Source organism: Amia ocellicauda, chromosome 7 (genome assembly GCF_036373705.1).
Source record: "Amia ocellicauda isolate fAmiCal2 chromosome 7, fAmiCal2.hap1, whole genome shotgun sequence".
NCBI classification, from domain to species: Eukaryota; Metazoa; Chordata; class Actinopteri; order Amiiformes; family Amiidae; genus Amia; species Amia ocellicauda.
The window spans coordinates 18,214,548-18,278,347 of record NC_089856.1 but is presented as its reverse complement, the minus strand read 5'-3'; the positions used below and the strand labels follow the sequence as shown (position 1 = coordinate 18,278,347).

General features: G+C 41.1%; 1 protein-coding gene across 1 annotated transcript; it reads left to right on the top strand.

The window, feature by feature from the left end:
- Positions 1-16,813: 16,813 nt before the first annotated feature.
- LOC136753019 (myosin-binding protein C, fast-type) lies at positions 16,814-40,827 on the top strand. Its single transcript, XM_066708793.1, has 32 exons — positions 16,814-16,968; positions 21,981-22,016; positions 22,208-22,240; positions 22,335-22,361; positions 23,048-23,074; positions 23,197-23,274; positions 23,856-24,004; positions 24,419-24,536; positions 24,812-24,860; positions 26,833-26,889; positions 27,002-27,174; positions 29,305-29,437; positions 30,959-31,083; positions 31,265-31,370; positions 33,958-34,124; positions 34,246-34,411; positions 35,176-35,282; positions 35,492-35,521; positions 35,653-35,795; positions 35,931-36,090; positions 36,435-36,539; positions 36,934-37,122; positions 37,217-37,351; positions 37,442-37,609; positions 37,716-37,804; positions 38,166-38,361; positions 38,542-38,681; positions 38,787-38,946; positions 39,124-39,260; positions 39,509-39,695; positions 39,876-39,902; positions 40,626-40,827. Exons 1-31 carry the CDS (start codon positions 16,947-16,949, stop codon positions 39,896-39,898), a joined length of 3,435 nt encoding a protein of 1,144 aa, XP_066564890.1. The 5' UTR covers positions 16,814-16,946; the 3' UTR covers positions 39,899-39,902; positions 40,626-40,827.
- The last annotated feature ends 22,973 nt before the right edge of the window (positions 40,828-63,800 follow it).

The following is a 63,800-nucleotide window of genomic DNA, read 5'->3' as shown; positions in this document are numbered from 1 at the left end:
TCAGATGTGTCATGTACAATAATAATGCAAAATATTCAGGGTCTTCAAGCACATGTCCTGGATCTGGAGTCAGATAAGAGGATTATGAACGCTGATTTTATTTGTCTAACAGAAACCTGGTTAACAGCTGAGTGGCCACAAGAAGAACTAAAACTCAATGGATTTACATTTCACCACAAGCCAAGGTTATACTGCTATGATACCAGTGAGAAACTGTTTGCTGAACTGAAACAACAGTGTAATGGAGGAGTTGGTATGTATTGTAGAAATGATGCAGCATTCAATATGTTAAATCTCTCACTGCACAATTTAGAATGCTTAGTATTTAACATAGAGAATCAAAACTTGGCTGTAGCTATTATATACAGACCTCAGAGCTACACACTTGATGTATTTAGAAGAAACCTTGTACATTTGATTGAGAAAATGAACCAGCACCCAGGTGGGAAAATCATTATGGGAGACTTCAATGAAAACATACTTGTATCTTCATCTGTTCAAAAAGTTATGGATTGCCATGGGTTCAAGCAGTAAACTACAGAAAGAGGAACACTCATTGACCATGTGTACGTTAAAGATATTGATAATGTTGCTGTTCAGGTGCTACCAACATATTTCAGTTTTCATGAGGCTATTTCCGTCACATTGACTTAAGCAATTTGTGTGATCCGTCCGCAATAGCAGGGGGCTAGGGGTGTAAGCATAAAAGAGGACGGCACCCCAAATAAAGTTTTATTATAGTGGGGGTTCAGAACCAGAGCAGTGACATTTGTTTGTTGATATGGCATGTCATATAACAGTCAAGAAATGTCTTTATTTCATTGAATGTTGCTCTTTTTAACACATAAATTGTGATACAAATGCATTCCATATGTATTTATTCATTTTTTGCCTATATATGTTACTGTGAAGTGACTTTATATTGTATTTTATATTATTTTGCTACTGATTGTATGTCTGGCATGAACTATGTCATCATATTTTTTATGTTATTGTTATAGTCCTATGTCCCTCTGTACTATGTCATTATGTTATGTGATTTTATGTATGCACTTAAGTGAATACTTAAGTGAATCAAATCCTGTATATAAAATGAAAGCTCAATTTGAATATGTTAATATCTTGAAAATGTCACTTGCATTTCTCTGGTTTTGACCCCCTAATGGGTACCTATAGCAAATCCCAGGCCTGGTAGTATATACAGTATTGACAGGAATGGGGTTTACATTTCCATTACTGCCTATCCACACTGCAGATACCTGCATTGGTTTTACAACACCAAGTGATGTAATGTAACTCAGCTTCTTTGGTAACAGACAGCACCTGGGGAGAGACAGGACCTAGATAGAGATGGTTCTTATTGTTTTGCTGGTTTTGTACTGTTGTTTGTTCAAGTGGAGGTGTAGCACAGCACAACATGTTTATTCTGTATGTTTATGTATTGTTTTTTTTCTGTTTTGGGTGATTTAGTTGTTTATTATGCTCTTTATGTAGTGTTAATTTGTCATCACAGTATAGTTTTGCACTACAGTCTTCAACAGTCAAAGGCTCTGAAATGCAGGACCTGCACACCACCTCCGTGAAGTTTTCTGGGGTGGCGGGATCATGTCACTTTACATGCTTGTCAGGGGAACAAAACCCAAGCCAGGCCAACTGCCACAGTCAGAAGATCCCTAGTCTGTACAGTGGCCAGCACCACCCTTGCTCCTGCCAGAGGGCCCTATATTGTTAAAAGACAATATAAAAGACAACAGTAAAGACAATGGATTTAACAGGCACCCCTATACAGAAGCCCTAGGGTAAGCATGAAATTTGAAATGAGTGTGCAAATGGGTGGTAGACGTGGTGGGGGGGTGGGGGGATATGGGCGTAGAATTGTATTCATGTTTTTAATTGTTTTGATATATTGTCTTTTTAATAAAAACATTTGATCTGAAAAACTGTAATACAAAAATAAAAACATATTTACCACTATACCAAATTCTGAGAGATTTTGTTCAAGAGTAAACATTGGTTAACATTAATATGGTTTGATAATAATAATAACTAAAACTGCAAAGCACATTTTACAGCTTCCAAGAAGTTATACAACACTAAAGTAATGCAATGTTCAAAATACTACTACTAATAAAGCGACAATAATAACAAAAGGTTGCATGTAACTTTTCAACTTCCATGCTACAGAAGCAGGTTTCAGATTTTAGCATGCATTTGCAGTTTGAATGCATGTCTTATTGACTATATGTATTTCAATGTCAGTGGATTTTAAAATACATTGGCAGACAGGTAGTATGCAATTGTATTTGAATACATTTTAGCATATGTGTTTAGTTTTCATGCTTGTAAGATTCAAGATGTTAAATTGCAATTTCCAAACTTTACCACAATATGATGGTAGAACTCTACATAAGTAATTTCTACATGTATTTGGTTGTCATACATTCTCAACATTTGGCCACATGATGGTGGTAATGTTCTATAACACTATATGGTTCATAAGAAAATTGTAATATTGATTGGTGTACAACAGCCATATTTTGGATCATATGAACTTGTCTTGAATTAACTTGATAGAGGACATAGCCAGGGTCATGTGTGCAGACTTTCACTTCATTTTGCCCAACAGTTTCAGAGAAGATCTTTTTTTTCCATGCCAATCTAATATGGCCAGCAAACCGTGAGACAGAAACACTTCTCAAAGGTCATGTGTAGAAAATTTCATATCAATCGGACAAACCGTTTTGGAGAAGAAGATCCTTGAAGATTTTTGGCCAATCCAAAATGGCTTGTCTTGAACAAATCTCAATATAGGTAATAACATAACTCCACACTGCAAGTTTCACATCTGTAACATAAGTGGTTTTGGAGAGGAAGATTTTTGTAAATTGTCAAAAATGTGTCACTTAAATCAATATGGTCACCAGACCATAGTTCACTATAGGCATCTATCACTGTGTGACGTTGCATGACTTATCGTATAGCGGTTTGTTTTTTATAGGCTTTTTAAAATAGAGGTGGAAAAATAATAATAAAAACTAGACATCTACACAGTACCACTGAATGGCTAATGTAGTTCAATACTGCAGAGTATCACACTTAATGCAATTTAAACTTTGGTGAAATTTGATTGGCTCATGGTGCCCATCTCGCTTCATCAATCATATTGCTTTTAACAAATCTGATTGAGGATCTAGCCAAGGGCATGTGCACAATATTCCACATCAATTGTACCTGTGGTTTCAGAGAAGACGTTTGAAAATTGTCCAAAATGTGTCACTTAAACATTTTCTGGCCACCAGCCCAAGTGACATATGGCTTCCATATTACATATCGCATTGCTCCACACAAATGTGTATCACTGTATGAAGTGTATTGTTTCTATAAGCTATTTAAAATAACGGCAGAATAATTATCATAATAATACTAATAAAATCTATTTGTTGCAGGCAATTATTGAGGCTTCCAGGTGATTCCAGTCAAGAAATGTATGGTTTCAGAATCCTAATAATCTAAATGAGATGAAGGTAAATTGTGACACAATCGGCAGAGTTTTCATGGTCAAGTTCCCCCTCTTGTGGTCAAATATGTTAAAGTACAAGCCAGTATTAATCTCAAAAAGTCAACTACCCTGATTTGATTTCAATATATCATTTTTAATTACATTAGTTATACTATAAATTGCACTGGTATCATAATAAATTAGTAAACACTTTATTATACAAGTCTCGTTTGTGTACATCAATCTAAAAACTTGTATAGCTTAGAACTGCTGCAGGTTTTCATTTCACAGTTACCATCACTAAACCTCATTTAGTTGCTTACTTTGTTTCATTGTATTGTCACATTGATTACCGATGTGCACGTTATATATAATTACAGCTTGTAAATGCAATGTTTTCATTAAGGGGCAAATATATCCAATTATTAATATTAAGCGCCTCCGTGAGTAGGTCCGTTTATTCGGGTGTAGTTCGCACAGTAAATGTCTTATGTTCACCCTTTCAATTCTACTGTGTAGAGCCCGAAATTGTGCACAGTTTAGTATATAACATGTCACTATTAGTTACGATTAAGTCGTGTCCCGTGTTGCATCGTTATCTATTTAAACAGGAACTAATCCACCGCTACAGATTCAGCAAAGTCATTGCTGTTGTACCACTGTTCATTTTCCTGTGTGTATCCTGTGTGTATTTTAATATCTTGTATTGCTGTGTGTTGTTCATTACATTTAATTATAGTTTCTTGTTACACTTTCGGTTTGTCTCTGGTATTTTCTTGACTATAGCTGAAAGAATCCATTACTCGTTTGTGTACTAAAACAAACCAAGCAAGTACAAATAAACTGCTGCAGATTATACATCCGTAGTTACCTTCTAAACCTTATTTAGATGTTTATTTGATGTTTCATTTGGTTTCACATTGATTAATGATGTGTGCGTTATATATACTTACACCTGGAAAAGCAAAGTATATCACTAAGGGGCAAATAGCAGCAATTCGTTTTCACTATTGCGCCTGACCGAGTATGTCCGTTTTTTCGGGTGTAGCTCGCACAGGAAACGTCTTATGTTCACCCTTTCAATCCTACTGTGTAGAGCCAGAAATTGTGCACAGTTGAGTATATAACATGTCACCATAAATTACGATTACTGATAGAAAAGAGGACAAAGTCGTGCACCCCGTTGCATCGTTAACATTATATTAACAGGAAGTTATGCACTCGTTGTTATCTCAGTTTGAAATGACTTTCAATTGAAAGCAACAGCCCAACTCTACAGATTGAACAGATTCATTGCCGTTTTACCACTGTTCATCTCAATATATTATTTTAATAACATGTATTCGTGTGTTGTTAATCCCATTATATTTTTAGTTTCAGTTTCTCGGTTGTCTTCCCGGTTTCTCTTAAACAATCCCTCAGTATAAACAGATCTCAGGTGACAGTATTTGTATCTGCATGCAGAAATGTCTCTGTGTTTAAACTAATACTTTACATTCTAATCGTGTTGCAAGTCACTGATTGTGACTGAGTCTTTTGTTGTTACGATGTACATACCAAGTAGGTCCGTTTTTTCGGGTCTAGCTCGCACAGTACACGTCTCATGTTCACCCTTTCAACTCTACAGCAAAGATCAAGCGATTATGCACAGATCAGTATATAATATGTCACCATACGATTTCACTGAGAGAGAAGAGCACAAAGTCGTGCCCCCCCGTGTTGCATTGGTAACATGATATAAACAGGAAGTCATGCACTCCTTGTGATCTCAGTTTGAAATGACTTTAATTTGAAATCAATAACCCACCACTACAGATTCAGCAACGTCATTGCTCATGTTCATGTATTTACTTTAATACCTTGCATTTAAGTGTGTTGAGAATCACATTTAAGATTTTTTTTTACTTTCACTTTCGGTTTATCCCTCGCTTTCCTTCACGGTCTGTACAGCTGAAACAACCCTCACTACAAACACATTTCAGTTTACACTATTTGTATTTGCATGCAGAAGTGTCTCTGTGTTTAAAACAATAGTTTCCACTCTAATACTGTTGCAAGAGATTTATAGTGTTTTGTTGTTACGATGTACATGCCCAAGATAGCGGCTTCGTAATTTTTTCTCTGTCCTATTTATGGTATATGCTGCTACCAGTGGTGACAGTGTGTCATTGCAGTCTTAAAATTGAACAAGATTTACATTACGTCAAAATCTTTTGTTCATTACTGCCATGTTTTTCATGTAGGAACTTTTCTTTAAGAACATGTATACAACACAGTCCAAAGATACTGTATACCAAAGCACACATCAGCCAGTTTAAGGTTTTATGAGTGAAGACTCTGTATAGGAAGTTGAAGAAAGTGTTCTGTGAGAATTATATAATGTTTTATATTAATACTAGCATTAGAAGTAGCTTGTATACAGACTGAGCAGGTTAGCTTTAGCAGGCTAAGCAAAAGGTCAACAAGGTTAATTTGTTAGAAACTCCTTTCAGTAATAAAAGATCACACAGTGCCAAAATAGCCTACAGCTGTTTGCTGAAAATGTGTTTATGACTTAATCGTTTCTCCAGATAGGCAGGAATATGTTAATGAGCGACTGACACTAGGTAAATGACCGTGGGATCGCATCTTCCTAGTGCACATCAAAGACAGACATCTGCTTTTTGGATCCATCACCTCTCCACGGGATGACAGATCGTAAACGGACCCGGACCTGTATCTTCTGATTGGATGAACGGCCATCAGATGTTACGTCATTTTCCTATAAAGTTGCACTCATGTTTGTAAACATGAAGTGTTTTCAGCATAATCCAAGATGGTTGCCATACCGTGTGACTTATACATTTTTGGAAATAGCCAAATCAAGTATTAACATAAGCACAGTATGTACTATAAGTCTCATATCTCAACTCTCTACCGTTTCTGAGAAAACGATGTTAGAAAACTGACACTTTGTGTTTGGACTACAAACAAGATGGCTGCCAAACCGTGTTACATGATGCCTCCATTATGTGGTCGAGTGACCATGCCATAGACTCCTACATCCATGCCAAGTTTGGTGACTTTTTATACATCGGTTCAAAAGTTATAGGCATTTCAACATTTTCTGGTGGAAGAGAAGAAAAAATAAGTCTATTAATAATAATAATGACCAGTGACCACCACATTGCTTATGGGATCAATCCTGTCATGTAACAATCAGTTCAATAAATTCTAACATAGTTCCATACTGCACCATATGCATTTATTTGCAACTTGACAATCTCTGAAATTTGATTGGCTCATGGTGGCCATCTTGTTTTCTCAATCAACTTGCTTTGAACAAATCTGATAGAGGAGCTAGCCAAGGTCACGTGTAGAAAATTTACTATCAATCGGACCAACTGTTTCGGAGAAGAAGATCTTTGAAGATTCCTGGCCAATCCAATATGGCTGCCAAACCATGTGACTTATCGACTTGTCTTGAACAAATCTGAATATAGGCCATAACATAACTACACACACCAAGTTTCACATCTGTCCCATCTGCGGTTTCGGAGTAGAAGATTTTTGTAGATTTTCCAAAGTGTGTCACTTAAGCCACTATGGCCACCAGACCATGTGACATATGGCCTCCATATTGCATATGGCATAGCACTACATTGCCATCTATCACTGTATGAAGTTTCATGAGTTTTCGTGAAGCGGTTTGGTTTCTATAGGCTTTTGAAAAAAAACAGCAGAAATATAATAATAATAATAACTAGAAGTTGCATGCAACTTTTAAGGCTTCCATGTTGTATCAGTAGGTTTCAGATTTGAGCAGGCATTTGTTGTTTAAATGCATGTGTTGTTAAATGTGTAATTTTCAATTCTAATCCACTGTAGTATACATTTGAGGTTTTCAATATTTTGTCACTTGAAGTGTGTATTTCAGTGTCAGTAAGGTATAATATTAATTTATTGATTTCATGCATCAATTTTGTAAGGTACCATTGTATTTTTCACGTAATTCTAGCATATATGGGAAGTTTTCATTGTGTCATTCAAGATGCAGAATGCAATTCCCAAGTTTGACCACATGATGGAGGTAGAGGTCTACATAAGGAATGTCATGATGCGTCTTACATGTGGTGTACAGCAGCCAGGTTTTGTGTCCTATCAACTTGGCTTCATCAACTTTGACAGATCTTTCTACTTGTCTAATCACTAACAATTTAAGTATATTAGGCTATAGTTCTGAAGATATTTGATGTCATAAGTGACATAATGTAACACAATTTGGTGAGTTTTTGAATTTTGCTATAGGTTCTTCTGGGGTTAATTTCATGCCTTTATAAATGTGTGTATTTTGCATTCGTGCACAGTCATTTTCTTGTGGCTGCCATGTTGTTGCACACAGTCACTTGCTTCTTGCAGACATGCTAGATAGCAGTGTCTACGTAATACATGGAAAGTTTCAGGGCACTGGGCTTTAGAGTTCCGGAGTACTAGCTGTTTTCATTTTCACACGCGGACACATATATATATATATATATATATATATATATATATATATATATATGTAATGTCACAGAGGTTTGTTGCACTCAGTGCTTGTTATAGTGTTGAACTTAGTCGCAGCAATTCCTGGTTATTAGCCAATAGGATGTCACAAATTAATATGGGATGTCCTATACTGAGCTTGTGTTCCCTTTTGTTAGTAAGGTAACAGTAACTGACATTGACATTGACATTGACTGATAAGCTATATAGTTATGTTGTTGTGGGGGCTTTCGTTTTTTTTACGAAATATTTCAAATTAATAGTATTAAAATAGTATTAGTAAAAAATAGTAAAAGGAAGAAAAAAAATCTTCACTCATTCGGGCGCCCCTATGGATGGATGGCGCCCCTAGCATTTGCCTATTCCACCTATTGTAAAGAAAATTGAGGCTCCTACAAATGTAATGCCCCAGGGCAAGGAGGAAACAGTCCTCAGGAGTCTCATAGGCTCCCTCTATGACTCAGAGTCAGAGGCAGCGGGGGAGGGGAAGTGGACTTTAAAAATAGGAAAGAGAAGGAGAAGGGCAGGGAGGAGGAGAGTGAATGAGGGAGGACGGTGGAGAGTAAGCAAGTTAATTTGGCTAGTGAGTGACACATAGGGCATCTGCTCTGCCACCTGCTCGTCGGACCCTGGCTCCTTTGTAGCTGAGGAGAACTCCCAGCACCACGAGCTCTGGGTCCAGTGGAACTCCACCAGCCTTTCCGAGTGGTGGGACCCAAGATGCTCTCCTCATGGGCTTTCTAGAGGATCATGCGTTGAGGCAAATGGTTGAAGTTATGGGTGCAAGCGCTAAACTGGGTGAGGGAGAAGAGAGAAGTGGGAAAGATGAAAGTTTCTTTACATGATTTTATGGAGCGGGCTTTAATAATAACTACCCTCATGGCTTTGACAATAATATCTATAAACATGAGGAGCATTGCTGAGTCGAAAAAGAGGGACAATGTTTTAAATTATCTGGCTAGTATGAAGGCAGATATCATCTGTCTGCAGGAGTGCGGCATCCCATGCCAAAAAGAGTATAAAGATCTCCAGGACAGTAGGACCATGGGCGAGTCCTTCTGGTCCGGGTCCAACGTGTCCCAAGCGGACGGGATTGCCGTACTCCTGAAAAACCCCTTCATAGAATTAAAACAATTTCAAGTAATAGATACAGGCAGGTTGGCCAGCCTCGACTTTAAATACAAGGGGGCTGTATTGAGGCTGGTCAACGTATATGCCCCCACTAGCCAGAAAGAGAGAGTCCTCTTTTTCCCTCAGCTGCACCCGCTCCTGATCGGCACCTTACCAGTTATCATTTCAGGTGATTTCAACTGTGCCCTGAGTGATGTACACCGGAGTAAGCCCCACAACAATAGATCCAGCAGGGATCTCGCTGCCTTTGTGGAGGACTTTGAACTCTGCGATGCAGGTCAGGACCTGGTGCCCCGGTTCACCTCGGTGAGTTCTTCTGGCTCCTCCTTCTCCAGGATAGATCTCGTCCTCCTCAGCAAGACACTGGAGAGGACCGCCATGTCCTCAGAGGCAGTCTTCTTTTCAGACCACAGGCTCTTTTCACACAAAAATATGAAAATAAAATTGCGGCTGGGGAACGAACTTGTCTTCTATTTCGATGTGTATGCATTCGTTTAACATACACTATAAAAGTTTAAGATAATTGCACGTTGCTGATTACTACGTTGAGATTATTGATAGTGTTCTTGTTCCCAGCAGGCAAAATACATTAGAAACAACATTGTTTCAACGTCATATTTCAATGCTAAATATAAGTTGAAAATTGATTGGATTTGCAAATGGAATCGACGTTGAATTTTCAATGGTGAATCAACATTGATGATTCAATGTTGGATAGGCAACGTTGAAATTTCATTGAAAATTGGTTGTATTTCCAAATGGAATCGACGTTGAATTATCAACGTTGAATAAACAACATTGAAATTTAGTTGCAAATTGGTTGCAATCAACCACAGAAAGAGAGAGACAGAGTGATGAAAGATAGAGTTAATCTGGGGAGAGAAGAAAAGAAAACTAAAATGCACTTTCTTGGTGTTAACTATACAAAAACAGCAGTGGAAAAAACACTATACAGCTTCAGGATGAACCTAGAATGAAAACTCCAAACATCATTTTTTTGACTGAAATTACTTTATTTTCATGTGTTAGAAGAAAGACAGTACTCTGCACATATTGTGTAGAAAATCACACAAACAGTGTCATAGGACTATTAACACATTTTTTGTGTAGAATTTCTACACATTACTTCTAAGAGTGTATATTAAACCACCTGAAATACAGATTTTAAAAATGCTATCAAAACTAGGTTTTTAAAACTAGTTACATGCAAATTATGGTTAGAGAGCACTTTTATACACACCCACAGTTTATCCAATATGTTTTATACAGGTCTCCAGTTGAATGCACGGTGACATTTTTCAAATTTCAAATATCGTCAACGGTCACTGATCAAATTTTTAATTTAACTATTTTGATAATACATTTTATTAATGCACACGTAATACAATTTTGTTATCCTGTACTGAAATATTTTTCTAGTAAAATATTTGATTTCAACTAGCCGTTAATGACTTATTTAAATTGAGGAATGTGCTTAAATTCTAATTATATACCTTCATCCATTTCTACAGTATATAGCAGTTAAACATTCAAGCAGCAAAGACCCTTTCAATAGCCTACACAAAAATATATATATATACTCTTACATATGTATGTGTATTTATGTATGTATATTAACGGATATATATATATATATAACATATATAACATATATAACATATAACATAATATAGATAACAAACACAATATCCTCTCAAACAAATGTATTTCCCCAGTCAGTACATTTTTCATGGTAAAAAAAAAAAAAAATCCCCTTAATAAATAAAACAAAAACAAACAATATATATATATATATTGTATGTTTTTGTTTTATTTATTAAGGGGATTTTTTTTTTTTTTACCATGAAAAATGTACTGACTGGGGAAATACATTTGTTTGAGAGGATATTGTGTTTGTTATCTGGGGGTCTGTTTGATTGTTTTGACTGTCATGACGTCATGAAGCCTATTCAACCTGAAAGCAACGTATATTTCGATGTTGATTCATCGTTACCATAACCATGTTGAGTAGTAGTTGTATTCTTGTTGATCCACTTTGCAGCTAGATTTCAACCACGAAACAACTTTTCTTATGAAGCCAAATGTCAAGTCAGCAGTATATAACAAAGAGTAATGCAGATAATGATTCTAAATAAGATTTTAATTGTTTTAAACAATAGTAATGTTACGGTACCATCTAAATAACTGCGTGTACATATCAGTCGGGGGATGCAGAAAATTACACAAAACCAGCCCTAGGTGACACTATTTGGCCAGACATTGACACAGACAATTTAATACAGACACTTACACTGATCAGCCATAACATTATGACCACTGAGAGGTGAAGTGAATAACACTGATAATCTCGTTATCATGGCACCTGTCAGTGGGTGGGATATATTAGGCAGCAAGTGAACATTCTGTCCTCAAAGTTGATGTGTTAGAAGCAGGAAAAATGGGCAAGCATAAGGATCTGCGCAACTTTGACAAGGACCAAACTGTGATGGCTAGACGACTGGGGCAGAGCATCTCCAAAACTGCAGCTCTTGTGGGGTGTTCCCAGTCTGCAGTGGTCAGTACCTTTCAAAGGTGGTCCAAGGAAGGAAAAGCGGTGAACCGGCGACAGGGTCATGGGCGGTCAAGGCTCATTGATGCACGTGGGGAGCGAAGGCTGGCCTGTGTGGTCCGATCCAACAGATGAGCTACTGTAGCTCAAATTGCTGAAAAAGTTAATGCTGGTTCTGATAGAAAGGTGTCAGAACACACAATGCATCGCAGTTTGTTGTGTATGGGGCTGCATAACCGCAGACCAGTCAGGTTGCCCAGGTTACCCCTGTCCACTGCCGAAAGCGCCTACAATGTGCACGTGAGCATCAGAACTGGACCACGGAGCAATGGAAGAAGGTGGCCTGGTCTGATGAATCACGAGTTCATGGTGTTGACTTGGCCTCCAAATTCCCCAGATCTCAATCGAATCGAGAATCTGTGGGATGTGCTGGACAAACAAGTTCGATCCATGGAGGCCCCACCTTGCAACTTACAGGACTTGAAGGATCTTCTGCTAACGTCTTGGTGCCAGATACCACAGCACACCTTCAGTGGTCTAGTGGAATCCATGCCTCAATGGGTCAGGGCTGTTTTGGGACCTACACAATATTAGGCAGGTGGTCATAATGTTATGGCTGATCGGTGTATGGCAAGGCATTGTGACATTTAATTCATAATTGCAGATATCAAAAATACAGTTGCTGATATCAGCAATTCATGGCAGGCCGTTGTGCCATTTAATCCATAACCAAATAACCAGAAAGACAAAACAATTGTTGATATCAAGAATAACATTTCTGATATCAATAATTAACTGCCAATTGGTGATAAACAACAATATTTTTGATATCAACAATTGTATTTTTGATATCAGAAATTGTATTTTTGATATCAGAAATTGTATTTTTGATATCAGAAATTGTATTTTTGATATAAGCAATTATGGATTGAATGTCACTGTTAACCGACTGTAAGCATTTCAGGTCACGTCGCTTCTCAATGGAGGACTATCCATGCTAAAACTAAAACACACATAAAACATAGAATAAGTAAGAAAATAAATACAGGTTTAAATAAATTAATACATGTTTAAATAAATAGATGTCCATGTTATTTATTTATGTATTTATTTATTTATTTATTTATTATTTTCTCTGTATTCATTTTTATTTTGCCATGGATAGCGTTCCATAGAGAAGCGACGAGACCTGAAATGCTTACAGCCAGTGTCTGTATTTAGCTACCGGAGGTTTCTGCTGTGCGAATGACATTGCTAAAAAGAGCATATCGTTTACAAAACAATCATTTTGAAGATATCGGGTAGCCATGGCAAACGCTGAGGACGGAGTAAGTGATTGTCCGAATAGCATCATCATAACTATAATTAATCTGAGGACACTTCGTCTGCACGAGACAGTACTTGTCACATGGTTATTGCTGGGTAATGGGGCTATATGTAATTCTATGGTGGTGTACAGGTTCATATCAGTTAAAGTTCGTAATCACAGCAGCATTACTGTAGTTCATTTCAGGAGTCGTGTGCATCAGGAATAGTGTGTAACAGCAATCAGGTTAGTAGCTGTAGTATAATAGCAGGCGTGTTCATGTTCATGATAGTGGCAGTTAGTATTTGTATTTTATTAATTTTAATAATAATAATGATCTTACAACGTCAAAAGCCCAAGGAATAACTAAGTTGTTTTTAAAGCTTTTTTTAAAGTGTCATAAGGGAACAAGAAATGTCATACGTAACAATTATTATTATTTTTGTCATTTAGCTGACGCTCTTATCCAGGGCGACTTACATTTGTACCCATTTATACAGCTGGGCATTTTACTGGAGCAATCTTGTGAAGTATCTTGCTCAAGGGTACAACAGCACTGCCCCACCCAGGATTTGAACACGTCTGTCCCCTACAAGAGTAAAGTGTACTGTAGTAAAAATACAGTAAGGTGCAGCATGATAAAATCGTGGGGAAAATTTGGTAAAAGCAAGGTGATGTGGTAAAACCATGGTAAACGTAGCATTGAGGGTAAAAACATGGTATTAACATGGAAATCGTCCATAAAATATGGAAAAATTAGTGTAGAATGGTGAAAATATGGTAAATTAATTTGTACACACATACACACAGACTATGTGGACCGAAGACTGCTAGTCTCCTCTGATACGCCCCCCTGTCCCCTGCAACAAGTCATTTCCCTATTTAATAACTGACTGATATACACCAAAGACTAAGACAGACTGATCTTTGTTTCGTAGCACCATCAGTGGGGTGGATAGTAAACGGCTTTCAGGTCTTTTTCTCTATATCCCAATTATATTATATCAGATCACTGTTGAATCATTTTAAAAATAAAAATCTTTAATTTTGTACCATGCAGTATGATATCAATACAGATTGTGGTCACTATTAGAATCTTAATGCATCTCTCCCGGTATCTGCTCTCTTGGTCCAATGAGAACCCACATTCCCAGAGCGTTTACAGGCCACTACAGTCATAGGGGCCAAGTGTCCATATATAGTAAGCTGGGTTCTGGTGTAGTGGTAACGGCATGTGTGCCGTCAGTCGGTGTCACAGGTGGTAGCGACACCTAAACCCAAATTCATAACTAGGCAGCGCCAAGATATTTTAGTGGGGGGAACGGGGAACTCAATCCACCCGAAATTCTTTCCGCAGGCAGGTTCAGGACTAGTTAAAAAAATGGGTGAAAACAAAACAAAAACAATAGCCATCACGTCCCTAATTCTAAAAACTATACCATTAAACTTCCCCAGCGTTTTCTGTGGAGTCCCCTCCCCAAAATTAGTTCGCCGTCAAAAGTCAATAGCGTATCCACTCCTCAGGGGGCGCGGTCGCTGTCCAGGGTTGATTGACCCCTCCAAACCAGTGTCCAATTCACAGGCAAACATTGGGGACCGAGGAGGCCATGAATAGCACTAAACTACAGCGTGTCCACAGGTAAGTCACTCGGGTATATCCGCGGTCTTTCCCGTTTCTCTTTTTATCCAGGGGTTTCCGCCGGCCCACAGGACTTTACCGTGCTATATTGACTATCAGGGACACTGCTTCATTTCCCCGACCTCAGCCAGCTCTGCGACTCCTCCAGTCAATTGAACCCTTTCTGGTCCTTTGTGGGATGAAATGCCCGGATTCGGCGTACCCTGTGGTCGAGTAGTTGCAGCTTCCCTGCACCCTCTCTCTGTCACATTATCTCTGATCTCTTGCCCTACTGTCTGTTCTCTTTCTAGGTCTGAAGAGCATTGAGTTGGAGACGCTCTATAATGCAGGTGTGTCTGTCTGGTAATTAGGCTCAGTTAAGAAAAACATGTGCAACAACCAAACAACAATTAAGTGAAACTAATTATAAAATAACCCCCACATGTGAATAATACATTAAAAGACAAATAAGCAATAGGTTTTATAATGCAAGATAGTGAAATAAAACAAACAACCGTTTAGGCTAATGGAAAAGCCGTGTCTCCTAGGAGTTGTGACCAAGGGAATAAAAGCCTAATGTAGCTAATAGGGACTGTGTGTGGGGGGACTGCAGAGTGGACTACACTGATATGCAACGCCTTAATTACAGGGGTTACAGCGCCCCCCACAGACCGCACTCGGGCAGTACGCCCACCCGGACGGCACTTCGTCAGCACATCACCCCCCCACCTGGACCGAAGTGCCCCTTCGTTTGTTTCAGCCACTACCCCCCCCGCAATGCTGTATATGTCACTGAAACTATGTATACGTATTGACAACTGTAAGTCGCTGTGTGTAGGGGTGTCTGCTAAGAAAATTATAAAAATAAAAATAAATAAATAAACGAAACGCAACGGATTCAGTGACTGACACACTGACTGAATGACTGACACACTGACTGATTGACTGACACACTGACTCTATTCAATAGTTCAATAAATTGTTAATCTTCTACCAAGTTAGTCAGTTCTTCATTCAGATTAACCCTGTCACCTCTCTCTCTCTCTCTCTCTCTCTCTCTCTCTCTCTGTCTCTCTCTGCTTCTTTCCCTTTATCTCTCCTAGGAGTTCAGATTCCTCTAGAGTCTCAAGTGACACTCTTCCCCACCTCCCTCTCTCTTGGGGAGGGAGGGGGGGTTGTCTTAGGTGCCAAGAGACTGACATATGAGGGAGTGAGAGAGAGAGAGCGAGAGAGAGAATAAACGAGAGCGTTCTTATTTCGTGCAAACATGTACAATGTATGTTAAATTGCAATAAATGTTCTGTGACACTATTTAAATGTTTGTTTGTCTTTTTGTTTTACCTAAACAGTTTCTCTAAAGATGGCCACCACTCAAATTTTTTGCAGCGAGGTGGGGGGTGGGCGGGCCACAATCAAATCTTGCCTATGGCCCCCAAAAGGCTATGGCCGCCCATGCTTGGTATGGTAGCATAACAACAAACTATAATCCTTAGTACAGTACTAAAGCTAAATTTGTCGCACTAGAGCCCTCAACAAGTCTCACACAATGGCATGCTGGGAATTTGAGCAATTCAATCAACCACCCCTTTTCCCGCCACCCACCCAACCCAGAACCAGGCTAGTATGGTACATTGCCCACTGGCAATTTTGTTGAGCTGACCCTGAACCAGGCCGTGCATTTTCAGCCGTCAATCAGAGTTAGTTAGTCAGTCAGTCAATGTGTGTCAGTCAGGCTGTCAGTGTGTGAGCAGTACAGACAGCCACAGGCAGGTGTCTGGACAGAGCCTAAAGTATTTACAGCAGCATGACCTATGACCTCTGAAGTATAAAAAAATCACTTTCTGTACAGGGAAGGTTAAACTGACAAAGTTATAACAGAAAAGACAAGAGATAGATAGAGAGAGGGAGAGAGTTATTATAGTATATATTTAAAGACTTATTGATTTATTGATTAACTGACTGACACAATGACTGACTCTATCCAATAGTTCAATAAATTGTTAATCTTCTACCAAGTTAGTCAGTTCTTCATTCAGATTAACCCCGTCACCTCTCTCTCTCTCTCTGCTTCTCTCCCTTTATCTCTCCTAGGAGTTCAGATTCCTCTAGAGTCTCAAGTGAAACTCTTCCCCACCTCCCTCTCTCTTGGGGAGGGGGGGGGGTTGTCTTAGGTGCCAAGAGGCTGACATACGAGGGAGTGAGAGAGAGAGAGCGAGAGAGAATAAACGAGAGTGTTCTTATTTCGTGCAAACAGTCTCGCAGACACAAGGACAGAGGGAGAGCGACAGAGAGAGAGACAGACACAGACAGACGGACAGACATGCCTGAGGCCAAGAAAGCAGGTGAGTGAACAGAGAAAGATAGACATACTGACTGGACACTACAGTACATTAACACTGAATGACTGATTGGAGACTACAGTGCATTAACACTGACTGACTGACTGACTGACTGACTGGACACTACAGTACATTAACAGTAACAGACTGTACACTACAGTGCATTAACACAGACTGACTGACTGACTGGACACTACAGTACATTAACAGTAACTGACTGGACACTACAGTGAATCAACACTAACTGACTGACTGGAAACTACAGTACATTAACACTGACTGACTGGACACTACAGTACTTGAACACTGAATGACTGGACACTACACTACAGTACAGTGACCCTGACTGACTGGACACTGCAGTATATTAATACTGACTGCCTGGACACTACAGTACAGTAACACTGACTGACTGGATACTGGAGGGAGTATATTGACAGTGATTGAGAGAGAGAGAAAGAAGGAGAGAGAGGGATTGAAAGGGAAAAAGCAAGAGAGAGATGGATGAGGTCAGTGTCAATTTAGAGACTAAGTCTCTCTCTCAGTGTGACTCTCATATGATACAACTATAAAATTTGAGAAGGGTGGAATGGGGGAGGGGGGTGACAGAGGGAGAAGTGGGAGAAGTGCCAGTTAGGGTAATATCTTCTTGCCTTCTGCCACCACTCTCTCTCTTTCCCTCTCTCTTCATCTATGCCCACCTCCTCCAGAGAGTAAGAGAGAAGGAGAGGGAGTTGGTAGCATCTGTATGTGTAGTGGATTCAGTAAGATTAATAATAGTTATGGTAATAATAAATAATAATAATAATAATAATAATAATAATAATAATAATAATAATAATAATAATAATATAGTAACTAGTTGCAGTCTATATCTCCCTCTGATTTACCATTTCAGAATAATGCATTATTGGTATAATGATTATTAATATTATTAGTAGTTAGTGTTAGTATTACTAGTGGCAGCAGTAGTAGCAGAAGTAGTATCTGACCTGCTAATGACATTGTACAATAGTGGCCACTACTGTAGTACTGGAGGCTTAATCACACCAAATAAATTATAATACCAACTGTACCCTGTCACCGCTCCCTCACCCCCCCTTCTATCTCCCTCTCCCTCCGTCCACCCCCTTCTCTCCCTCACTTTCCTGCTCTCCTTCTCAAGTCAAGAATTTCAATATCGCTTATCTAAAGAGAGAGAGAGAGAAGCAGAGACTGAGAGAGAGAAATCATTACAGTTATAGTTTTAATAGCGCTGTCTTGTGTCAATACTTCAGGTTTTGAGGCTTCTGTCACTGAAGTGAAATGAAATACAGCTTCTCTATGTATCTCCCTCTCTCTTCCTCTCCCTATCAATCACTCATTGTCCATTTTATCAGAGGGTCTGGGGCGTAGTCTCTTTAAATACTGTCAGTTCATAGGCTGTATCAGGGGGTCTGGGGTGGAGTCTCTTTAAACACTGTCAGTTCACAGGCTATTATCAGGGGATCTGTGGTGGAGTCTCTGTAAACACTGCAGTGTTATTATACTGGGTGCAGGGCCCAAAATACATGAACTGCAAAAAAAAAAGAAGCACACATGTTCCGCCCTCACTATGACTCCTGCTTTCATCCACTTCGATGATCCACCAGCAGCACCCCAAAACCACCCCACCACCACGACGATCCGTCACCCCTCTACCCCACCTCCCACTCCATGATCGGCCAGCACCACCCTCGACAATTCAGTACCAGACCACCCTGCCTGTGCATAATTTCTGGGGGAAATGCTGCACTGTCAGTTCACAGGCTGATATCAGGGAGTCTGGTGTGGACAAACAGACACAGTGACACACAGACAGTGTGACAGTGTGAGAATGCAATAGTATTAGTATAATCCTAAGAGAGAGAGAAAGAGAAGGTGACAGAGGGAGTGAGGGAGAGAGAGGGGGAGAGACAGGGTGGGAAAGTGTGTGAGAGAGAGAGGGAGAGGGAGAGATCTTCAGAGATAAGGTCAGTGTAAATTCTTGAGAGATCACAGAAGGAAGAGAGAGGGGGCAGAGGGAGGGAATGAGCACACTGCAATTTGACACCAACTGCCAGCAGAACTGATTAGAAGAAACAGAGAGGGCGAAATACAGAGGGGGGTGAGAGAGAGAGGACTCACATGGGATTTTGCATATGAATTCCAAAACGACATAGATGGTGGATACAAATGTGGGTGTAAATCAGCTCTGCCATCTTGTTTTGTAGTTCTATTTTAATATACAGTGAAGTAAACGTGACAGCTGACTAAGCACATACAATGTAGTTGGGAGGCCATTTGGTTTTGTGGCCACCCCCAGGCCATCTTGAGGCCTGGCCCATGTCCTCAGGGAGCGAGAGATGGGAGCCATATGTGCCCCCTGTCACAGCGCCCACAACAGTGCTGGGCTGCAGGAGAGGAGTTCCAGAATCCTTTGCGTAATGAGGTGGAGACCAATGGTAGCACAGGCAAAGACTTTGAAAGAAAGCTGCCAGGGGTCAGAATTGAAAATGTTATTTTAGTGAGTGAATGAAATCAGAAGCGATCTGAAGTGAGCAGAGTGTGTCATTGCGACTCCGCAATGTTGACAAATATGCCACACCAGTGAGGAGGAAGTGATGGAGGAGCAAACAAGAGATAGGAGTTAATGAGGTAGAGAGGCCAGCGGGAGCGGTGTGGGACACAACCACAGTGTACAGTGGAACACTAACACTGTGTGTACAGTTAAAGTACAGTGTGTTACAGTGCAGCACAGTGTGTTACAGTACAGTGTGTTACAGTGTGTTTCTGTCTGTATTTGGTTATAATTCTCTGCTTCAGCTCAGGGCCTATAACTCACAGTTCATAAGCCCTGAGCTTCCCAGCTATGTGCAACGCAGCGAGTATCCAATCTGCCTGACTAATAAAAATAAGCAGGGATTAGATTTTAAAATTAACCTCTCGCTAACTCAATATATCCTCCATCGCTCTTGTTCTCTCCCTCACATCCCCACCCTCTTTACTACTATTTTTCTTTAATTGTACTCCTCTGTGTGTTATTGATTTGCTGATTTGCTGTATATTAGTATAGCAACAGTGTGACTGGTGGGGTTTATCAATCAGGAAATGGACAGCTGGAGAGAGTGAGAGAAAGGGAGAGAGAAAGAGACAGAGAGAGTGGGGGTCCCTCCCCCCCCCACCGCCGTTCACTCCTCACTTATTTCAGCTAAAACTGTCTTGGCTAAAAATATTCACTGGCTCCTTCATCCCCCCCCTCTCTCTCTATCTCTATCTCTATCTCTCTCTCTCTCTCTCTGTCTCTGTCTCTGTCTCTGTCTCTGTCTCTCTCTCTCACTCTCTCTCTCTCTCTCTCTCTCCTGCTGCTCCAGTATCATATAGCCACCCTCACTACACATAAAATGAATGACTAAATTTAACCTGACTGAGAAAATGATACACTGACTGACTGGCTGACTAACTGATACACTGACTGACTGACTGTCAAGCACAGTATACAGTATAGAATTTTGAAGAAAAAAAACAACAATCAACAATTGTACTAATTATTAATTAATAATCATTTATAGTGACACAGGGGCACACAGACACACAAAGACACCCAGAGATACACAGACAGAGGGGGAGGAGAGGGAAGCAGGGACAGCCCCAGCTCCAGCCTTTCATAACTGGGAGACAATGAGACTGATAGCGGGGTCATAATATTTCTACTACAAATAAATACATACTTACATACAGAAAGACAGACAGACAGACGGACATAAAGCAAGTAATAGTAAAATAGGTCTCTCCTGATTCCACTTGTAAACCTTTTAATGTGTCTATAGGTTCAGTGCAATGATTTACATCTGCACTGGATATCTAATATAAAATAAAATAAAATAAATAAGACACAAGAGGTACAAGTTAATATTGAACAAATGGCATCACTAACTGACTATGCTCAGCGCTAAAAACATTTATTGATGAGATGCAGAAAATGTATTAGCTTGGGGGGGCAACGGCCATGGAAAGAGATGTCGTGCAAGGAGTGATGACAGGATGTAAAATGAGAGGGAGGGAGGGAAGGAGAGATGCATAGAGGGGAAGAGGTAATGGTAGGGAAGGAGGTAGAGTAGTGACACTATATTTACAGTGAAGATGATTTTACATTAGAAAGTTAAATTAGGATGTATAACAGAATTAAAATAAAACATCTGTAATATGCATGTCTGGACTGTACTGTGTGTGTCTGTACTGTACTGTACTGTGCTGTGTGTCTGTACTGTACTGATATATTTCTAAGATTATTGTTATTAGTTTTCATAATCATAATAATTATATTTCTATGACAATCATAAATGTGAGAGAGACACAAACTCAGACACAAACACATAATACCACAACAGTACTACTTTTAGTAGTGTGTCAATGTGTGTCTGGGTGTGTGTGTGTATGATTGTGTGTCTGTGTTTGTATGTATCTGTGTGAGTGAGTGAGTGTGTGTGTGTATGATTTTGTGTGTGTCTGTTTCTGTGTGTGTATCTGTGGGAGAGTGTGTCTGTGTCTGTGTATGATTGCATGTGTCGTTTTGTGTGTGTGTGTGTGTGTGTGTGTGTCTGTGTGTGTGTGATGTCTTGCCAGTCTTGGAGCTCAAGACTGGGAGCAATGTGGTGATCTACTGCAGAACAGCGGCCCTATGTGGTCAGTTAGATGTACTGCAGGCTGGTATTGTTCACACTCTTATCCTTTAGCTAACAGGTTTATTTAAATTTTATTGAATTCTTCTCTAATAGGCTAATATAGCCAAGAAAGACAGATTTGGAAGAACATCCAATGACAATGACTGATCACTCACTCTACTCACCACTCTTTCTCTCTGTCTCTCCCCCTCCCCCCCTTCCTCACTGCCTCTCCCCGTGCTGTTCTTTTACTCTGTAAATCTCCTTTTATAATAATAATTATCATCACCTTCATCATTGTAATATCAGATAAATATTTAAATGCACTAATCTGTTAATTGATTCTTCTTTCAGTGCCTAAGAAGGGCAAGAAGGCAACAGCCTCTGCTGGTGAGCCAGAGATTATGTAATAGTGTGTGTGTTTGTGTGTGTGTGATTGTGTGAGTGTGTGAGTGTGAGAGTTTCTGAGTGTTTGTGTGTGTGAGTGTGTTTGTTTGTGTGTGTGTGTGTGTGTGTGTGTGTGTGTCTTGTTGTGTCTATTGTGTTCTTCAAAATCATTGATTTTGTTCTGTTGTTTTCAGAGAAGAAAGAGGAAGCAGCCCCTCCACCAGAAGGTGAGCGAGAGACCGTGTCTGTGTGAAAGTGTGAGTGTGTGAGACTGTCTTATAGTGTTCTTAAAAATCAATGATTTTGTTCTCTTGTTTTCAGAGAAGAAACAGGAAGCAGCCCCAGCAGGTGAGAGAGAGATCTTTATCTGTGCATGAGATTGTTTCTGAGGGCATTTTCACACCTGGTTCACTATATTGTTTCAGTTTAGGTTCACTTGAATGTCTTTGAAGGTGAACTCCAGCGCATTTGGGTCACCCATTCAGGCAACCTAGGTAAAGTACCTTGCTCACAGGTACCACAGCAGTCTCCCCCAACCTGGATTGAACCAACAACCCTGCACTCAGGAGTCCGGAGCCCTGACCACTACTTGACACTGCTTTATTTGGTGTTTTGACTGCAGAAGACACCGGAGACTATCACGTGTTTATTTTGCGAGTGCTGCACTGTTGTGGAATAGTCAGCAGGACTTCATGAAGAGGCCAGTCCTGTCCATCCGAGTCCGGCTCCTCCACAGCTCGTGGCTCGTTTCCAAGGGAACCAAAATGCATTTGCTTTCGCATTTCCCCAACAAATAAAGGCAGAGCAATGTCACTTTCTAATGATCCAAACCTCCCCCTTTCTAGTGATCTCAGTCCGTTTGGTTTGATCCACATCCCAGTGTGATGACCACAAGAGAATCAAACCCTCATTGAAAGTCCCCTAGTTGTGTCTTTACTCTTTTTGTCTATGTGTGTGAGAGTGTGCGTTTGTGCGTGAATGTGTTCAGTCAGTGACTCATTCTCTCCCTCTCTCCCTCCCTCCCTCTCTCTCAGAGCATGATGCTGAATTGCCTGAAGATGGTAAGTCTTGGTATCTGTTTATGTGTGTGTGTGGTTCTGTCTGTGTGTCTGTTTACTTCATTTTACATACCCCTTCCCTCTCCCTCTTTCCTCCTCTCTCTCTCCCTCTCCCTCTCTCTCAGAGACTCCTGCTGACCAGGGAAAAACCGAGCTGACTGGTCTGTTTGTGGAGAAGCCTCAGACCGCCACTGCCACCACAGGTCAGACCCCCGTGTTGATCTACCATGGCCACCAGTGATTATTGATTAGCTGTTACTGGGTATTGACTATTTAGTGGCCATCACCGATTATTGAGTAGTCATTATTGAATATTGACTATAGATTAGTCATCTCTGACTATTGATATATCATTATTGATTGTTGATTAGCTGTCACTGAGTATTGACTATTGATGAGCCATCACTGATTATTAATATATTGTCATTGATTATTGAGTGTTGATTAGCAGTAAATTAGTATTGACAATTAATATACTATTAGATTGAATAGCGATAATGATTATTGATTCTTCATGATACATTATTCTTCATTGCTCAACCATCACTGATTATATTGACTATTGATTAACTATCACATTGACTAGCTGTTGCCTGCATTTGACTACAAGTATTGATTATGAGTTTACTGTTGATGGACAAGGTCACATGGTGTGTATGGTGATGGCAGACAGTGATTATTGATGATTAATTATTGATCAGGGAAGAACATGGTATTCATGGCGAAGGTGAACAGTGATGAATGATTATTGATGATTGATGTTTGACTGTTGATTATTTATTAGGTAAGGACATTGTGTTCGTGGCGAAGGTGGACTCCTCCAAGCTGATGAGAAAGCCAGTGATGAAGTGGCTGAAGGGCAAGTGGCTGGACCTGGGCAGCAAGGCTGGCAAACACCTACAATTCAAAGAGACCTATGACAGAGAGAGCAAGGTATTGAAAGAGAAAGAAAGAGAGAGAGAGATCTGTTCAAATCCCGGGTGAAGCAGTGCTGTTGTACTCTTGAGCAAGGTACTTCACTTAGATTGCTCCAGTAAAATACCCAGCTGTATAAATGGGTACAAATGTAAGTCGCCCTGGATAAGAGCGTCTGCTAAATGATAAATAATGTAATGTAATGTAATGTTGTATTATAAATATTGTATTGTATGAATGTATAACATCTATGTTGCTGAAATGCTTTGGCAACACTGGTTCACTCCAGTCATGCCAATACAGCAGTTTCTGGGAGAGACTGAGAAACACTGACTCACTGACACACTGACTTACTGAAATGCTCACTCACTGAAACTGAGAGTGAGTCTTTAAATTAAGCCTCTCCTCTTCCTCTCTCCCTCTCTCTCTTAGATCTACACCTATGAGATGAAGATTGTGAAGGTGATTGATGGTGATGCGGGCGGGTACAGGTGTGAGGTGTCCTCCAAGGACAAGTTTGACAGCTGCAGCTTCGACCTCACAGTGGAGGGTCAGTCAGGGGTCAGGTGTCATGAAGGTCATGGTGTAGGGGGGGTGTCTACCGCCTATACTTTCTCTATGTCTGTCTGTCTGTCTCTATATCTCTCTCTCTCTGTCCCCCTGTCTGTGTCACTTTCTCTCTGTGTCTTTCTCAGTGTCTCTCTGTCTCTCTCTCTCTGTGTCTCTCTCTGTTCCCTTTGTCTCTTTGTCTCTGTGTCTCTCTATTCTCTCTCTGTCTCACAATCGCTCTCTCATTCACTCATGTATGTATTTTCTCCATTCCAGTTCCACAGGAAGAGAAGTCTGCAAACATTCTGGAGGCATTTAAGAGATCGTGAGTCAATGTGTGTGTATGTGTGAGCTGGGTTGGATTGTCCATCTGGCACACCGGGCACATGCCCAGTGGGCCAGTGGACTTTGTGGATCAGACATGTTACTTTTATTTAAAAAAAAAATCTCAAAAGGAGGAGGCGAAAATGTTTAGAGAAAAAGATGAAATGCTTAAAGGCTGAAGCGGCCGAATGTATCAATGTAACTCAAATATTCTCTCTGAGATGGGAAAGGGGTTGTTATTAGGGAGATGCTAGAAAGGATGAAACAGGAAACAGATGAGGGGCAAGTGGAAAACAGAGTTTGAGCATGAAAGTCAAGGCTGACAAGGTAAATCGAGATGAGCAACTTTCAATTTCTTCAGATGAGCTGGATCTGTTTTTCAAATACCACCAAAGCAAAATTCTAAAAATCCAGTTGTGCAGAAGATGTTTTTTAAGCAAAGACTTTACAAATCACAAGCGGCTAACAAACAGTGAGACAACTCATGCCCTCATCTATACAGTGTCTATGTCATGCATTCACCCCACACTTCCCCAGTGTGCCACCAGAGGTCATCCTCCTACACATTCTAAGCCTGACTCCCACATTCCTCAGCAAAATGTGCACTTGTTCCTTCTACCCTCTCCTCCCATTGGTCCAGCACTCCCAGCCTCTATTACTGCTTCCCTCTTCCCAGCTTATATATACCCCTTTTTTCCTCACACACTTTGCAAAGTATTGTATTCTCTAAGAGTTGTATTATCAAGTACTGGTTATGCACCACTGATTCCTGCATCTTTGACCCCTGCCTTCCTTTTGATGTATTTCCTGGATGTCCTGCATTGCTAAGTTTGCCTGTGTACTGACCTTCCGGCTTGTCTAATTACAACATCTCCTGGATCTCCTTCTGGACTCTGTTTGCTGGTTTCTACCCCTTGCCTGTCTCTGACTTTGCCTTTTGCCTCACCCTGTGCTTCCACACTTGGGTCAGAACCTCCTGTCCACTGCCCGGCCATGACAGTCTAGCATTTTCCAAGCCCACAAATTATACTTCATCACTGCAATGACAGACTGGAGACATGCCCATCAAAGAATTGAGAAACATGAAGGTAGTGATGCGCACAGAGATTGTGTTGATGAGTATTTCCTAATGGCCAGCAAGGCAGGAATTGCGGATTTACTGAAATGTAAACAAATTACAGGTCTACGAGAACAGGTAAAAAAGAGGTGTCAGATAATAGAAGGTGCCATTGATATTGTCATGGTGATTGGCAAGCGTGATCTAGGCTACCGGGAAGAGTCTGTATATACCTTGCTTGACAATACACTTGACCATGGCACTTATTTTAGAGCTTTTCTGTTGCTCTGCAAGTATGCCATTTGTTTACAAGAGCATGTAAATGAGCAAGAAGATGCACAAAAGGTGTGGGTCAGTCCAGAAAGGCAGTGGGTCCCTCAACTTTTTTCCCAAAAAACTCCGTCACCACTGTAATTAATGCCATTAGTTATATGTAGTATTGTTTCTGTTGTAATGATTGTTGGTTTGCGTTGAGTGAAATTGGTCTGGTGCAGTTTAGGGGATTCCATATTATCATAAACTGGATAGTCTACATACGTTTTATACTACTAATTTTCTTAAATGCAGGAAAGACTTAGACTACTGGTCTGGTAGGCTATTATTGATGTTTGAAAAGTCAAGCAGTGTAAAAAAGAGAAGTATATTGTGGTGGCAATGTAATAATTACAATAATATGTATTAGCTGTTTTATTGAGCATAATAAAATAATCCATCATAAGACAGGGTGTGCATATCGCTTGTTCATTGCTTACAATTATTATTGTTCCTTTGGGTCACTGTTGCCAGGTCCACTTCAACTTATTGTCATGACGTGCATAAGTATTTCCAAGGCATTACTAATAAATGTCAAACGTCAAAAGTTTCACATGTACTCACACACATATATATACATACTCTCTCTCCCTCTCTCTCTCAGTGGGGATGCAGGGGAAGATGCAGGTGATCTAGACTTCAGTGCTTTACTCAAGAAAAGGTGAGGAATCCCTATCTCCCTCTCCCTCCCTCTCCCTCTCTCTCTTTTTCAATCTATTGTGTGCTGTCCATCCCTCCATCATCTAAGCTTCCCCCCCACACCACTCTGGCAGGGAGGTGAAGAAGCAGGAGGAGCCGGTGGAGGAGACGGATGTGTGGGAGATCCTGAAGAATGCCAAACCCAGTGAGTTCGAGAAGATCGCCTTCCAGTACGGCATCACCGACCTGCGCGGCATGCTGAAGCGGCTGAAGAAGATGAAGAAGGTGGAGCCCAAGAAGTGTGATGGTGAGCGAGAGAATTTGAGTGGGAGGGAGGGAGGAGAGAGAGGAAGGCAAAGAACAAGTGGAGTGAGATCTTTATATGCAGATTTGTTTTTCTGAACTACATTTCCTGTGGTGCACCAGAGTCAGCCACCTATTGCCGACACTGGGGCTTGTCTACAAAGGCCCATGGGTAATGTAGTTGTAGCGTAAGGTATACTTATAAATTCCAATTAAAGAAGTGAATTTATAGTATCACCTTATCACGAATCCTGGAATCTTGTAGAACTCAATTTCTGTAATAATTGGACGCAGACACCAATTCCAAAGATATAAATTGTCAAATTTATTCAAAAACAAAGACTAAATGTAGCACTACACTAATTATACAAAAGGGAAAAACTAATTAAAATTCAACTCTAGATCAACAAATCAAAGACAAATCACTTCCGTGACCAAATCAAAGACCATGGGATTGCATATGATATCACACAAATTGTTAAACAAAAAAGGTTATAAACACATTGACTACAATACCGGTTAGTAAGACGAAGGTGAGTCTCTCATTAGTATTGTTATTCGGACATTAAATAACTACGCAGGTTAGTATTTATGTCAGGTAACTTCTCGTTATATATATATCAGTCTCATTTACGTTTAGGTGCCGAGAAAGATCCTATCATTACTTGTTACCACAATTTCCCTTAACTGATTATTATTCAATGATTAAGGATAGGCAGGACCACCAATAATCTAATGTCTATTAACATGTGTCAATTTCAGACTAAACAGTTAAACAGGAATGAGAAGATATTTCTCGGCGTTGACAGATTTTATTTCTAAAATGATCAACAAAACAGTTTAATGCAACACACATTTATATTTAAGCAAAACTAAATGATATTACACATTCTAGAGTTATGAATCACAGATTAACATTTCTAATTGATTTCTCAAATATCATGAATCACAAACTCCAAACTGTTAAACTTATCTGAACTTTGTCGCAGAGAGGCCTCTCTGGCTTCGGGCTCAGATAACAGCACATGGCACGAGGTCCGTGTGGTTTGGAACGAAGGCAGTCCGGTTCGGCTTTGTCCAAGAACTTCCACTCAGTTGATGCACCTGGAAGTTGGGGTTTCGCGAAACAGAGTCTTTTCCAAACAGATTTTCCACTGGTTTGAAGGCTCCAAGGTTGTGCACAAAGTCTTTGAGGAAAGCAGGGCCCTGTTTGGTTCCAAGGGTCGAGTTTCTTAAGACTCAAATAGCTATTTCAATGACTGACACTTTCGTATACAGTCGACTTAGTCAATTGTCCAGCTGTAAAACTCCACTGATCAGGTGGGCACAGGCGGGCAGGCGCAGTTTGTAAAGTTCTTTATTTAAAAAAGTCCTTTAAAAAAATTCTTTGTACGGCTCAATCTCCTTCTCCCAGTTTAACCCTTCTGTTGCCGGCAAAGACTTAGTTGGTTTCTGGTTCTGGTTCGGGCAACAGAGCTATAGGTTGAGCTGTGGCAGCGAGTTACTGGTTCAGGTGAGAGAGAGAGAGAGAGATGCTGTGCGCTACCCTTTATACGCCTGTCAGATCAATAGATGATTGGTTCTTGAGTTTTTGAAATTGGATTTCGGTTTCAGCCCCCAGTCTCCTATTGGAGGGGGGCTTGATTTATGACTGATGTCAATCCATGCCATCTTTTGGAAATGCCGGTTGGCCCGGGTTCGTAGCTCTGTGTCGGGATTTCGGCTCTTGTCCATTTCAAAGAGTTTTTATTACCTACAGGCCCCCTTCCCCAGACATCTCACAGCAGGGATTCCAAACTATTTGGCCTATTCTCTGTGCCATCCTCCCAAGACTGTCACTTTGATGTAAACCAGTTCACAGCTGATGAGTTAAGGAAATCTGATAACTTTGGGGGGAGAGGTCTTCTGTAGATCAGTGCTTCAGCTCAGAGCTAAAATGCTCTTATCAAAATACACCCAATATAACGCTACATAGTCCTGTAGGAAAGGGGAGGCTGATCCAGCACCAGTTGATATTAACTGTCCCCTATCTCTTTCTCTCTTCCTCTCTCCTACCCTCCATTGTCTCCTTGTCCCCCATCTCTCTCCCCCTCTGTCCCTCCTCCCCTCCCCTACACCTCCCTCACCCTCTCAGCCTTCCTGAAGAAGCTGGACAGTGCATACTCAGTGGACAAGGGCAACAGGATCAAGCTGACTGTGGAGTTGTCCGACCCTGACGCCCAAATCAAGTGGCTCAAGAATGGCCAGGAGATCAAACCCTCCGCCAAGTCAGTCTGACTGCTGGGCACTGGGCAGTGCACACTGGACATTGGGCTGCTAGATATTGGGCACTGACCACTAGGCACTGGGCTGCTAGACACTGGGCACTGACCACTAGACACTGGGCACAGGCCACTGGACTGCTAGCCACTGGGCACTGATCAATAGACACTATGCACTAGAGACTTGGGATGGGCAGTATAAAGTTTTTTTTTTTATAGATACCGTTCCTGTTGTACTGCACAGCGATTATTGTATGGTATGGCTTTCTTTCACATGAGCCCTACTGGTCCTGCACTGCTTTAGAAATATAACTGGATTGAGAATATATTCATATAATCCTATATAGTGTATATAATACTCACTGAGTAGTCTCCATTATTCTGGAAAATATGTTTACCAAATTAAATTCTGCATTCAAATGGCACACAAAAGTCATCAAATAAATAGACCATACTGAATACCCATTACAGACAGGTGAGAATTAAAAACACTATTATAAAATATGCCTTTTCAGTATTACCAGTATAAATCTTGCACTATGTACCAGCATGCTACTGTAATCTGTGTACATTTTTGTTAGAGAGTATGCTCAAGTGTACAAACAATACACAAATACCAGCATTTCCAAAATGTGATTTACTGAATTTGCCAGCAGTCAAGAACAATTAGGGAAACAAAAGTAGCCTAAGTAAAATACTTAAGAGAATAAAAAGCTCTGGCAACACCAGAGCACACCAGTCATGCCAATCAAGCTCATTTGAATTTTAATATACTAATTTTAGGTAAAGAATGAAAAAGGAAAAGTTGATACAGCCTCAGCACCCTATCTCTGGCCTGGGTCAAACATCTGTGTCTACTTCACGGGCAGTGTTTTCACAAAGCAGGCAGTGGGGGAAATACCCCCTGATATGCCTTGTCAGTGCTTTCTACATGAACACATGAGGTGACATGTGTAAAGTTTGTGCTTTAGGAAGAGAACTGTGTGTGGGTTTAGCAAAAATAAAGTTCAGTTTAATTAATTTACAATTTGTGTGAAAACGTGAATAATGCTTATAATAGAAAATAGTCTTTCTTTTGGTATCTAAAGTAATGATTTGGGATATTGTTTTCATGGGACCTGTTTCAGTGAGTAAATGATTCGGAAAAACTGTAGTCAAGTAGAGCACATTTTATTTTCTAATATAGTAGACCTGTAGAGAGTTAAGTTAAAGTGAAATTAAGGTTACCGCAGTAGTTTTGCTTATGGTTATCATACAGTGGAAATTGTATACTGTCCATATCCCTGCTAGAGACTGGACAGTGAGTACTGACTGCAGGAGATCAGACACTGGAGACAGGGCACTGATTTACCCTCTCTCTCTTCTCTTCCTCCCCTCTTCTATCTCTCCTCCTCTCCCTCTCACTTCTCTCTCTCCCTCTCCCTCTCCCTCTTGCTCCCCTCTCTCCCTCTCCTTCCCCCCCTCTCTCTGCCTCTCCCCTCTCCCCCCTCCTCTCCCCCACTGTTTCTCTCTCTCTCTCTCTCTCAGGTACATCTTTGAGAATGTGGGTCTGAAGCGCATTCTGACCATTAACAAGTGCACACTGGCGGACGATGCAGCTTATGAGTGCATCGTCGGAGAGGACAAGTGCTTCACTGAGGTGTTTGTGAAGGGTGAGAGAGGGGGAGAGGGAGAGGAAGGGGGAGGAGAGAGAGAGAGGGGTTAGAGAGGGAGTGAGGGTAAAAGAGTGCATGGGTCTGTGTTGATCTGTAAATCCTCTCTCTCTCCCTCCCTCTCTCTTCCCCTCACACTCTCTCCCCTCTCCCTTGTCCCCTCTCTCTCCCTCTCTCACAGAGCCCCCTGTACTGATCACCCAGTTGCTAGATGACCAGCACGTTGTTGTGGGTGACAGAGTGGAGTTTGAGGTGGAGGTGTCAGAAGAGGGAGCCCATGTCAAATGGTGAGGAGTCCCCCCTCCCTCTCTCTCTCTCTCCTTTTCTCCAACCCTTTTCTTTCTCCTTCCCTCTTTCTCTCACTCTCTTGCATGGCCACAGCCAGTGAAAATTTGCCCAAGGTCAGCCTAACACTCAACTCACCCATTTTGTCTTAAATTCTACAGTAAATTTACACTTTTGTTTTGCAATTATGTGAGAAAAACTAATTGAAATCAACAAAATAAAAAAAAATTCACAATGTTTTTTCAGGGTTTATTTTAGCTTACTGTCCCTCACGCCACTGTCACTAACACTGCTGTCATGCACACTGCTGCGTCAGACCTGCTCTAAACAAAATCATCGCTTTCAGGGCACATGTACACCGTGAATGGTAGTTCAATATTGATAAGAGGAAGACACAGGATTCAAACCGCTGGCATTGGTCATTGAAGTAACTGTCAAGTATTTTATTTTATTTTTCATTTATAAATTATTTATAACAGGTTAATGTAGTTTAATACAGACAACAGTGACCATAAGCCTTTGCCAAGATTTCTGCTTTTTAAATATTTTTCTTTCCTGATTAGAGATGCCACTATTTTAATTTTTGCACTCATATTGAAATGTTATCTCAATTAAAGTAAATTATTATTATTATTATTATTATTATTATTATTATTATTATTATTATTATTATTATTATTATTATTATTATTTTTATTTCTTGGCAGACACCCTTATCCAGGGTGACTTACAACATAAGTGCAAAAATACAGAGAAGTACAAGGCATCAATCATTACAAATTCAACTTAGCTAAAACATAGCAATTCAAAATAATACATTTTACAAATTCCAATTACAATTTACACAAGTACAGTAAGAGACTTCCTACATCCTGGACGGTGAAAGCTAAGTGCTGTCAAGATGTAGGGTTACAGACTAGGGCTACGGGAAAGGGAGCAAGGAGGAAAACAATCAAGAACGCGAGGAGCATAATAAGCTGAAGTGCTATCTAGCAGGGATAGAGGACTAATATTACAAGTGCTGTCGGAAGAGATGCGTCTTGAGTAAGCGCCGGAATGAGGTCAAGGACTCTGCTGTTTTGACTTCGGTGGGCAGGTCATTCTACCACTTAGGGGCCAGGGATGAGAAGGAGCGGGCTCTGGAGGAAGGAGAGTGGAGAGGAGGCAGAGTTAGCCTTCTGGCACTGGAGGAGTGCAGTGGTCTGGAGGGGATGTATGGAGAGACGAGTGACTGAAGGTAGCTTGGTGCAGTGTGGTCAAGATAGCGGTAGGTGAGGGTCAAAGTCTTGAACTGAATGCGTGCTGCTATCGGGAGCCAGTGGAGGGAGCGGAGCAGTGGAGTAGCATGTGAGAATCGTGGCAGAGAGAATACCAGACGAGTCGCAGAGTTCTGGATGAGCTGGAGTGGGCGGGTAGTGGATGCAGGCAGGCCAGCCAGGAGGGAGTTGCAGTAGTCCAGGTGGGAGAGGATCAGTGACTGGATGAGTAGCTGAGTTGAGTAGTCGGTGAGGAAGGGACGGATCCGGCGTATGTTGCTCAGGAAGAATCTGCAGGTGCGCGTCAGCGTGGTGATGTGCTGGGAGAAGGAGAGCGCAGGATTGAGGGTGACTCCTAGATTTTTAGCAGAAGAAGAAGGAGAGAGTGTGGTGGATTCCAAGGGGATCGAGATGGGGAGGTCAGCAGAAGGTGAGGAAGAGTGGGGAAAAAAGAGGAGATCTGATTTGGAGAGGTTGAGCTTGAGGTGGTGCAAGTGCATCCAGGCGGAAATGGCAGACAAGCAGGAAGAGATGCATGAGGGGATGAGAGGGTCAGAAGAGGGAAAAGACAGGAAGATCTGGGCATCATCAGCATAGAAGTGGTAGGAGAAGCCATGGGAAGCGATGAGGGGGCCCAGGGAGCGAGTGCTTAAGTTAAGTGCTGTTAGTTTTGTGAATTGTTTTATTTTAATTGCAAATTGTAATATTGTGATTTTACAGTGTTGATTTATTTGGACCATAATAGACTCCATAGCAGTGAATTCCATGCAGGAGATGTAGTTGAGTGCGCAACGATCTGATCCCTACTGTTCTTACACTTTATTTGTATTTACTGTTCTAGTTTAGAGCATCACTGGCAGAGTACTTGCTTGCTATTATGGCTGAGCCTTTATGAATTTGCCAGTTAACTTGAATGGATGATAATATCACCTAGCCTGATTCATTGTCTATGCTATTGACCCGAGAACTAAGGTAACCCATGGCTAGTTACAGTCTATGGAGATTAGTCACATTGTTTTGGAGGGCAAAAGGAAGTAATGTAGTGGGTAATATAATGAGTAAGATTTTAAATGGACTAATATGCAATACTAATATTATTACTATTTTTTCAAGAAAGGAATAACAACAGTCATATATAGTACTTTTTATTAGAAACAACCCCAATACTGCCTGAAACACAAGCACAGGGACCTGGTTTACAACAATGATTTTGGATTCAACAATTACCTTGATGCAGCACCAAACCTTACATTTTCTCCCCCTCTCTACCTCCATCTCTCTCTACCCCTCCTCTCTCCCTCCCTCTGTCCCTCTCCCTCCCCCTCTGCCTCAGGATGAAGGATGGGGTGGAGCTGACGAGAGAGGAGACCTTCAAGTATCGCTTCAAGAAGGATGGCAAGAAGCATTGGCTCATCATCCAGGAGGCCACCAAAGAAGACATTGGGATGTACTTTGTACAGACCAACGGGGGGGAGTCCAAGGCCGAGCTGATGGTTGAAGGTACCACAAGAGAGCAGAGAGAGAGGGAGAGAGTCAGTCAGTCAGTGTTTCAGTCAGTCTATCGTGTTAGTCAGTATGTCAGTGTTTCAGTGCTATACTGACCCCTCCCTCCCTGTCTCAGACAAGGAGTTGCAGGTGCTCCAGAGCATTGCTGACCTGACCGTGAAGGCAGCTGAGCAGGCCATGTTCAAGTGTGAGGTGTCTGATGACAAGGTCACTGGCAAGTGGTACAAAGATGGAGTGGAGGTGTTGCCTAGCAAACGCATCAAGATGAGCCACATCGGCAGGTAGGGAAACAGAAAGACAGAGTGAGGCAATCAGCACTTCAGGTTCATGACACTATGTATACTTTATTGTGATGTTGTGCTGGGCAAGGCGCTCAGGCACTGCCCTGAACTACCCTGCACTTCCCCGGATCCTGGGAACGGAAAAACGACAGGTGGAACAGCTGACCTGCCACTCTCTATGTGACTGGCTCCCCACTTCCATATAACCAGGCAGTGCCCGACTTCCTGGGTTGGGTAGGCAGCAGGCGAGCCTGGAGTGAGTATGGAGAAGACTGATTGCTTTTTGGATAACAAACTTTGTTTATGAATTACAACCATGGATTTGGATCATGGAGTTTTGCTTCTTTGGTGCTTGTGTTTTGTTTAGACATAGAGAGGGATGTATGTGTTTTAGTTTAGACTTGATAAAAAGTTAAGCTTTGTTTTGGATTTCTTTAGTTTTGTGCACCGAGCACTGTATTGTAATAAAGCACACTCATTTCCCCACACCCCAGCCTTATTGTGTCCTTACACCACACCTGAGAGCCCCAGCAGTGTAACAACTGTATTAACAACAATTATGTGTAAAACGTCTGTTAATAGATGTTAGATTCTAAAATGTGTAATTCCTGTATTTTTTATTCCCATTGCCCTGTTCTGGAGTCACTGCTGTGGCAACACAGATATCAATTATGCTTATAAAACTTGTTTGAATTTAATTGACAAACACATTTACTGACTCCTCTCTCTCCCTCTCCCCCTCTCCCTATCTCTGTCTCTCTCAGAATTCACAAGCTCACAATTGATGATGTTGTCCCTGAGGATGCTGGGGACTACACTTTCATCCCTGATGGATATGCCCTCTCTCTCTCTGCCAAGCTCAACTTCCTGGGTGAGGGAGGGAGGGAGGGAAGGAGCGATGCATAGACAGATGGGATCATTGATGTAAACATTGTAGTTATAAACTGGCATAGACAGACATAGAAGAGAAGAGACATAGAAGAGACACTGTAAGCACTGTAGACAGACACTACAGTAAATATGCTCATTCTGTCTCTTTCTGTCTCTTTCTCTCTATATATATTTTTCTTTCTATCTCAGAGATCAAGATTGACTATGTGCCACGACAAGGTAAGTGTAACTTAATCAATTATAGTGTATAGTATAGTAATTACAATGATAAAGATACTGATTATAATTATAAAGTCTCCCTCCCTCTCTCTCTCTCTCTCTCTCTCTTGCTCTCTCTCTCTCTCTTTCAGATCCTCCCAAGATTCACCTGGACACCACTGGTAACATTGTATCTCAGAACACCATCATCGTCGTCGCTGGAAACAAACTCCGCCTCGACGTGGAGATCACAGGAGAGCCCGCCCCCACGGTCTGCTGGATGAAGGGAGACAAGGTGATAGACAGAGAGAGGGAGAGAGAGGGCTAGACAGACTGACTGACTAACTGACTGGACAATACCCATTCACATTACTATTTCTCCCTCTCTGTCCCCTACCTCTCTCCACCACCTCCCCCCGCCGTGTGTCAGGTGATCGCCGAGGTGGAAGGCAGGGTGCGGGTTGAGAGCCGGAAGGACCTCAGCTGCTTTGTGATAGAGGGGGCAGAGCGGGAAGACGAGGGGAAGTACACCATCACTGTGACCAACCCTGCCGGTGAGGACAAGGCTGTGCTCTTCATCAAGATCGTGGGTGAGTCCCTGTGTCTGTCTGTGTCTTTGTGTGTAAGTCTGTGTGTTTCTATTAATGATAATTATGATTGTTGATTGTTTTTTCAAATTCTATACTATATGTTGTACTTGACATTAAGTCAGTTCAGTTAGTGTATCAGTTAGTCTCTGTGTGTGTCTCTGTATCTGTTTGTCAGTCAGTGTTAATGTACTGTAGTGTCAAGTCAGTCAGTGTTAATGTACTGTAGTGTCCAGTCAGTCAGTCAGTGTTAATGTACTGCACTGTACATTTGTACAAAAATATATGAGTATATGAAGTAATAAATGATTTAATAGAAAAATAATATCAATCTCTCTCTCTCTCAGACGTTCCTGACCCCCCTGAGGCAGTAAAGTGCATTGCAGTGGGGGAGGACTGCGCCACTATCGTGTGGGAGCCCCCGAAATATGACGGGGGACAGCCTGTGAAAGGTGTCCCTCCCTTCTCTCTCTCTCGTCATCCTTCCATTTCTCTCTCCCTGCCCACTGCCCCCGCTATCTCTCTCCATCTCTCCCTCTCTCTGTCTCTATATCCCTTCTCCTGTATCACTCTCTCTCGCTCTCTCTGTCTTCCCCCTTCACCTCTCTTGGTCTTTGTTTGTATGTCTGTCCCACTCTCACTGTCTCCTGAGAGATTATTGTTAACGGTCTAATAACTAAAACAGAGACAGCAGTGGCCAGTCCATGGGATCAGAGGGAGAAACTGGGATGCTTTTCTCTCTTGTAAATCTAACTCATTTGTGATATAATTTTATTTTATTAAATCACGACAAAAGTGTTTTGTAAAACTTACCATCTCTCTTCCCCTCACCCCCCCCCCCTCTAGGCTACCTGATGGAAAGAAAGAAGAAAGGCAGCTCGCGGTGGACAAAGCTGAACTTTGACATTTTTGAGGGGCAGACCTATGAGGCCAAGAGGATGATCGAGGGTGTGCTGTACGAGATGAGGGTGTTCGCGGTCAATGGCATCGGGGTTGGCCAACCAAGTGCAAACTCAAAGCCATTCATGCCCATCGGTGAGAGCGGAGGGGAGAGGGTATGAGTGTGTGTGAGAGTGTTTGAGTGTATGTGTGCTTCCAATTTAAATATTTTCCCAACCCCCCCTTTCAGCCCCCACCAGCGAGCCCACTCACCTGACTGTGGAGGATGTGACTGACACCACCACTACGCTGAAGTGGCGCCCGCCCGATCGACTTGGGGCAGGGGGCATCGACGGATATGCCATTGAGTACTGCAAGGAGGGAGGTGAGAGAAGAAGAGAGAGACTGACACACTACACTGACTGACTGATACACGGACTAACTGTATTGATACCCCTTCCCCTCCCTCCCTCAGACACCAAGTGGGTGTTGGCCAATCAGGAGCTGGTCGATAGGAACAGCTATATGGTGAAGGGTCTGCCCACTGGGGAGAAGATTGACTTCCGGGTCGTGTGCGTCAACATGGCCGGTCGCTCGCTACCAGCCAAGCTGAGCCAGCCTGTCACCATCCGCGAGATTGTCCGTGAGTCAGGGGCCGTCCATCTGTCACATTTTGTGTCTGTGTGAGTGTTTCTGGGGTCTGTGTTGATCTTTGTGTGTCACGCTCCCATTTCCTCTCCCTCTCTCAGAGTATCCTAAGATCCGTCTGCCTCGACAGCTGAGGACAAAATACATCAAGAAAGTAGGGGAAAAAGTCAACCTGGTCATCCCCTTCCAGGTGAGATAGCCCTCATTAACCAATTTGCTCTACCTCAGTGGTTCCCAAACTGGTCATGGAGACTCCCCTGCCCTGCTGGTTTTTGCTCCAACCAAGCTCTTAATTACATAATTGAGCCTTATATTGCATTGTTAGTTCAATTAAGGATTAAATTAAGTAATTCTAGTTAAGTAAGCTCAGTTGCAACAAAAACCTGCAGGGCAGGGGGGTCACCAGTACCAGTTTGCTAATTACCTCTACCACCTTCATTAATTGCCCTCTATAATTGATCAGTCAGCCAGGCAGTGTATCAGTGTACCACAATACCCTCCTCTGTCTCATTTCTTCTGCTTCCCTCCCTCTCTGTCCCTCTCTCTCTCAGGGGAAGCCCCGCCCCATCGTCACCTGGCTGAAGGACGGGCAGCCACTGGACCCCAAGAAGGTGGGTGTGCGGACGAGTGATGTGGACAGCATCCTGTTCATCCGCTCGGCCGAGAAGGAGCACACGGGCAAATATACCCTGAGTGTCCAGATTGAGAACATGCAGGACACAGCCACCATTGACATCCGCATCGTGGGTGAGAGAGGGGGAAGGGGAGGAGGCAGAGGGAGGGGGGAGAAGGGGAGAGAGGACAAGATAGGGAGAGGGAGATAGGGAGAGATATAGAGAAAGACAAAGAAAATACCACAACACATGTAAAGAATGGACAGTGTTAATCCTATCTCTCTCATGTTCTCTCTCTCTCTCTCTCTCTCAGAGAAGCCCGGCCCCCCTCTCCTGGTGAAGATCACTGATGTCTGGGGTTTCAATGCGGCATTGGAATGGAAACCCCCGAAGAATGACGGCAACTGCGAAATAACAGGATACACCATCCAGAAGGCTGACAAGAAAACTATGGTACTGACTTTGTGTGTGTGTGTGTGTGTGTGTGTGTGTTTGTGAGTGTGTGTGCGAGTTTGAGTGCAAATGTACTAACTGTCTCTTTCTGCCCCCCCATACCAGGAGTGGTTCACAGTGTACGAGCACAACCGCCGCACTAATTGCACAGTGTCTGATCTCATCATGGGCAATGAGTACTACTTCCGGGTCTTCAGCGAGAACTACTGTGGGCTGAGCGAGGAGGCCGGAGTCACCAAGAAGACAGCTGTCATCCTCAAGACCGGTCAGTCCTGTGTCAGAGTAGCGGTCACTCATTCAGTGTGTCATGGTGTCAGTCAGTCAGTCAGTGTCTCAGTCAGTCAGTGTGTCATTCTGCCAGTGTGTCAGTCAGTGTGTCAGTGTTGTCTGTATATTTTACTAACTACCTTTCTCTCCGTCTCCCCCCTCTCCATCCTCTAAGGTCTGGACTTCAAGGTCCCCGAGTACAAGGAAAAGGATCAGTGCTGCTCCCCCAAGTTCACCCAGCCGCTGGTGGATCGGTCAGTTGTGGCCGGCTACACTGCAGCCCTCAGCTGCTCTGTGCGCGCCTTCCCCAAGGTGAGTGTGTGTATGTGTGTGACTGTGTGTGTCTGAATGAGTGTAGGTGTGTGTCTGTGTGTGTATGTATGAGTGTGTCTGTGTCAGTGTTCGTGAATGTGTTAGTATGTGAGTCTGCCTCCCCCTCTCTCTGTTTAACTGTTTTTAATATATTTCACTGTCCAATCAATGAGTAACTATTAACCTCTCTCTTCCTGAGTTTAACTACCTCCTCTCCTATCTCTCCCTCCCTCCCTCTCACCCTGCAGCCCAAGATCATCTGGATGAAGAATAAGATGCAGATTGGCGAGGACCCCAAGTTCCGCATGCAGAACAACCAGGGCGTGTTGACCCTGAACATTCGCAAGCCCAGCCCTTATGATGGGGGCAGCTACAGCTGCATGGCTGTCAACTCACTGGGGGAGGCTGTGGTGGAGTGCAAGCTGGAGGTCAGAGGTACGCAGAGAGAGTGGGAAAGGGAGACATGGAGGGGAAGGGGGAGGGGTAAATGTCAGTAAATGATGGGCAGTATAGTACATTACAGTATAGTACATTATAGTCAGTCAGCCAGTCAGTCATGTCTTATACTGTCTCATTATCTGTATTAACTTCCCTCCCTCTCTCTCTTTTCCTCAGTTCAACCTACTGAGAAGCTGTAAACACGTAAGAAGGAGTCTCTCTCTCTTTGTTGGTTTAATTGCTTGGCGATCGCTCTGTATTGCTTATTTATTTGTTTGTTTATTATTTTTATTTATTTAACTTCTGATTGGATACTTTACATAGCTGGGGGAGGTGTACAGTATCTCATTGGGTTTGTTTCTGTGGTTGTCTCTGCTCCCTGCCCTGTCCCTGCTTCCTCCCCTTTGTTGTTTGTTTCAATAAGGAGAGTTCAGTACAGTTCCACTGTAAGCAGTGTTGCCAAAACAGTTTACATCATAAGCAACATTGGTAAACACAGGGAAAAAGTAATGTGTATATATACGTAACAGGGAAAAACAGTAGGAATAATCACATCAGTCATACACAGCAAACAGGGGAGTGACGGATAATGATATAGGATGAATAGCAAAGGAGGAAGTAAGTAAAAATAAATAATACATGAATGATTAGAAAATATTAGTAATAGAAATGTCTCTCTCCCTCTCTCTCCCTCTGCCTCTCAGCCTCTCATATTCAAATTCAAACCATCTATCTATACCCTTCTCTGTCTCTCTCTTCCAACTCAATTCAAATTCTGTAAATCTTTATTGACATGACAGAATGTCTCCGCACAAGTGACAATCAGTCCCATTGCTCAAGAGTAGGGTGACAGGGAACACTGTCACTATACACTGAAGCCTTAACCATCTCTCTCTTTCTCTCCCTCCCTCCCTCTCACCATTCTAGCTCCCAGGATGCACTGTGGCTGCCCCACCCTCTCTTCTCTCCTCCTCCTGAGCAACTGAAAGGCTGAGAGAGAGGGGGGTATGGGAAAAGGAAAAATAAGAAAGGAAAGAGTACTTGAAAACATGACAAATTATAGAAATGTGTCAAACGTAGTGAAAAATCTAAAAAATGGAATCGGAATAAAATGAGCTTCAGTCTTCAATGCCAGTGTCTCTGTCTGTCTATCCCTGCCGCTGTCCAACTCTTCCTCCATCTCCCCTCATCCCTTGTTGTTAAATCAGGAAAAGCGTGACGCCTGCCAGAGGGCTCAGCTGTGCAGATAGGATGGGGCCTCACAGAGGAAGTACATCCCCCAAGGTACACTGGGACAAAGTGGCCTCACCATAGATACAGAATCACTAGATTGGACAAAGCCTATGCAAGCTCTATTGCCCAGGGATGGACGTACAGTGCCTATAACACAAACAGATAGAATCAGAGATACAAAAGAGATGTTTATTGTTGTTTAAACTCTTATTTATACAGTACAAAAGAAATTACGCACACCAATGCTATGAATGAGGTGCCAGTCAAGGACAACAAACTTAGGACAAGAGGAAAACTGCGCACAAACCCGGGAGTACAAACCCAAAAATAATGTATTAATTAAAAAACAATGTTTTGGCAATTGCGTGCCTTCATCAGAGTAAGAGTGATGGGACACAACACCTTATACATTTAGCCACAGCTGTAAAATAATCACCTAGGTGAAAATGTATGTATGTTCTACACCAATAGGATAATTGCAATGCATTCAAATTGTTTAAGCTTCACTAGGATAGTTATATTTAAATTACCAATGTAAGAATGCATCGACAGAAACAATTAGATAATTACAATATATTAACAATTTTTCAGCTCATTCATCTTAATTCCTAAAGAATTGTGTAGATTCCGATACAACTCAAAACTAGTATACAACTAATGTTCAAAAAGTCACAGGAAGGAAATCCATTAAACAAAAAAACTAAAAAAACTAAATTACATGGCTATGATCACCATAAAACCCAAATACAAGTAAAAAAAGGTATATAGCTCAGACAAAAACAATTTTAGTCACAAACTGATAAAAAAACAACAACCGACTGTCAATAATGAGTCTCATCATTTATTTATCATTTTTGTGACTAAAATATATATTTTTAAATTAATACATTATTTTTGGGTTTGTACTCCTGAGTGTGCGGTTTCCCTCTTCTACTAAATGCTTATTTATGACAGTAATATATAGTAACTACAAATTGTTTACAAACACATAATGGTTTTGTTTGTTGAATGAAAAACACGCTGTCATTGAAATCACTGTATTATTATCTAATTAAGTGTAGGTTAAATTGGATTTAAGTTATAGTAAATGGTTAAAAAAAATCTGATCCAATTTGCTCTGCCCACTAATTTAATTTAACCTCTACTTTATCTAATACTGTCTAAGTCTTATTACGAGTTAATGAGTATTATTGTAGATACTTTGATTATGTCTGAAGTTCACATCTTCTTACTAGTATACTGGAACTTATTAAAATACTATATTTAGGCCTGTATAACAAATGTACCTCACATACACAAATACATACAGAGTTTTAAAATAAAATAAATAACAACTGGTTATTCTAGTGCCTTGCGCCCTATGCCTGCCGGGATCGGCAAAGGCTTCCCCGTGACCCTCACCAGGATAAGCGGTTTTGAAAATGGATGGATGGATGGATGATTATTCTAGTAGTGGGCCTACTGTATATCTTGAACCGATTTTACATATAGTATTAATTATAAATAATTAAAGATTGTAAATATACCTTGTACTGTAGTTATGTTAGTAGTAAGGAGGTTGAACGTTCCTTAAAGCGTTTATCATAGAATGTAGACATGCTCTCAGTAAAAATGTTTTATTTTAAATAATCAGCCACATTATAATATTTGTATAAATTATAAAAAGTAAAAAATCAAAAAGTTATTAATACTGTTATACAGAAAGTCTTCTGAATTGTATTAATACAGATCGCAGGCTTTTCGTCTTGTATGTATATCAGTGATAACCGCCAAGAGTTCCTAGCTGCTGCGTTCCATTTGTACTCGGAAGTAGTGATGTGCAGTTCGCGAACATTTTGGTGACCGATGGGAATCGGATCGGTGTCTGCATTGAATCGGCTCTTTTGATTCACTGTGAGCAGCAGCGGCGCTCAGGAGCCGGAGACCCGCCTATCGAATTTCATTCAATTCATTCTTCTCAGTCTGGCGAATCCAAAATGGCTGCTCAGCGCATCAACAGTAAGTGAAACAGTAGTATTTTACAGATTTAGATTATTAATAGATTACATCGTATAACATTTTTTTTTATTGTTCCTGGTGTTATTTCCTAATTGCTTATGCCTCAAAAGTATAGTAAATGGCTATTATTCCCCACAAATTCTGCTTTTGTGACCAGGACAGTGATATTTTTAAATGTAATGTATAATGAAACACAAACAACTTCATATTTTTCATTGTTTTTTTGTTTGTTAATTTCCTACGTTTTTTAAATTGCATAGCACTGGGGGGAGGAAAAACCTAATTTAACTGAAAGGAAACCTCCGGGAGTCCATGGCTAGCAGTTGCCCTCTCCTCCAGGGTGTAGTGGTTTTAGTAAGTCCCAGGATACACCGATGAAGAAGCAACACGTTTATTACATAAATACAGGTTAACCCGGAGCTCTCCTCTCACATGAAGTGAAGAAAAGAACTAAGGATGTGAGTTAGAGAAGCCTTTTTGTGTCTTCAGAGACAATGGGTTACAGTCTTCTCTGTCAGAAGTGATTACATCTCATTAAGTTTACCACATACATAATAATTAACACAGACCTAAGTTTGTTACTGTTGTTTAAGTGTTTGATGAGTTGATTGGTGATGGTCAGCATTTGTAGGCAACAGATGTTTATCAAAGACATTGTTGCGAGTCCTTAACCAAATACCTGTGCCCTAAAACACACAATCTCTATACCGTTTGACTGTTTCAGCTGATTGAATATCCAGAAGACAGTGGTTGAATGAAATCATGAAAAGACAATGCTTGATTGAAGTAACCTCTCGGACAGAATAAATACAAACTAATGATTGCTTCATAGATAAACTGAAACAATGTATAATATAACAACATGAAACAATTAATAATATATACAGAATATAAAGGAAATAATAAAAGTAAATTTTCCTACTACAAGGGTTTGGTAATGATTTTAGTCTATGCTTTTTAATGGCCTACCTCAGAAGTAATATAAAAAATAACAATAATTAATGGAACAAGTTTTGTGAAACATTTTTAAAATGTATCTTTTAACTATGTACATAACAACTAAAAACATGAGAAGTAGATATATTTTTTAAATATTCTGAATATCGCCCGTTATTAATTCATTATGTCAAATTTCTCTCATTTTTAGTGGGCAGTTTAAAATGTGGTTACCTCCAAGTAATGCAGTTTTCGCAAACATGCACACATAAACTGGGGAAATTATCACATTGATGTACAAATTCCACAATTAACTCAATGTCTAGAATTTTACCATTTGTATGTAAATATTGCAGATTAAGGTATCTGCAGAGTATAAAATACTCTTTTAAGAATACTGGCATGTCTTTTTAGAGAATCCATAACATTTATTTTTATTTTTATTTTATCTCAGTAGGAATTAATATCCAGTGTGCTGATCTGATATTTACTGGAATAATAATTTGATCAAAATGCCACCAATTTTATCCTATTGGAGGTTTGGGTAATAACTCAGAATTAAAAAAATATATATTATTGATGCTTTGGCTTATAAAAGTGGAATGAATTATTAGTGTTTTGTTTTTGTTTTTCTGGGGGACTTTACTTTTTGTCAAAGTTTCAGGTAAGCATCAGTTATTTTGTCATTTAGCCAATTGTCCTTAATAATTAAATGAATGTCATCTGAAGTCAAATCGAAAGGAAGTGTTTGAAGTTCAAAAGGCAAAACATTTGTTTTAATGTTAGAGTGAAATGTGGCACAATTGATATTACAGCTGTGGTGTTGCTGAGTTATGCAATATTCCTGTACATTTTTAGAAAAGGTCATGTCATATGCTATCGCAAACCCAGAACATTTAGAAGACATTTTCTGAATCATTTCTAAACTATAGAAAACATGAGGGGCATCATTACAATACCACTCCTGTTTTTTGTTCTTCTTGAACAGTAGGAAATAGGGATATGTGTTTAATTTTAATAAAATTGCTGAAATGCTTAAATGTATTCCTTTTAGAAACAGAGGAAAGAATTACGAGTTCATCCATACATAGAGATACACCACTATCTGTCATTATAATTGATTTTGGAAGATGTGTCACTTTTGTGTTTTTAATAAAATAATCTAAGTCTGAATTTCCACACTGCAAGCATTTTATCTGGGGGGGCATTTCATAGTTTGATTAAATATATTCTTCAAATCCATTTGGATTAATGTTCGGAGAGACTACAACTTTTATTGTTGCTTGTTTTGCATGCGCTACAGGTTCATGTTCACGTCTTACATGCAATATGTGTGTGAAGCAAATCTTCGGAAAGACATGTTTCGGAGAAATGGCTATCCATGTAATTACATACCATTTCTACCACATTCTCACTGTCTAAGTGATTACTAAAAGAGGGCTTAATAAGGGGGTTGTTTTGGGTGTTTCTCAATCATTGCAGACAATGTTTTAATGAGTTATTTGGATTCACTGTCGTTGCATGTTCTAATTGGTGTAATATTTCTTTAATTGCTGTAGTACAGTTAAGAATATTTGAAATGAAAGTAAATATGGGTTATTTTGTATTTACCTCTGTAGTTGCTGCAGTCTCAACTAAAATAACATTGATATCTTTGTAAATTCGTGCCCTCTTCAACTCCATAGATCAGGGGTGGGCAATATTTTTCACTGGGGGTCCACATTGAAAATGTCAGAGCATCGCAGGCCACATTAGCTTTTTAAACCAACATGCTTAAAAAAAACACACAAAATAGATAAATCTGTTAACTTGCTGTGGCGGGGTAGCCAGTAAGGGAGGCTTGGAGACAGACCACAGGCAAACAAAACAGGCTTTATTAAATAAAGAAAATGAACAGGCAAGATGGCCAAACAAAAGATACACAAAACTCAAACAATAATACACGGGCTGGTCAAAGGACTTCACCGTGCCACAAAAGGAGCAAAACCGAAAGCCCCAACAAAACAGCAAACTGGGCAGGTTTCCTCCCATACCCAACTCTCCAACACCAACTCCCCTAATGGGCGGCCGAGGCCTCCTTATATAGCAGGTGGCTGGGGTTGATTGACCTTAATTGATCAATCACCCCAGTCACCTGCAGTCCATGAGCAGGCAGGGAGGGACAATTAACCCTGTCCCTGCCACACTTGCATATTATATTTATGCATATTTATTTTCCATGCAACACCATTTTCATAATCTAACTTAACTATTTACTTAACTATTTTTTTGTATTATACTTTGTTAACAACTGTTATTATGGCAGATGAAGGCCTAAGAAATCCCTTTTCAAGGTTATTACTCAACGGAAATGTTGCATCACATATTTGCCTTTATTGGCAATTTTGTGTGCAAGCACATAACTTGTTCTTGTAATTCCATCATTTGTGGAATACAGTCTGGTGAAGAAAACCTGCTCTTTTTGCAGACTTGCAAACAGATCCTGTGAGTGAGTACTCTTTAAAAACTGTGACGTTAGCTTTACATATTAAGCAAGTTACTATACCTGCAACATCTGCAAAAAAATATTTTTCTGTCCATTCTTTTTTAAATACCCTGCATTCCTTATCAACTTTTCTTTTCTTAGACAGGCTCATTTTCAGATATCGCTAGCCGTCAATTGCGTATTGTAAGAATGAATGATGATTAATGCACGTGGATTGTCGTGCTGGTCCATAGCAACGTATCTGTGATGTCCTCTAGGACCAAAGGAAAGGATCCAAGTGCAGGCTTTTAGAGTTGAAGCAGATAATCCAATAAGGGCAAAACGAGAGAGCATAAACAGGGACAGTCCAGGTCAAACAATCAAGTGAACAGGCTTGTAGGGAGATCCGAAAGGGGTAAACGAGAGAAGGAAGCAAGAGGTCAAAAATACACAGGAAGGCACTCAAGAAACAAGGCTTAGAAATGATCCAGGAGAGAATGCAAGACTTCGCGATGAATCTAGGAAACAGAGGGGTTTAAGTACTGTGAAGGAGAGAGGGATTGAACAAGGTGAATGAAGGATTGACCAATGATAAGAGAGGAGGAAAGAACAGGTGCACCTGGTAGGGAAGAATGTGGAAAGACTGGTTTGACTGGATAAAGGAAAGGAGAAGCACTAAACTAGTATTCGGGAGAGGGAGACCTCTGGTGGTGAACTAAGGTAGAAACAGGGGAGACCGTGACAGTACCCCCCTCCCCAGAATCGGCCTCGGCCGGACCAGGGCGGTGAAGACGGCGGCGAGGACGGCCACGAGGCCGAGGAGCAGGAGCAGTGGGATGAGCCCTGTGAAAGTCCGCAATGAGAGACGGATCCAGGATATCTGAGGCAAAAACCCAAGAGCGTTCTTCAGGACCATACCCCTCCCTGTCGACCAAGTACTGCAGGTGTCCTCTGTGGCGACGAGACCGTAACAGGGTCCCGACTGCATATGCCGGACCATGGTCGAGATTCAAGGGAGGAGGAGGCGAAATAGAAGAAGTAACGAAATCAATAGAAATGTGTGACCAGGGGCGCCGTGGAGGTTCCAAGAGACCAGAGAGGGGATGTCATGAAGACTTAGACTGGGCACAGATGGAGCAAGCGTTGACAAACTGGGTAGCATCTTGTACCAGAGTGGGCCACCAGAATTTCTGTCTTATCAAGGTAATGGTACGATGAATCCCTGGATGTCCAGAAGTAGGGTTAGAATTAATGCATTGAAGGAGTGTGTGAGGCTTGGATGATCTTATTAGAAGGACATGTGGAAGGGGCAGGATTAGAGGAAAGTTCCCTTTGAAATTGATCCAAGAAATTCCATTTGATAGGAGTGACAATACAGGTAGAAGGTAGAATGGGATCATCAGACAGAGGTTCATGAACAGAGTCAAACTGACGGGAGAGAGCATCTGCTTTGATGTTCTTGGATCCTGGGCGATAAGTCAGGGTGAATTGAAACCGAGTGAAAAACAAAGCCCAGTGCACTTGACAGGGGTTAAGGCGTTTTGCTGCTTGAATATATTCCAAGTTTCGATGATCTGTGAGTACCAGAAAAGGGTGTTTTGATCCCTCCAGCCAATGCCTCCACTCCTCAAAGGCCAATTTCACTGCCAAGAGTTCCCGGTTACCGATGTCATAATTCCTCTCTGCAGGTGATAATTTCCTAGAAAAGAATGCACAGGGATGAAGCTTAGGTGGTTGACCGTGTCGTTGAGAAAGCACTGCCCCAACGCCATTTTCAGAAGCATCTACTTCCACAACGAAAGGGAGATTAGGGTCTGGGTGCTTGAGGACTGGAGCAGTGGTGAACAGGGACTTGAGTTTGTCGAAGGCGACTTCAGCAGAATCCGTCCATAATAAACGAAGAGCAGAGCCCTTTAATAGAGAGGTTAAAGGAGAGGTGACTGACCTGAAGTTTCAGATGAAGCGACGGTAAAAACCCAGAAAACGTTGCAACTCTTTAGTAGTTTGAGGTTGAGGCCACTCAGTAACTGCTTTCACCTTCTCAGGATCCATATGAACTCCACTGGCATCAATGATGTATCCAAGAAAAGCCACGCGCTGTTGGTGAAATTCACATTTCTCTGCCTTGACGTAGAGTCCATTTTGTAGTAGACATTGAAGCACCTGACGAACCTGGGAGATGTGTTCAGAGAGAGTAGAGGAGTAGACCAGAATATCATCAATGTAAGCTATCACAAAGAGGTGAAGATAAGGTCGTAATACCTCATTTACGAAAGCTTGAAAGACTGAAGGTGCGTTGACCAGACCAAAAGGCATGACTAAATATTCATAGTGTCCCGAGTTAGTAATAAATGCCGTCTTCCACTCATCTCCTTTTCGTATCTGGATTAGATTGTATGCACTACGTAGATCAAGTTTTGTAAAGTACCGAGCTCCTCTTACCTGTTCCAGGGCAGCCGGAACTAAAGGTAAAGGATATCTATACTTGACCATAAGTTAATTAAGACCACTATAGTCAATACAGGGTCTTAAACCACTGTCTTTCTTTGCCACGAAGAAGAAGCTTGCCGCAGCAGGTGAAGTGGATGGCCGAATTATGCCTTGTGCCTCCTTGATGTATTCCTCCATGGCCTGTGACTCTGGAAGAGAGAGAGGAAAGATTCTGCCCCGAGGTGGAGTAGAGCCAGGGAGAAGATCAATTGCGCAATCCCAAGGACGATGTGGAGGCAGAGAGGAGGCTCGGGATTTGCTAAACACAGCAGCCAGATCCTTGTATTCTGATGGAAACTCTGGCGGTGTGGATAGAAACGGACTCTCGATGTGGGTGGCTCTGCAAGGTGAAGAAAAACAATTAGAAAGGCAATGTTCTCCCCAAGAAATAATAGTCCCCTTGATCCAAGAAATGATGGGATTATGATGTACAAGCCAGGGATGTCCAAGTATTATGCCAGCTCCAGTGGAATCAATCACTAAAAAAGGCAGTTTTTCAGAATGTCGTTTTCCGATGGACATGGTGATTGGCTTGGTTTTCAGTGAAACTGGACTGGAACAGATGGGTTGGTTGTTGATAGCTCTGACATTAAGTGGTGGCAAGAACGGTGAGAGAGGAAGGTTCAAACGCTCCGCGGTTCTTCTATGAAGTTCCCCGCGGACCCCGAATCTATTAAAGCAGACAAAAAGACGTGTTGGGTGTGGAGCTGGATGCGTACTGAGAGCATACACTGAGCAGGTGTATGCTCAGGGGACAAGTACTCACCGATTTCTGTGGAGTGGTCGAAGAAGATCCAGGAAGATTAGGACAGGCATCTCAGAAATGACCGGATTGACCACAATACAGACAGAGGCGCTGTTGTATCCTCCTCTGTCTTTCCTCAGCAGGTAGTCGAGTCCTTCCTATCTGCATGGCTTCTGGTTCTGTATCGGGGCTTGGCTTGAAAGAAGATCTGGTGGATAACCGGGATGTAGCAGACAATGACTGTTTGCTTCGGGATCTCATAAGGTTGTCGAGTCTAATGGCAAGTTGAATTAACTGTTCCAGATCAAGTGTGTCTCCCTTGCAAGCTAATTCTGCTTGTAAATCATCACATAAGCCACGACAAAAAAGAGCGATTAAAGAAGGCTCACCCCATCCACTTATCTCGGCCAAGGTCCGGAACTCCAGAGCATATTCAGCGGCAGAAGAGGTACCCTGACGGAGAGAGAACAGTTGTTCACCAGCGTCCTTTCCAGCTGTCGGATGATGGAAAACCTGCTTGAAATGTTTAAGGAAAGCTGAGAGAGATCTTGTTACTTCACCCTTACAAGCCCATACAGCTGATGCCCACCGAAGTGCCTTTCCGGTAAGTAATGTAATAAAGGCGATTTTAGCATCATCAGAAGGGAAGGAAGTTGGTAAATGGGTGAAATAAAGGGAGCACTGTAATATAAAACCCTCGCAGCGGTCTGGTGAGCCGTCATATTTGTCTGGGATGGCCAAATGTACAGGTCTATCTGGAACTGGAGAAGCTGACGAGCCTGGGGTTGCTTCATGCGTTGTCTGTCTTGTGGGCTCGAGAGATAAAGCAGGTAATCTCCTCATTAGCTGTTCCAAAGTGGAGTTGATCTGACGTAGCATCGCGTCGTGTTCTCCCAATAATGCCCCCTGAGCCGTCAAAGCTGCCGCAACGTCAGGTAAAGCCGCTGGATCCATGTTAATGGCGAAGTCTTCTGTGACGTCCTCTAGGACCAAAGGAAAGGATCCAAGTGCAGGCTTTTAGAGTTGAAGCAGATAATCCAATAAGGGCAAAACGAGAGAGCATAAACAGGGACAGTCCAGGTCAAACAATCAAGTGAACAGGCTTGTAGGGAGATCCGAAAGGGGTAAACGAGAGAAGGAAGCAAGAGGTCAAAAATACACAGGAAGGCACTCAAGAAACAAGGCTTAGAAATGATCCAGGAGAGAATGCAAGACTTTGCGATGAGTCTAGGAAACAGAGGGGTTTAAGTACTGTGAAGGAGAGAGGGATTGAACAAGGTGAATGAAGGATTGACCAATGATAGGAGAGGAGGAAAGAACAGGTGCACCTGGTAGGGAAGAATGTGGAAAGACTGGTTTGACTGGATAAAGGAAAGGAGAAGCACTAAACTAGTATTCGGGAGAGGGAGACCTCTGGTGGTGAACTAAGGTAGAAACAGGGGAGACCGTGACAGTATCATAGCAATGCAGAAAGCTTGTTTCAACTTTTGAACAGACAGTATGATACTACTGTACTTTTTACTGGGAGTGCCACGGGTCTTTGAAGTTGCAGCTGGAGTAACGCTGCTTAAATCCCATCTCTCCAAAAAGAAAAAAAAAAAATCTTCTTGATTACAGTCTGGAGATTCAGGTGTAATGGAAACATAGTTAGCTTTTATTTTGCTGTTCTCATTATTAAAGAGAAGCGCCCAATAATGACCACCTCAATATATGGAGGTACCTCAGTGACAGATTATTGATTTGAGATATTCAATTTCAGCACAGTCTTCCAATTAAAATGTTGTATTGGGGGAAGCTGAAACTCTAGTTCGCAATACACCTGTATATACACCAGGAATGATTGAAATACTTCTTTTCTAAATAGCGACCCACCGCAGAGAGAACACATATGTGAAGATTGTTCATACTTATTTCCCTCATTAACATGCAAATCAATTTATAACTTTTTTGAAATGCGTTTTTCTGGATTTTTTTGTTGTTATTCTGTCTCTCACTGTTAAAATACACCTACCATTAAAATTATAGACTGATCATTTCTTTGTCAGTGGGCAAACGTACAAAATCAGCAGGGGATCAAATACTTTTTTCGCTCACTGTATATGAATATGAATGTTATGTATGTGCTGCTGTTCCCCATTCTGCAGACTCCCCATGGCACTTAATTCCTAAGCCAGTGCAGGGGACCTTGCTTATATGTGCCTTGCTAGCGCTCCAGCAGCAACCTGGGGGCTTGAAATCCAACTTGGCCAGTCAGTGTTCAACAGTAACAGAAGCGGCTCTTAATGATAGCAGCAATGTTCGGGAACGAAACCAGTTTCCTGACTTATTGTCTTCTGGAGCATTTAGAATTCACAACCACGTTAAGGAGTGTGGTCCCTGGTGTCACTCGCAGACACGCCCAATGATTGTTTCTGCTCTGACTCCTTACTTGCCCCGGAACTGGAATGGTTGTTGTGTTCTGGTGACTTTAAATGCATCTATGACTATTATAACCCAGTCTCGTCACTCCCCTCGAGCAGCCCAGACCCATCCTGTCCATAGGACAAAAAGGGAGCAGAAACCCCAAGAGGTTCCTATTGAATTTCACCGGTCCATGGAGGTATAAAATTTGGGGCAGGCTTTCTCCCCTGGTATGGTGTAGTTAAGGCCTTGAACCTAATTGATGAAGTTGCTTTTGAATTTGAAACATTGATAAATACAAGTATCAAAGGTTTTACAGCTCTCGGACCCACAAGTAAGGCTAATAGGTTAGTCACCCTCCAGAACTGAGCAGCTTTAGATTATCTAAAGAGGGTGGTGTTTGCACCCTTATTGTTGAAAATTGATTTATTTTTATATCAGACACCACCTCCAACGTAACTCGTGCCATTAGCCACCTCCATGATTTACAAACTAGAATAAATAAACAATATGTATCTGATGACTGGGCCGGAGGGGACCCGTTTGAATGGCTAACATCTCTCTTTGGTGCACAAGATGCTTGGATTTTGCATTGTCTTTTTATGGCTTGGTTATTATTTGTGTTATTATACTGTCTGTGCATTGTTTAAAGCTCTTATGTACTACAGCAACTCCTGCCATTTTTATGCATGCTCCCATTAACTGAAGATGTGTTTTTAAAGGAACTTATATATGCTGCTGATAGTGCTAATCTGTAATAGATTTTTCTTCCCAACCTATTTCCCAATGTTGATGGTTGCAGGGATCCAGGGCTCGACAGTAGCCGTGTACACACTGGGTAACATGGGAAATAGGGAATAGTTGTCACGTTGTGACAAAAGGAGGGAATGTGGGGGAAAAATACAGAAATCCTATTCTGCCTTTGTCCTTGGTGTGCTGTTACTCCTCACTTGGTTATCAGCAGCTCACATTCCTTTCTTGCAACGTATTAATTGCAAAGTACCTTCTAATGCAATTGGCAATGTAGAGTTTAATGATTATTATTCATGAGTAATAATCATAATATTGATAAGATGGGAAGGCGTAGTTTAGAATGCCAATGAAATCACTGCTAGTTATTAGAAATGACCATTCAGACACTGTTTGTAAAATGTTAAGGCCCCTTGGGCGTATGTCCCAGAGGGGGTATAAAAGCTTTGTTCTGTCTCAAAACTTTTGGGGAACAGTGTCATGCAAGCCTAAAATCCTTTGAGTTCTGTGTTGCGCTGTTCCTCCTGTGCATGTAATATATTCTGAATAGAACTCCCGATTCCAAATCTTTCTTCCACCACAGAGGGAAAAGACCTGATCACTTCAACTTTAACGGGATCTGGTTACACCCCTTGTGCTGACACAATGTGGCCTACTTGCTGCACCTTGAATTGTATTTTCTCACTGTTGAACTTAATTCCTTTTTCATGAGCTCTATTGAGAACTTGTAGTAGGATTTTGTCATGCTCACTCTGTGATTCTGCAGCGATTATCATGTCATCTGCGATTATGTGTATACCACTGATGTCACCAAAAACCTCGTAATTTTTTAGCTGAAATACCTCACTAGCAGATTTAATGCCAGAAGGCATTCTACAGAATTGGTACCGTCCCCATGGTGTAATGAAAGTGCACAAATCTGATGACTGCCGGTCTAACTGCACCTGCCAGTAGCCATCTTTTTAATCCAGGATGTTGAAAATGCGCTTGCCTGACAATTTACTCAGAACCTATTGTGGGTATGGAAAATTGCTGCCTTTGTATGGCTTTGTTCAGTGCTCTGGGGTCTAGACAAATATGTAATTTGCCACTAGATTTTTTTTCTGTAACAACAAGATTGTTGACCCATGGCATGGGCTTGGTTACCTTGAAAATAACCCCACGTGCTTCTAGGTTTATCAAAGCGTCCCTGAGACTGTCCAACACAGATAGGGGTACTTTTCTACAGCCATTTACAACAGGAGATATATTAGGGTCCACATAAATATGGTGAGTGCCTTGGAACTGTCCTAGATCATCAAAAATGTCTGAGTATTCTTTAAGTATCTGCTCTCTAGTTATGCCAGACTGATTACTGATGCTGAATACTCTGCGTACCAGGTCTAGAGTTGTGCATGCATCTCTAGCGAGGATGGGTGTATTTGACACACTGGTGACAAAAATAGCAAGGTGTGTACAATGTTGTCCTGTGTTCTGACATCGAGATTTACCGTGCCGTGGGGTTTTATCTGCAGGCCACCATATGCGGTTAACATTGTGGTTGTATGTTCTAATGGTTTGTTTGCAAATCATGCATCGCTAAAGGGAGAACTTTGGCATCGGCACCCATATCCATTTTGAAAACAATGTCTTTATTTTGGACTGTGAGTGTGATTTTCCATTGATCTTGTTCACGTTTGTGTTTGCAACCGTTTTTGAAGCTGGCCAGCATTCCAATAAAAACCTCATTGATCTGTCATGTATTATTTCTACCAGCAGAAGTCGCCCTGAACACATTTGCAAAGTGATTTCTTTTGTTGCACATTCTAAAAGTTAAACCGTATGCGGGACACTCTCTGGGCTTGTGTGTTTGGCCGCAATTGCCACAGGTTTTCTGGGATAATTGTCGTGAAATGTATTCTACAGCTGGGGGATCTACACTATCTGCTGTGTGTGCGGCAGCTGTGAGTGCCATTACGGCCTGAGGAACAGTCTGACTCTCCAGCATTATTTTTGATTGTGTCTGTGAAATCTCTTTTGCCCTGCATATACAGGGAAAGTATTCACAGTGCTTCACTTTTTCCACATTTTGTTATGTTACAGCCTTATTCCAAAATGGATTAAATTAATTATTTTCCTCAAAATTCTACAAACAATACCCCATTATGACAATGTGAAAGAAGTTTGAAATCTTTGCAAATTAATTAAAAATAAAAAACAAAAAAAGCACATGTACATAAGTATTCACAGCCTTTGCCATGACACTCAAAATTGAGCTCAGGTGCATCCTGTTTCCACTGCTCATCCTTGAGACTTGATTGGAGTCCACCTGTGGTAAATTCAGGTGATTGGACATGATTTGGACAGGCACACACCTGTCTATATAAGGTCCCACAGTTAACAGTGCATGTCAGAGCACAAACCAAGCCATGAAGACCAAGGAATTGTCTGTAGACCTCCGAGACAGGATTGTATTGAGGCACAGATCTGGGGAAGGGTACAGAAAAATGTCCGCAGCATTGAAGGTCCCAATGAGCATAGTGGCCTCCATCATCCCTAAATGGAAGAAGTTTGGAACCACCAGGACTCTTCCTAGAGCTGGCCACCCGGCCAAACTGAGCGATCGGGGGGGAAGGGCCTTAGTCAGGGAGGTGACCAAGAACCCGATGGTCACTCTGACAGAGCTCCAGCGTGTCTCTGTGGAGAGAGGAGAACCTTCCAGAAGAACAACCATCTCTGCAGCACTCCACCAATCAGGCCTGTATGGTAGAGTGGCCAGACGGAAGCCACTCAGTAAAAGGCACATGACAGCCCACCTGGAGTTTGCCAAAAGGTACCTGAAGAACTCTCAGAGCATGAGAAACAAAATTCTCTGGTCTGATGAAACAAAGATTGAACTCTTTGGCCTGAATGGCAAGCATCATGTCTGGAGGAAACCAGGCACCGCTCATCACCTGGCCAATACCAACCCTACAGTGAAGCATGGTGGTGGCAGCATCATGCTCTGGGGATGTTTTTCAGTGGCAGGAACTGGGAGACTAGTCAGGATCGAGGGAAAGATGAATGCAGCAATGTACAGAGACATCCTTGATGAAAACCTGCTCCAGAGCGCTCTGGACCTCAGACTGGGGCGAAGGTTCATCTTCCAACAAGACAACGACCCTAAGCACACAGCCAAGATAACAAAGGAGTGGCTACAGGGCAAAGAAGAATGGGAGAAACTGCCCAAAAATAGGTGTGCCAAGCTTGTAGCATCATACTCAAAAAGACATGAGGCTGTAATTGGTACCAAAGGTGCTTCAACAAAGTATTGAACAAAGGCTGTGAATATTTATGTACAGTACATGTGCTTTTTTTGTTTTTTATTTTTAATACATTTGCAAAGATTTCAAACAAACCTCTTTCATGTTGTCATTATGGGGTATTGTTTTTAGAATTCTGAGGAAAATAATTAATTTAATCCATTTTGGAATAAGGCTGTAACATAACAAAATGTGGAAAAAGTGAAGTGCTGTGAATACTTTCCGGATGCACTGTATCGTTTTCGATAAGGTTAAATCGGGAAGGGCTAGCAGTTTCTCTTTGAGATGGGAATCTATTTTGTCTCTCATCATCATGTCTGCACCGTCGCCAAAACCACAGTTTTTAACTTTTACCCTTAGTTCAGCCACAAATTTGTCTATAGTATGTGATTCTGACCACCCGTGCGCCAAAAATGTTTGTCTTTCGAAAATTTTATTGCATTTCAGCTCATTGCATTATGCTCTTAAAGCACCTAGCACCTCACCAGCCATCTGTTTAGTCGGGTCTGCAAAGACAATATGAAGCCCGTTGTAGATGTCGAGACCGTCTTGCCCAAGCATGTGTAAAATGCTGGCAACTTGGATTTCATCAGATTTTTTGTTTAGACCTGAGGCAATGGAATATATTTTGAATCGTTGTTGCCATCTTTTCCAATTTTCATTAAGATTTCCCTTAATTTCCAGGGGAGGGGGAGGCACTAGTTGTTCCATTATAGATTAAGAATACGAAGCTAGATACAGCTGAGGCACTATTCTGATTCAAACAAATATCAGATAACACATCAAGGTACTCACATACAGGGAATATGCTTAATTCTAGTCCATACTGAGCACACTGTCCGTATAGAGATCCACGTCGCCGGGGTCTCCCCTGCGCTGTGCTGCTGCGTGATGTGGTCTGGATCAGCTCCGCAGTACCTTGTCTTCAGTAGAGTCTTCAGACGATGTGGGGTGCGTAGCCCAAGCAAATTGAGTGCGCAGTCAGCAGACGTGGACCGGGCCCTGGTGTGTCCTGCTCGTGCTGCGGATCCTCTTGATGTGGTTCTCCAGTGGCACCGCCATCTGAATCCAGCCTGCTGCGAGTGGGCTACAGTGGTGTGCCGTGAGTATATAAGCCTCGGAGAAATGCCGCTGACTATGTATATATACACACTTTTTTTTTTTTTTTAATCCTGTATGATATTACTGAGGATACATGGCCTGCTTTACTTCTGACACTATGTCATGTCCTTGGCCACAAGGTCAAGAAAGTTGTTCAGGTCTCTCGCTAGGCTTTCCATTACCCCTTCATAGGGCCTGTGGAGCTGGAGCACTGTTTCCGAGAACACAGGATTCAAAGACCAGCGAGAACATATGTAAATCTTGATTGCTTTTATTAAAGTATTGTTTCTCAGGCATGTACACAGACTTGTCAGCTAACACCAAGGGGATGATGAAGAAGAGGGCGTTGTGCATCAAACATGCATTTTTATAAGCCTTGTAATAGGTCACGTGTTCAACATGTGATGCTGCTCATTAACATAAAAGGCAACGTTATGTGACAAGGACGATGGAAGTGTAAATGAGGAACGAGAGGAAGATGATGGAAATGGACAAGAGGACAGAGAGGAAGATAATGGAAGTGGACTTGAGGAATGCAAGGAAAATGATGGAAGTGGGAATGAGGAAGGAGAGGAAGAAGGGGGAAATGAGCAAGAGGACAGAGAGGTAGATGATGAAATTGAACAAGTAGACCTTGATGAAGATGGTGGAAGTGAACAAGAGGACAGAGAGGAAGAAGATGGAAGTGGACAAGAACAGAGAGTAGGAAAAGAGAGGAGCCAAGGAAATGAAGATTCAAACCAAAGGTACTATGTAATTATAGATTAACTATATGCATGTGTTAATTTATGTTGACTGTGTAAGCCATCTGTCTTAAATGAACAACACTGTTAGTGATATTTCTGCTTGTGTTTTATATTGTTGTGTAGCTGTTAATGTGATCAGCCTTAGCTTTTATTACAGAAACAACATGATGATGATCCTGTATACCCTGGTGCTCCCCTCACAACGGGACAGTCTGCTTTTACTCATGTCATATGTACTGAGTAGCTACAGGAGTAGCTCTTCAGGATCTTCTTACTATGTTCAATGAACATTTCCCTGGCTTGGTGCCAGCAACCTCATATCTTTTTCATAAAGCATATGGACAATTTGGCCAGTACGTGCCACATTTTTATTGTATCAACTGTGAAAGCTACATGGGAGCTACTGAGACAGCACCACAAAACTATTCTACTTGTAAAGCTGAATTTGACATAGAAATAACCTAAGGTCTGGATCTTACTTTCTTGTACTTAGTCTATCAGCTTTAATACTTTCTGAAAGCAATGTATGTCCAAGTAATTAAGTGCATTCCAAGCATGAAGAATTTAAGTAAACTTAAAAATTACTCTAAAATTTAACTTAAAATATACTACAACTTCAGGATATTTAATAATGTATTTTGAAAGTATACTTTAAATGCATTGTTACAATGATCATTTTCAGCACACAGTTAAAAATATACCTAAAATATATTTTTAAGTAAAGTGCAAAAAAATACACTTTTAAAAAATAAACCAAATTTTCACTTAAAGTATATTTTTCTAAAATATATTTGTAGAAAATATGCTAAAGTACAATTATTTTAAATTGTGTTAAAAGTTGTATTGTGAAAATAGGTAAAAGCATGATGCTAATACACTTTTAATATATGTAAAGAAAGAACATTTTTTGTTAGTATATTTGCAATGTACTATTGAAAAAAGGAAATATATTTCAAATACAATAAAGTATACTTTTTTTCACTAGGGTGAAGCAGCGTTTGCGGCAACCAGATCCATCACAATGCAGTAGCGCAGTCTTCCAAGTTTATTGAAATATTTCAATAAATGGCACAGAGCAAGCCAGTGATGGCACAGGTTTTGATTGTAACTGAGTTTTAGTTGATAGTATTGTTCATTGTTTATTATTATTATTATTATTATTATTATTATTATTATTATTATAGCACAGTGTATTTTCATTTGCGTTAATTTCATATTATTTGTATGTGTTTTGTATATTTGCATTTTAGAGTATTGTTTGTTTTTATTTAAAAAAATCATTATAAAGTATAATATTGTAAACTAAAAAGTTATGTATATCACATTTGCATTGTTTTATTTGTTCTAAAAAAGTGTTTTTCTCTCTTGAACATGGACATGTACACGGGAGCATAAAGTGTTAATGAAAAACACATTTTGCTTCTTTTTTTTCCATCGGCCGTTTTAGCTTTTTTTTTTTTTTCATCCATCATATATTTAAATTTAAATCAGATGTTAAAGCATTATCATTATTTTCAAAATCTGGTAGCTGGGAAGGGTTTAAATTTTTTCATCTGGAGTTGAAGTGGTTAAGAGGACAATCAAGGTGTATGTTTTAATTTTAAAGTATGTTAACAATATATTTAGAGGTTTTGAAAATTTAATTTATGTATTTCAGTATATACAAGTGGCCATAATTCAAATTTTTATTTTAAAAAAATATCTTAATATATTTCACAATATACAAAAACTGCAATTTACATATTTTAAAGTATATTATAAGATACTGTAATATATATTTAGAGAAAAGACAATTTATTGTAATATATATTAAACTATATTTTGATGTTTTGATTGCTTAATTCCGTGTTTGTATTTTCACATCCCTGTTTATATTGTGATGTTATTGTATTACTCTGTTGTATTGTAGAGGATGCTGGTCATGCCACTAAACTAAATTTTAAATTGAATTTGATATGTTTTGTAAAATATCTCAATATACAAACACAGCAATCATTTATATATTTTAAAATATATTGTAGTATATTATATGCTATTATACACTCACCTAAAGGATTATTAGGAACACCTGTTAAATTTCTCATGAATGCAATTATCTAACCAACCAATCACATGGCAGTTGCTTCAATGCAATTAGGGGTGTGGTCCTGGTCAAGACAATCTCCTGAACTCCAAACTGAATGTCTGAATGTGAAAGAAAGGTGATTTAAGCAATTTTGAGCGTGGCATGGTTGTTGGTGCCAGACGGGCCGGTCTGAGTATTTCACAATCTGCTCAGTTACTGGGATTTTCACGCACAACCATTTCTAGGGTTTACAAAGACTGGTGTGAAAAGGGAAAAACATCCAGTATGCGGCAGTCCTGTGGGCGAAAATGCCTTGTTGATGCTAGAGGTCAGAGGAGAATGGGCCGACTGATTCAAGCTGATAGAAGAGCAACTTTGACTGAAATAACCACTCGTTACAACCGAGGTATGCAGCAAAGCATTTGTGAAGCCACAACACATACAACCTTGAGGCGGATGGGCTACAACAGCAGAAGACCCCACCGGGTACCACTCATCTCCACTACAAATAGGAAAAAGAGGCTACAATTTGCACAAGCTCACCAAAATTGGACAGTTGAAGACTGGAAAAATGTTGCCTGGTCTGATGAGTCTCGATTTCTGTTGAGACATTCAGATGGTAGAGTCAGAATTTGGCGAAAACAGAATGAGAACATGGATCCATCATGCCTTGTTACCACTGTGCAGGCTGGTGGTGGTGGTGTAATGGTGTGGGGGATGTTTTCTTCGCACACTTTAGGCCCCTTAGTGCCAATTGGGCATCGTTTAAATGCCACGGCCTACCTGAGCATTGTTTCTGACCATGTCCATCCCTTTATGACCACCATGTACCCATCCTCTGATGGCTACTTCCAGCAGGATAATGCACCATGTCACAAAGGTCGAATCATTTCAAATTGGTTTCTTGAACATGACAATGAGTTCACTGTACTAAACTGGCCCCCACAGTCACCAGATCTCAACCCAATAGAGCATCTTTGGGATGTGGTGGAACGGGAGCTTCGTGCCCTGGATGTGCATCCCACAAATCTCCATCAACTGCAAGATGCTATCCTATCAATATGGGCCAACATTTCTAAAGAATGCTTTCAGCACCTTGTTGAATCAATGCCATGTAGAATTAAGGCAGTTCTGAAGGCGAAAGGGGGTCAAACACAGTATTAGTATGGTGTTCCTAATAATCCTATAGGTGAGTGTATGTTCCAGGACAATAGGTCAATATATTGTAACATATATGTTGAAACATATTTTGATGTTTTCATAATATATTTAAAATATATTAATATATTTTGAAAAATATATCACAATACACAAAAACAGCAATAATATACATATTTTAAAATATATTGTAGTATATTACAATATATTGTAATATATTTTCCAGGAATATATGACCCATTGAAACAGATATATTAAAATATATAGTTTTTTCAAAATTTTGAAAAATATATAAGGGATTATAATGCTGAAAATAGTTTTAGTCATCTTGAGCTCTTTTCAGATGACATTTTCCTAAATTACCTCAGGATACTGTGGACCAGTGACAGTAACCTGGATTCAGATGCAGAGACAAGTTGGTGGTAGTGACTGTGGCTTGTTTGCTGCTGCAACAGCCACTGCTCTGTGCTTTCATAATGGGTCCATTCCAATGAGGTGGAAGCAGAACAAAATGAGGATGCATTTGAAGAACTGCTTTTAAATTAATCACATCCAGCCCTTTCCAGAGCACTAATTATGAATGAGAACTATGTTGTGTGTCTGAAGCACCAACAGACTTAACATTACACCCACTATTAAAATAAACACTTCCCAGCTAACACAGAACGTTTTGGCAATGTAAATTATGGTTATGTTTATGTTTTGTAGTAATTTCTATTAGTAATGTTACTTTTTCTCTTGAAAATTATGATTTAGTATAGTATATGTACAGTGAGGGAAAAAATAATTTGATCCTCTGCTGATTTTGTACATTTGCCCACTGACAAAGAAATGATCAGTCTATAATTTTAATGGTAGGTGTATTTTAACAGTGAGAGACAGAATAACAACAAAAAAATCCAGAAAAACGCATTTCAAAAAAGTTATAAATTGATTTGCATGTTAATGAGGGAAATAAGTATTTGACCCCTTCAACTTAGTACTTGTTGGCAATCACAGAGGTCAGACATTTCTTGTAGTTGCCCACCAGGTTTGCACACATCTCAGGAGGGATTTTGTCCCACTCCTCTTTGCAGATCCTCTCCAAGTCATTAAGGTTTCGAGGCTGACGTTTGGCAACTCGAACCTTCAGCTCCCTCCACAGATTTTCTATGGGATTAAGGTCTGGAGACTGGCTAGGCCACTCCAGGACCTTAATGTGCTTCTTCTTGAGCCACTCCTTTGTTGCCTTGGCTGTGTGTTTTGGGTCATTGTCATGCTGGAATACTCATCCACGACCCATTTTCAATGCCCTGGCTGAGGGAAGGAGGTTCTCACCCAAGATTTGATGGTACATGGCCCCGTCCATCGTCCCTTTGCAGTTGTCCTGTCCCCTTAGCAGAAAAACACCCCCAAAGCATAATGTTTCTATGTCCATGTTTGACGGTGGGGATGGTGTTCTTGGGGTCATTCCTCCACCTCCAAACACGGCGAGTTGAGTTGATGCCAAAGAGCTCGATTTTGGTCTCATCTGACCACAACACTTTCACCCAGCTCTCCTCTGAATCATTCAGATGTTCATTGGCAAACTTCAGATGGGCCTGTACATGGCACTGCAGGATTTCAGTCCTTCATGGCGTAGTGTGTTACCAATTGTTTTCTTGGTGACTATGGTCCCAGCTGCCTTGAGATCATTAACAAGATCCTCCCGTGTAGTTCTGGGCTGATTCCTCCCTGTTCTCATGATCACTGAAACTCCACGAGGTGAGATCTTGCATGGAGCCCCAGACCGAGGGAGACTGACAGTTATTTTGTGTTTCTTCCATTTGAGAATAATCGCAATAGCCTGTTCCAGCCTTGTGTAGGTCTACAATCTTGTCCCTGACATCCTTGGACAGCTCTTTGGTCTTGGCCATGGTGGAGAGTTTGGAATCTGATTGATTGATTGCTTCTGTGGATAGGTGTCTTTTATACAGGTAATGAGCTGAGATTAGGAGCACTCCCTTTAAGAGAGTGCTCCTAATCTCAGCTCGTTACCTGTATAAAAGACACCTGGGAGCCAGAAATCTTGCTGATTGATAGGGGATCAAATACTTATTTCCCTCAAATAAATTTATAACTTTTTTGAAATGCATTTTTCTGGATTTTTTTGTTGTTATTCTGTCTCTCACTGTTAAAATACACCTACCATTAAAATTATAGACTGATCATTTCTTTGTCAGTGGGCAAACGTACAAAATCTGCAGGGGATCAAATACTTTTTTCCCTCACTGTATTGCCGATCTCCTGTCCAGGGCCTCTCTCCCTGGAGACAGCGCAGAACAGAACACAGACCTATTTGAAGACAGAGTTATCAACAGCATACAAAAAAGTGTTTCTTTGCCAGATAGCGTAGTTGAGAAAATACGTGCGGAAACCGAAAATGATCCTCAGGTCACTGAAGTGCAGAAACTGCTGACCAGTGCCTGGCTGGACAAGCTATCCCAGACCAACCCACTTGCCAAGCCTCTTTGGTCAATCAAGCATCTATTGCGAATACAAGATGGATTGGTGCTGTTTGGCGACAGAGTCATAATTCCAACTAGCCTTAGAACGTTGATGATAGAGAGATTACATGTAGCACATCAAGGTGTCAGCAGAACCAAAGCTTATGCACGTGAGTACATGTTCTGGCCCAACATGGACTCTGACATAGAAGCAAGTGTTAAACTATGGCAGCACTGTAGAGTAGTGGTTAGGGCTCTGGACTCATAACC

What these genes read in the sequence shown, in the direction of transcription:
- LOC136753019 (XM_066708793.1), top strand. Translation starts at nt 16,947, where the DNA reads ATGCCTGAGGCCAAGAAAGCAG. An exon ending in AGTGCTTTACTCAAGAAAAG is followed by an intron (nt 26,890 to 27,001) that starts GTGAGGAATCCC and finishes CCACTCTGGCAG; the next exon opens with GGAGGTGAAGAAGCAGGAGG. An exon ending in AAAGCCATTCATGCCCATCG is followed by an intron (nt 37,123 to 37,216) that starts GTGAGAGCGGAG and finishes CCCCCCTTTCAG; the next exon opens with CCCCCACCAGCGAGCCCACT.